General features: G+C 45.7%; 2 protein-coding genes across 2 annotated transcripts; one reads left to right on the top strand and one right to left on the bottom strand.

The window, feature by feature from the left end:
• Positions 1–44,613: 44,613 nt before the first annotated feature.
• On the bottom strand, positions 44,614–69,351 carry THAP12 (THAP domain containing 12). The gene is made up of 5 exons (XM_065882657.1): positions 69,189–69,351; positions 55,941–56,061; positions 52,437–52,544; positions 48,056–48,092; positions 44,614–46,547 (listed from the first exon to the last, which is right to left on the bottom strand). The coding sequence occupies exons 1-5, from the start codon at positions 69,275–69,277 to the stop codon at positions 44,614–44,616; spliced, it is 2,289 nt and encodes a 762-aa protein (XP_065738729.1). The 5' UTR covers positions 69,278–69,351.
• A 922-nt stretch (positions 69,352–70,273) lies between these two features.
• On the top strand, positions 70,274–70,901 carry GVQW3 (GVQW motif containing 3). The gene is given in 2 exon segments (XM_065883205.1): positions 70,274–70,725; positions 70,727–70,901. Coding segments are annotated over 2 exon segments (627 nt in total).
• Positions 70,902–72,089: the final 1,188 nt, after the last annotated feature.

Genomic DNA, 72,089 nt, shown 5'->3' with positions numbered 1-72,089 from the left:
GGTGGCAACAAAGATCCCACGTGCCGCAACTAAGACCCGGTGCAGCCAAATAAATAAATATTTTTAAAAAAGAAACTATGGGCAAATCACTTTCCCTCTCTGAGCTTCATCTCTAAAACAGGAATAATAGGTGCTCAGGAAAGGGCTGGAGAATGAACTGAACTGGCTTGGAAAGGGAGGGGGCCTCTGCATGCAGAGCCTATCCCAAGCTGGGGCCTCCCCTCTCCCACGAGTTCCTCAGCCCCGCAGGCTCCAAGTCCAGTGGGGCAGAACCTTTTAATTGGGCCAGGCCCGGAGGGTGAGTGGAGGCAATCAAGCCTGCCCAGGCTTGGCAGGTGGCCTGGTCCCCCGAAGCCTGCCCGTGTGGCTGCCAGCATCCAACAACAGGGCATTCCGAGGCCTGTCTGCCACTGGCCACGCAGCCTGCATGGAGTCCTTGAGGCTTGGTGTACATGGTTAGGAGCCCAATGTGACAGGATGGACACAGAGTGGGTACCAAGCCAATGCCAGGTGAGTTGAATAGTTACATTCTATGGGCACATAGATACATCTGGCCCTAAACGGGAAAAGTGAAATAATACAATACCAGCCATTTATTGAGTGGCTACAATAATGAGACATATTTATATTATTTAACACTCTCTCTGAGTACTATTCCCATTTTACAGGTGGAGAAACTGAGGCTCGGGGAGGTTAAAATTTGCTCAAGGTCACAGAGAAGGCATGTACTGTGGTCAGGGTTCGAGCCCCACCATGTACTCCTCAAGTGTGCGCTGTTGCCCTGCCAGGGCCACCCAGCTCTCAGTGCACATCCATGTTAATCAAACCCTCCTCTGCCCAACCTGGTGCTGGGGCTGGAGGTACAAGATAAACCTGCAGGGCTCTGCCAGGGAAGGTTAGCCTCACACACAGACAATGCTAAGAGAAGGTAGCCACTCCCAGAGAAGGAGCTGGAAGAATCTGAACTGGGGGCATTAGAGGGCTAGAGGTGGCCTTTGTGCCGAGCTGCGAGGGCTGGGGAGAGAGGATGACCCCTCAAGACCATCTGCTTTGGATCACCCGTTATACAGAAGAGAGACATACATGCCCCACGGAGGGATGCAGGGAGCTGGAGGCAGAGCAGCACCTGTAACCCAGGCCCTCACATCCCGCCTAGGGTCCTGGCCTGTGCTTTGCCTGCAGCTTCCCCTGGGCCTTTGATAACTGTTCAGAGGTGCAGCCAGGGGGAAAGAAGCTGGGGCAGAGAAAGAACTGACCATTGACACTGGGGGCAGCCTCAAGAGGGCCCAGTCGGGGTGCTCATATCCCAGAGGGGCCGACTGGGCAGAGGGGATGGCAGACACAGGCGCTACCCACACTAGGCTCATAAGTATTTGCTGAAGGACTTACCTGGTGGTCCAGTGGCTAAGATTCCATGTTCCCAAAGCAGGGGGCCCAGGTTCGATCCCTGGCCAGGGAACTAGATCCCATGTGCCACAACTAAAGATCCCACGTGCCACACCTAAAGATCCCACATGCCACAACTAAAGATGCCGCATGCCGCAACGAAAGTCGAAGATCCCGTGTGTGGCAACTAAGACAGGGCACAGCCAAATAAATACATAAATATTGGGGGAAAAAAAGTATTTGCTGAATAAATGAACGAATGAATGAGTGAGTGGGGTCCCCGTGGGCAAAGTGAGGACCAAAAGATAGGCGGCACAGAGAAGTAAATGTCTGAACCAGTGTCTGCAAGGACCTTCTCCCAGGAGAGCGGTCCCACATGAGGGTGCTGCCCTGGGAGGAGTGAGCTCCCCATCAGGGGACAGCGGGAAAGTCACTCTGTGAAGGGCCCGTGGTCAGGACTGCTAGAGCCAGGGTTCTGGCTCCTGAGGAAATGGTGTCTCTGGTTCTGAGATTCTTTCCACCTTGCTGCTGGGGACAAGAGCCAGTTCCCATGAGGAGGACGAAAGTGCTGGCAGGCTGGAGATCCAGCCGGCTGAAAGGTGACCCTCTGAAGGTCCGGGAGAGGCGGGGGCCTGCTGAGAGCTTGAGGCCTCCACGCCAGACAGCCTCCAGCTCACTGTGTGGCTTCCTGTAAGTCTCGACCCTTCAGGGCCCTCATCTGCCCTGTAGGCTCTCAGGGCTGTTCTGAGGCCAAAACAATTCCTATTTCCCTCCACACTTTACAACATAAAAACATGTTTACATTATTCCATTTATATAGAGTGGGGGAAAAAAACCCACAACTCAGCTTTGGGTACAATTTCTTAGGTACAAGAATCTCCCACTATAGCTGGGGGTGGGGTGGGAGGTGGCCCCCAGAATAGGCCCGTTCTCATCCTCATCGTCCCCAGAGCCATCTCACTATTCAAGTCCCTTCACCTCTCTGAACATCAGCTTCATCTTCTGTGAAATGAGACTATAAACTATTTTACAAAATCAAAACAAACTACAAAATGTTCTTGAGAAAGGGATGGGGACTTCCATGGTGGCGCAGTGGTTAAGAATCCGTCTGCCAGTGCAGGGGACACGGGTTTGATCCCTGTTCCAGGAAGATTCCCACATGCCACGGAGCAACTAAGCCCAGGTGCCACAACTACTGAGCCTGGGTGCCACAACTACTGAAGCCTGCACGCCTACAGTCCGTGCTGTACAAGAGAAGCCGCCACAATGAGAAGCCCGCGCACTGCAACGAAGAGTAGTCCCCGCTCGCCGCAACTAGAGAAAGTCCATGCACAGCAACAGCAACAAAGACCCAACACAGCCAAAAATAAAATAAATAAATTTATTTTAAAAAAAGAGAGGAAAGGGATGCTCTGGGGACTTTGAGGACTGACAAGTTGCCTGGAAGACGCCCACCCTGGGCCTGGCTGCCGTGGACACCCCCTGTGCCCCCGGGTTAGGCACCAGCATGGGGAGCAGCCCCACCAAGTGCCGCTTCTGAAGCTGTTCGCTTCTCTCATTTTGGCCCTGGGCTGGGAAGACATGGAAATTCTGAGAGCCTCAGACTCCATGTGTTTTATGGGCCCTGAGAACACAGCAGCCCCATAAAGTCACTTCAGATGGCTTACAAGCCCCAAGACCATCCAGGATCGCCTGACCCAGGGAATCCTGAGCTCACCGGGGAGCGACTGGGCCCCAAAACCAAAGGACGAGACTCCGGGGCCGATGGGACTGGACCACCAAGATAAATCTTCCGCCTGCCTCGCTGCCCCTGTGGCCTGATGGACTTGGGGAGTGACTCTCAAACCAGCCAGACCCGACTGAGAAGGTGCTGCAAGACTGCTCACCTGTGTGCTGGGTGAGCTGAAGGATGGCCTTTGTCCCCAAACCCGGGCTGAGCCTGTGTGGCTCTCGGAGGTCTATTATAGAGGGGGAGCCAGAGAGGCTCAGGCTTTATGGTGAGCCCCGGGTTTGATCCTGCTTCTGCCATTAGCCCTGTGACCTTAAGGCACCAGCAAGCCAGCTCCCAATTTTCTCATCCCTTCAGTGAGAATAATAAGAGCAAGGCTTCCCTGGTGGCGCAGTGGTTGAGAGTCTGCCTGCCGATGCAGGGGACATGGGTTCGTGCCCCGGTCCGGGAAGCTCCCACATGCCGCGGAGCGGCTGGGCCCGTGAGCCATGGCCGCTGAGCCTGCGCGTCCAGAGCCTGTGCTCCGCAACAGGAGAGGCCACAACAGTGAGAGGCCCGTGTACCGCAAAAAAAAAAAAATCAAAAAATCAAGAGCAGCTATTTCTACCTCATGTGGTGCTGTGGGAGTCAAACAAGGTACCCAACTGGGGCTATTATTTGGTCTCAGCTTTGCCCTCCAGGTAAGATGGCGCCAACCACTGACTCAACGGATGGGCACGTCCTGTCCTCACCATGGTTGCTTCTCTCTGCGACTTACCCCCCTCTCACTGATGGTCTTCTTTTTCCTGGATTGCCAAGATCTTCCAACAGAAACCTTGGCTCCAGTGTCCTCTACTCATACCCAGTAGCGCCCCCCTCAAACTCTCTAACCTGACTTTCAGGGTTGCCCTCCACCCAGCCCACGTAGACCTACCATTGCCCTCCAGTTCCCCCAACCAGAAGGACCCAACGTGCTTCACTCACACAGGTCATGTTACTACTACTACTAATATTAGTAATAATAATAACTAGCATTTATGGAGTCCTCACTCCCTGTATATTACATGTGACCTATCACTGAGTTACAAAAACCAATGCAATTAATCCTCACAACCACCTTATGTGGTAAGTACCCAAATTATCCCATATTACAGATGAGGTCACTGAGGCAGAGAGAAGTAACTTGCCCAAAGGTCACACAACTAAGAGGGAGCAGAGCTGGGTTTTGAACTTGTGAAGTCTGGCTCCAGAGCCCCAGGATGACCATTCTTAGCTCATGCTACTGTGTTCCTTCATGAGACTGGAGGGCACAGAGAACATGGGGATGAGGGATGATGTCCGGCCTGGGCATTCTGGAGCTGCCCCGTCGTCTGCAAACTTATTCTCACCACAAAGGCATCAAGGTGAGGGTGGCGTTTCCCAGGACGTGCTCTCTGGACCACCTACCTGCACCAGAGCCTCCCAGGTGCTTATGAAAATGCAGAATCCTTTGCCCCACTCCTGATCTGAATGAGAGTTTTGGGGGGCTGAGCTTGAAGGCCAAAAAAAAAAAGAAACCACTAGACTAGAAAGTTCTGCCCAGGGAATTCCCTGGTGGTCCAGTGGTTAGGACTCGGCGCTTTCACTGCCGTGGTCCCGGTTCAATCCCTGGTGAGGGAACTAAGATCCCACAAGCCGTGTGGCACTGGCCAAAAAAAAAAAATGTTCTGCCCAGACACTGGAATCCATTCAAATCCTGAATCAAGGGCCCCTGGGCAAGTCATTGATTTTCTCTGAACCTCCATTTTCTCATCTGTATTAGGGAATGAGAAAATTGACCCCAGGGATGGCTGTGAGAGTCAATGAAATAATGGATGTATAACTGGCATGTGGAACAGGCTAAATTCTGTGGTGTGCAAGTGAAAAAAACTTAATTTTTCACCACTGTCTCTCAAACCTGCCCTGTGGGCTCTCCCTCTCCAGCCCTAACTGGGATCTAGGGTGGACCCCAGCCTTCCTGCTCTAGGTTAGGGATAAAGTGACAGTCTCATTCCCAGGTGGTAACAGATGCACCCAGTCTTACCTCACTAGGTCACTCTCATATCTGATTCAAAATTCCTCCTCCCCCTACTCAGGCCCATTTCCAGATTTAGCTGCTGGGAGAGGGAAGGGGCTTGGGGGCTTCTTCTATTTCCTCACCTCCCTCCACTCTCTGTCGTCCACTGCCTTCAGAACTAGGTCTGGATGCGGGGGACAGTGTGGAGGGGGGAGTGGGAGGAGTGGACACAAAATGATGACAGTAGGACTGGCCTAAGGCTGCCGGGACCTGGCTTGGGGACCCACTCCTTTTGCAGCGGCAATGACCCAAACCCAGCTTTCTCTCTTTGGGGTATATTGTGGATTTTTCAATGACCACCCCCCCTTGCTAAGAAAAATTTACTGACATGGGTAATGCCCCCTCTTCCAGTTGATGTCTCCCACTCTCCCCTCAATCCCAGGCAGACACCTTTGGTTTGGGTCACATGACCCTGGCAGGCAGCAGCCCCTCAACTGGACCTTGCTACATGATTCGTGTCCCGATTCATTCCAGAGCGCCCACTTGGGCCCACAGGAATCTTGTTTCTTTGTCTGCAAACCCTAGCAGGGCGTGCTTGACCCTGCAGTCCCCTGTCCTCCCTCTCCAGCCTCAAGGCTTCAGACAGTGTTTCAGGCGAAAATCAGACACACAGCCCTCTACCCGCAAACTCCAGGACCTACACGAGGAGGGGACAGTCCTTGCACACCAAGTTTGTCCTTCCAGCCCCTACTTGGGCTGGAAGTGGGTGCCAGACACAGAATTGGTTTGGGGCCATTCCTTTTTCTTGTCCTGCACAGATGCTTTGAAATGAGGGGTGCTGGGGATCTGTGGTATGCAATTTGGGGCCTCAGCCCCTAACTCAGAGAAGGTGTCCATAAAGAATTCCAGGCCCTTCTCTTCCTGAAACAAGGGGAGCTGGGGATTCAAGGAAGGAAGCAGAATAGCAAAAAGCAGGGCTACACAAAGCATCAGGCAGAGTGGAGCCTCCACAGGCTCCCAGAGACGCATGTAAAACCAAGGATTGGGAGGGATTCGTTTTTAATTAAAAAGCAATCGAGGCCCAGATATAAAGTATCATGACACTAATGGTCCAGGGAATCTGGAACCTTAAATCACAGCAATTTCTCCCCAGAGGGCAGGCCTGGGACCCCAGGATTAGATAGGGGGCTTGGCGTGTGCCAAGGCAGGTAATGCTGAAGGTGAGTGTAGATTCCTCCCTGCTAAAGCATTCAGATAGACAGCAGGTGAGAGCTCAGAGGCCTCTGGGTCCAGTTTGGCGCCATCACTTCAAAGATGGGGAAACTGAGGCCCAGAGAGTGGTAGGTTCTGCTGAGGGTCACACAGAGAATGGGAGCAAAGCCAGAACCAGAACCTGAGCTGGAGGCCCTGTCCCTGTACCAGCATTGTGATCACATCCCAGGATGGATGCTTTCCCTGCCAGGGCCTTCCAGTGAGGCCTGGGGTCTGGGAATCTGCCGGGGTCACTGAGGCCAGAGATTTTTAGAATTTCTGCACGGCTCTTGGGTGGTGGTGGTGAATGGGGTTAACCTGGAAGCCTCGCAAATAGGGTGAGCCAGCTGTCAGCCCCAGGTCAGGGGCCACCTGCACTTACATCATCCAATGTGGTCCTCACCACCTGCCTGAATCGCCTTGCATCAGGGACTCACTGAGTGACTCTAGGAAACCTTGCCAGCCTCCCTCTATCCGGCCTTGGTTTCACCATCTGTATGATGAGGAGGTTGAACTGGACCCTCTGTAGAGGCCCCTCAGTGCTGACAACCTGTGAGTCCATAAGTCTTTTAAGCCTGCTGTTCCATCCCCCAAAGAGGGGTATTGTGAAGACAGCAACCAGCAGGGTGGGGTGATCATGAATGGGGAGACAGGAAGCATTTTGAGCTCCCAAGGAAAGCCTGCAACACAGCCCCCAGCTGCAGGGATCCTTCTGCACCCCCTAATTCTCTGGATTTCCCTCCTGAGGGCTGGCCTGAGCCAAAAGTCAGACACTTCATTCATTCATCCCACAAGGATTTATCACTTCCCTGGAATGCTCTGCGCTTCTACAAATCTTGAGATGTCTGAGAGCATCTAGCCAAAGTGGGTGGGTCTCCCTGCTGCACCTGAGTGAAAGGCAGGTTGCCAAATAACCACTGACTTCTTTGGCCATATCAGTAGAGATGGTGCCAAATCCAAGGAGGTGATTTTCTCAATCTACTCCGTACTGACAACATTCCTAGAGAGTGATGACCAGTGTGGGAGTAGAACTTTGTGACCAGAGGAGGTGATCAGGGAGGTGAGAGCTCTAGAACCTGGAGAAAAGAAAACTCAGGGGACAAAGGTACTAGTCCCACACCTCTACGAGGATGTGGGGGATAGATGGCCGTATGTGTTTGGTGGTATTACAGACCTGAGAACTAGACGACTTCAGAGATTTCTGGTTCAAGCTCTCTTCCCGTAGCCTCCCTGACTGATGATAAACTGATAAACCCTAATGCAGGGCACACACCTCCTGTGACACGGAGTTTAATCCCCACCTGGCAGCTGTTTCCATGGTAAGAAGACTCTGGAGGATAGAAAGCTCTGCTTACTGGTGGTGCCCCCTCTGGTTACCTCTGCGCTGACCTCTGCCAGACCCCGGGTGGCATGCTTCACCTACCTTCTTTTATTTAATTCCCACAGCCCCGAGAAGTTAGAATTATATCCCTTTCTCTACAAACTCCTAGGCTCAGACAAATCAAACAACCCTGTAAGTCTCACAGCTAGTAAGAGCAGAGCTGGGATCTGATCTTGGGTCCCTCTGGATCCAGAGCTATTTACACCAGAAAGCAGTCACCTCTTTCCTGATTCAGCCGCACAGAACTTTGTGTCCCTGTCCAAACCCATGATGTTCTTTCATGAGTCACTGTCTTTGCCTTGTGCTCCTTCTGCCAGGAATGCCCTCCCTCCACATGCATTTGAAAACTTCTGTTCTCAGGGTTATGTCTCTCTTCATCTCTGTTTAACACACACACACACACACACACATCATCGTCATCATCATCTAGTGTGTTTTAAGACATATAGTAGGCACTCCATGTTTATCTAATCAATACACAAATGCACAAATAAGTCCAGTCCTCGGGACTTCCCTGGTGGCGCAGTGGTTAAGAATCCACCCGCCAATGTAGGGCACACCCGTTCGAGCCCTGGTCCGGGAAGATCCCACATGCCACGGAGCAACTAAGCCGGTGAGCCACAACTATTGAACTTGCGCTCTAGAGCCCGCGAGCCACAACTACTGAAGCCCGTGCACCTAGAGCCCGTGCTCCGCAACAAGAGAAGCCACTGCAATGAGAAGCCTACACACCACAACGAAGAGTAGCCCCTGCTCACCACAACTAGAGAAAGCCCACGCGCAGCAACGAAGACCCAACGCAGCCAAAAAAAATAAATACATAAATTTATTTTTAAAAATAACAATAATATTGAAAAAATAATAGTAATTCCAGTCCTCAACAAAACTCTTCATTCACTGTAAAAAGTCTTCCTTGCCTCCTGCCTCCAGCTGAGCCAGCTAGTTCTGGGCTCCCTCAGCCCCATTCCCTGGCCCCCCGCCTCCCCTCGATACACTAACAGGCCCCTGGCATCTCTCTAGACCCCAGCATTGGCAGAGGAGGGAGTCAGAAAGGAATGTGCAATGCAATGGAACGCGAGATCCCTAATAATAATACAGATGACCTTCCTGATCTAACCTCCTATTGGTACAGAAAAGGAACCTGAGGCCCGGAGAAGGCAGAGTGGGGAAGGTGGGATTCCAGGCTCTGAGTCCCCATCCATTGGCTGTCCTGACCAGAGAAACGTGGAGAGGAGGCCTGTAGAGGCAGAGGGCCGGAGCTGGCCCCAGGCATCCCCACACATCAGCCCAGCCCGCAGCTCAGCTAGCCAGGCCTGGGTGAGCCGAGGGTCACGGGAGTTACTCAGGCTCTGGCCTCCCCACAGATGCCTTTCATTTTCCAGGCCAAGGGCCTGCTCCCGCTGGCTGGAGGAAAGACCCCCGCCATGGGTGCTGAGTGTGGGGCCGAGGTTCAGAGGCTGCCTGCGGCAGGCGCCGACCCTCAGCCTCCCCCGCAAATTCACAACCCCTAAAAGGCCCAGCGTTTTCGGACGGGAGTGGGGTGGGGAGGGTGAGTTTTTCCGTGGTTGGTCCCATGGCCCTACAGAGTCAATGACTTGTTGGAAAGCCTGAGGGAGATAAAGAGCTTTGTCCATGCTGGGCCTGGGGGGTGGGGTTGGCCCCAGGGACCCCATGTGGAGGAGTTGCAAAGCAGGCTTATCGCCTGAGCCCCCATCTGACCAAGCCATTTCCTGCCTGGCATGGACTCCCACATTTCTTAGGTGACATTCAAGCTCTTTTATCTGGATTCAAAAAACAGAGGGTTGGGCTGGAGGAGAGGGGAAGTTGACTCCTTACCCCCGAGCTCTTTGGTGGGCTCTCTGGGGCTCAGGGCCCTGCAGGCCTGGCCAAAGCTCCCAGTCCTGCAGATGGCAGCCAGGACCCTAAAGTGGAGTGTCCCTGGCAGAAGCGGTGCCAGGGACCAAGCACACTGAGCAATTTGAGAAACATCTGTGGAGAGAGCCCTGCCTCCGCAGGAGAAGACAGGAAGTAGGCCCAGGTCCTGGGAAGTCCCTCATGCTGCCTGTGGGCTGGGGCTCAGCCCCAAGGACCCACCTCTGCCACGCTCAGCTGCAAAGCATCCGCACTGACCTCTACTCGGTGCAGTACGACCTCCACCAGAAACTGCTGCAATCCCCGATCACCGGATACAGGACACTGAGTCCCACTTTTTGCAGAATGGGAAACCAAAAGGGGCAGGAAGTAACTTGTCTCAGGCCAGTGGCTAAGCTGAGTCATGAATGAGGCTCTTGGTTCTTCACCGCGTGTGGCCATGCAGCTCAGTGATCTGGTGCCTGGACTAGAACCGCGACAAGAGTCATGGCATTAGCGCCGCAGGAGAGTCAAGACTATCTAACCTTCCTTGATGCTACCTCTGTGCCAGGCCTTTCCTGGCCCTGGGGCCACGCGGGTGATCAGATCTGCCCCTGCCTTCCATTTCCCGGAGAGACAGATCACCACATCCAGGGTGTTGGGAAAGGATCAGGTGCTGTCTAGGGAAAGTGGGGGGAAAAGACATCCTGGACCAGGAAACCACAAGTACAAAGGCCCAGGGGGTGTTGGGAAAGCTCACCAGCCAGAGAACCACAGGTGGATTCAGGGCATCTACAGTGTCTGGTGGGGTGGAAGGAAGAGGGCCAGGGGCTGGATCCGGAGGGCTCTGTGAGCCTGTTAAGGAGGTGGGCTTCATCCTGAGCCCAAAGGGGTTCAAATATGCTTGACCTTCACACAGCAAGTCGCCTACAGAGCCCAGACTGAGGCCCAGGTGCCCAGCCCTCTCTTGCACCCACCCACTTACCACAGAAAGCCACATGTCCCCTTGCCTGGTGTAGTGAGGACAGAGGCCTGGCCATGGGTGAGGATCTCTCCAAGTGACTCCTTCAAGGTTTCCCCCTTAGACCTTGGGAATGGGGCCTTAGCCAGACCTGCCAGTCCTTACCTTCTCTAACCAGGAATTCGCTTCCTGAAGTCTTTGTTTAATGAGGGTCATTTTCTCCCGACCTGCACGTAAGACTGAAAACAAAAACAAAACCACAATCCTGGCCTCTCCCTCTGCAGCTCCAGCACTGCTTTCCCACCAAGGAAGGAGCAGCCCTCACACCCATCTGTCCACTGCCTTCCAGATCTCCCAGCGTGGGCTGGGCCCAGGGGAGGAGGTGCGGTGCCTCAGGCCTGCCCCTCCACCGAGGGAGGGGCCCAGAGCATAGAGTCCATATAAATTAATTTAATTGGGCCCTATTATCACTTTGTTCCAAGTCTGCAAGTATAATCTAGCATCGAAGTAATTCATTGAGTGTGAATGTTCTGGAGCCAAGACTTCCCTCTGTTCTCGGAACAAAACTCTCCATGCTTGGCCCAGGCTCCGGGCCACTGCAGCCTGGCTCAGCAGAGGGGCTGTGTGGGGAGCAGGGCGAGCAGGGGAGGCCTTAAAATAGCTCTTTGCTTTGGCTGCGTCCCCTGACTTTCCCAGAACGAGGCCCCGGTCCACACCTCCGACACACACACAGTCGGCCACACAGGCACACATTGGGGTGACACTCGGGCCTTGCAGATCCCAAAGATGGCTGAAGAGGTCCCAGGAGACCCGGGTGAACCCCCCCAATGACTACAAGAGCTTGGACAAGTCTTTCTCTCCCTTCTGTGCCTTAGTTTCCCATCCTACCAAATTTCCTGACTTCTCACTTTAGCAGCTGTGTGACCTCAGGCAAGTTATTAAACCCCTCTGAGACTCAGCTTCCTCATCTGTGAAATCCAATAATGCTTATCTCATTGGGTTATTAGGGGGATTAAATGAGTTAACATACGTAAAATGATCAGAACTCTGCCTGACAAAACTGTGCGCGCTCCATCAATGTTCTCCCATTAGAGTTGTGAGATTCCAATGGGATAGGGGCAGGGAGCCCTTTGTGCTACTGTAATTGCTGAGGCCAAGGTACGCATCATAGTTATAATTTCAGAAAAGTAGGAGGGAGCTGGGTGGTGCAGTTCCCACGAAAGTTTTATCCCAGGAGCAGGGCATCCCGAGAGCTGAGAGAATGCGAGTTGCCCAGCTCAGGGTTGTTATGATTAGATTTACATAATTTATGGTGCAATTATTCATACCGTGATGCCAAGCTCATTAAGCAATCAGGCACCATGAACAGAGTGAGCCCCAATCTAAAGGAGAGACATGGCCTTGGGGGCCCCTGGGGGCCCTGGTCTGAGGGCAGAAGCAGCATACCCATGCATGAATGCAAGTGCCACACCACACACTCACAGGGGGCCCAAGCCCTGCAAAGGAACCTCTCAGGAAGAGGCAAGGGACACAGGCCCTAAAGGGGGTGGGGTAGCTGAGGATTTACGGATCTGCCTGCTCCTTCCCTTAACCACCCTGAAATACCAACCGACCTCTGTAGGGCCCCCCTGTGCTCCGGGCCCTGGGCCTGCGCTAACCCCTGAGCCATACAGCATCCAGAAAGCAGAGTTTATTAGCGCTACTCCTAGTATTAATACTGATTTAACAGATGGGGAAAATAATGGCTGGCAGGCCCAACCAAAATCTCTCCCCAGCAAAAACAAAGTCAAACCAAAGGTTCCTGCCCACTGATATTTGCTCCCTAATTCAGGGATTATACGAGATGGGAGTTGTGTTTTGGGGCAGTAACTAGTAAAAGAGAGAATCTTGGGCTGGGAGTTAGGTCATCTGAGTAAATCCCTTCACGTCTCTGTACCTCAATCTCTCCATCAGAGCAATGGGAGTGATAATCTCTCTCCCACTGGGCCCTTGTGTGGATTGGATGAGACCACTGATTACAAACCTCCACGTAGGGCTCAGCACACGTTAAGTACATGCAAGATAAAGCAGCATGTGAGCACAGCCCCAGAGCTGCCAAGTCAGGACAACACTCAGGTCATCCTGACAAGTTCCAGCCTCTGGTAAGAAGAGGTTTCTTGATAATAAATCTCTGCCTCCTACATCTAGCCCTAGAAGGAGAATCTCCACCCAGGGCTGGGACGTGGGAAATCAGGCCCCCAGCCTCCTTACCCAGGATGGAACTTTCCTTGTTCTGTAGCTAATGGCCCTGCTGGTGGGGGGAGGGGGTCTACTCCCCCTTAGTCTCTTCCCCCAACACCCAGGGCTCAGCAGAAGCAGAAGAAAGTTCAGACAAGATTCATCTAGGGCTCTGTGGCTGAGGCAGCTTTAACCTGTCCCACCTCAACACACCTCCAGGCATGGACTCAAGATGGCCTGGCCAGGCCTGGCCTTGTGGGGCTTCCTCTCCACCCTCCCAGAGGGCTGCCAGAGCTCCAGGAAAGTGGCGGTGGCTCAAGTCAGGGACTCCCTCCTGGCTCCCACTCCTACTTTCCATTCTGAATTCTCTTCCTCCCGTCCGGGTTCCTACTGCCCACCATTTATTCACTGGATACCGCTGTGCAAGTCACTGCAGCTCTCCAAGCCTCAGTTTCTTCATCTTTAAAATGGGCTAATAAATCGTACCTCCTCACAGAGTTGTGAGAACTACCTGCAGTGTATACAGAGCTCAGGTAAAGCACTTGACAAATACTTCTAGATGGCTGGTGAGTTGGGTGTTTTGTTTGTTTTGCTTTGTTGTTTATCCTGTCTAACCCACGATCCTGGGAATGGCAGGGCCCAGCTCTGGCTCACCTGTCTTTCCGCTAAAACATATACTTACCTCACCTGCTGGCTCTCAGCCGGTACCCAGGTACAGACAAGTTGCTGAGGCCCAGAGAGAGGAAGAGCCAGGCCTGGCTCCCGGTCTAGAGTTTTTTTTCCACAAGCAGCTTCTCCATTTCTACAGGCAACTTCAGGAATACTGGGCAACAGTTATCTTCCTGAAACAGATAAAGAAATGAGCCCCGGAAGAAATCACTCACTTGCCCAAATTCACACCTTCAGGCGGATCCGGGTATTGAAGTAAACCAGTTTGGAGTTTAAGACTTGATTTCAGATTCCCAGCTGGGCCACTGGTCACTCAGTGCTAAGGGCCAGTCTGGTCCCTCCCTCTGCAGGTCCCACCTTCCTCACAGAGAGGCTGGCCCCCAGGTTGCAGGGAGGGGCACAGGCCTGGTGACCTGCAGAGCATTGCAGACACCATCCGATCCTGGGAGTGGATTTCAGGACCTGTCCCCAGCAAGCCCTGGCTGCTGTCAGTGGGTCCGCTGACCAAGCAGGCTTGCTCAGGGTGGAGCATTTCTGAGATGAGGCGAGGTGAAGCAGCATGGGGCTAAAGCAACTTGATGGGTCCTTCCCGCGCCCTGCCTGGTGGAGCTCAGGGCTGAGGGGACAAGGAGGGCGCAGGGAGTAGGGGGCAGCTTCATGCTGAGCATGCACCTATGCACGCAGCCCTGCCCTCACTCCCAGTTCCTGAGGAGTGGCTGGAGGGTCCCATCACCCCAGTGGACAGATGGGAGATTTGAAACCGGAGTGGAACAGGGCTCTGCCCCACGTCACCCGGCAGCTGGTGGTAGAACTGAGGCCCAAGGCTTGCCAACTGGGGAGACTTTCGCTGCCTGTTTCTTTTATCCATTCATTCTTTCGTTCATTCATTCATTTATTCACTCATTCAACAACCTTCCTTCCTGGCTGTGTCACGGGAGCTGCAGACTCAGAGAGGAATCAGTCAAGGCCTGCCCTCAGGGAACTCCCAGTCTGATGGGCAAACAGCCACATAACTAGTCAATGACAACATGGAACTTTTGTGACAACAATTCACAAGGCTGGGGAGCAGCGAGCAAAGCCCAGTCCAGGCTTGGGAACAAAGAGGCTTCCTGGAATAGGTCGAGACTATGGGAGAGGAGGGGCCCCCAGGGGTATATTCCCAGCTGAGTGAGGGCACCGAGGTAGGAGAGCCACACGAGAGGGCAAGATACGGGAGCCCACAGAGGGGAAACCCCACTGTTAATTCAGTCCCCACTCAAATCCTGGTTCTCAGACTTGCTTTGCTTACCCCTCAATGGTGGAGGGCGAGAGAGAGGAAATGACACCCCAGCCAGATGTGAGGGACAAAGGTGGTTCTGCTCTCAGGGTCCCAAGGGGCAGCCCCCTCCCTGAGTGGGGACTGAACACCATTAAGGGCAGGTCCTCTCATCCAGCCCCTCATCCCTGAGAGCTAGTTCATTCACTCACTCCTTCCCTCAACAAATACTTCTTGAGCCCCTACTAGGTGCTAGCTGAAATATATATTTATTCTCACTAGTTCCAATCATTTTAAGAAACAGCAATAATGGTCTTTCCCTATACACGAATGGAGACAGCTTCTGATTCTGTAAGGATTTGGAGAGACTTAATTCAAGTCCTGGTTCCCCCGCTTAGTGGCTTGGAAATTTGGGGTCTCAGCTGGTCATTGGGAGTGGTGACACCCATACCACATAGAGTGGCTGCAAGGACTACCAGAGAAGGCCTTCACACCAAGCACGAGCAGGAGCTCGGTAACTGCTTGTCCCCTCTCCCCTGACCATCAGGGCAAGCACCTTCAGTGTGCCCTTCCCCAGGAAGGGAGAGGATGTTTCAGGGATGAGGCAGGGCCTGAGGAAGAGCCAGGAGGCCAGAAGCAGAGGCTCTGGGGCGTGTTGAGACTCGCCTGATTTCCTCACTTGAGGGGGGATGATGCTTTTCCCCTCAAGTCCCCCAAGGGGAGCTGGTGGCATCATCCCAGTGGCTGATCAGACATTCCCCCCCCAGGAAACCAGCAAGGATTCTCTCTGCAGCCCACAGCTGGGGAGCAGTGACCAGAAACCCTGTCATCCAGAACTGGATGGCTGGAAGAGGTGCCCCACCCTGAGATTGATGACCCAGGGGAAGAGTTGCCTTCTAGAAGTGGCAGGGCCCCTTGCTGAGCCTGGGAGAAGACTTGAGTGGGACCCCATGGGAGGCCCCGGGAGCAAATTTCCCAGAGAGCGGATGACCTCACCAAGCTGAGCGATGCCATCGGGTGGGCATGTGTCAGCCTGAGCTAGGCAGACACCCCTCTCCTCACCATCAACTGCTCAAACACATCCCCAAGCAGCCTGACTGCAGCTAGAGAGGGCAGGGGTAGCCTCAAGGAAGTTCTCCAGCACTGTCTGGAGTGGATTTAGGCCAGGAAGGCATTCTGAACACTATCTCCTAGAGAGTAAGGATTAAGTCCAGCCACAGGGGCTGTACCAAATGATCCCCAGAAGGTTCCCCCAAAGAATCTGAGCACAAGTCTTAGAAGAACAGGAGGGAATGTGCTTAGAGTCATCACCAAACCAGACTGGGAATCGGGAGACCTGGGTTCTGGGCCTGCCTTGTGGGACTGGGCAGGCACAGTCCCTCTCTACACCTCAGTTTCTCCTTCAGACAACACAGGGCCCAGGATTAGACACCGAGGGCCCTTCTATCTCCGACTTCTGCATGGCTTCAAGACTGGGCACCGGACACAGGGGTCCCCGGGCGGACTCCAGGCTAGAATTTTCCTCACTTGGTGACTAGACCAAGCCAAGGTCGCACAGCAAGCTGAGGACACTCCCATCATTGATACTGTGACCCAGAAGCCTGAGACACTCTGTGAGCCCCTCCTTTTGCCCATCCCCAGCCCTGGGATTCTCTGCAGCAAATATTTGCAGCCCGTTACCACGTCCTGCCCGTCCTGCCCGCCTGTCTTGTGGGCAGCCTTACCTCCGGCTTCCTGGCATCTGGCCTTCTCACCACAGGGCTCCTTGGAAAATCTTGGTGTTTTGGCCTGGCCTGATCTCAGACCATGAGCTGCCTGCCCCTCCCTGGATCACCAACCAGGTCAGCCTCTTCCCCGGCCTTGGCCACTGATCTCTGCCTCATAGCCGCCACGTGAACACGTCTGGTACTCAGGCCTTAGGTCCTTGCCTGACTCAGAACGGCAGGGGGCTCCCCAAGCGCCAAGACAGGAAGGGAGCTCACTTTTGAGTACCGTCCACCCCAGGCACCCTGAGTGGCCGCCTGATAGCCCCACTAGCCTTACTCAGACCACTGGGTACTTGCGGCTCCCGCTACCCTTCAGCTGTGGACCGAGGCCTTGCCCTGCCCGCAGCCTGCTGAGCCCTGTTCCACTTACTCACTGCCTGACCTTCTGCACTTCTGTTTCCTGTCCTGTAAAACCGGGATAATAACTGTAGCCTCTGACCCATCCGGCTTGTGGTGTGGACAGAGAGGCTGTGAGCGTGCAAAAGCGCCTAGCATGGCGCCTGGCTCGCAGCGCGCGCTGACCTGGTAACGCTCCTCCCAGAGCGTTCCTATTGGTCGTTCAGTCACCCGGAGACGCTGCACTGAACTCCAGCTGGGGGTCCCCGCCCGGAGGCCCTCTGGGTCACCCGGCAGAGGAGCCGGGCACAGGGGCGCCCAGTCACACGGTGCAGTCACAGCCACGGGAGCCCAGGAGGGGTACCTAAACCTCCACGTCTCAGAAGCCCCACGAGACAGGGTGGGTGAATGTTGGATCTGTGTGTGAGAAGAATCCTTGGATGGGTGCGGGCTGCGTGGGGTGGGGAGGGGCACAGGCAGGCACGGAAGAGACCACTGTGCAGGGACCTGTGAGGAGACTGGGACAGTGATCCAGGCCAGGCAGATGGTCGAGGACTGAGTGGAAAAGAGGCAGTGGGGATGGCAAGGCGGAGGCGAACTGGTGAGAGATGCAGGAAGAGGAAGGGACAGGAATACTTCCCGCGGCTGGCACACAGGAACAACCCCGGAGCTACTAACCCACTCAGGGGCTCCAGCAAGCCCCTCCCTCTTTGGACCTTAGTTACCCTACCTGTGAAATGGACCAGAGGGCCCTGGAGGCCCTCCCTGCTCACAGGTCCTGTGGTTCTGTAAAGCAAAGCAAGTGGTCCTCTTTACTCTTGGAGGAGGGGGAGTAAAGCCCAGCCCCACCCCACCCTTTCACGGGGCCCCATCAGAAGAAATAGGGCCCAAGCAGGGCTAGGGGTCTCACCGCCTAGGTGAGGAGCAGGTAGCACCACCCATGAGGCTGGATGCACAGGGATGCAGCGCCACCTACTGTCCATGTGGGAAGAGGCCACCAGTCCCAGGAGCCTGGCTCTGACCTAAACAAGTCCCAGGGGACTGAAGCATAGGCAGGGATTCCTAATGGGCCCTCTGCCCCAGTTCCCCTTCCCCCAGGCCTCTCCAGGTGTCTTACCAAGCACAGAATGTTCCCTTCTCTAATGGATTCTGACCACATCGTTCTCTTGCTCAGAAACATTTCATGGCTCCCCATTGCCCTGGGGTTCCGTGCACACTCAGCCTAACATTCAAGGCCCTTCCCATTCCTGCCCCTCCTGACTACTACAGCCTCATTTCCTAAACAGCAAAACACTCACCAGCTCCCTAAACACTTCATATTTTCCCCTCCCCCATGGCTTTGCATATGTTCTTGCCTTTGCTTAAAATATACTTCTCTGACTTCTTGGCTTAGAAAACTCGTGCATAGCCATCAAAGACCACTGCAGATGTCACCGCCTCGGTGAAGGCTTCCTTAACATGCTTTTTATCCCAAGTTCACCACTGAGCCCCAAGCCTGCCCCACAGCAGAGATTCAAGCCTGTCTTCTTCTGGGTACCCCCTGCCAGTCCCTGGGCTGCCCTTTATCTCTGCATAAGCCAGGAATGTTTCTGTGTACATCTTTTGGTCTTCCCAGGCTCTGAGCTCCTTGATGAAACAGAGAGTGGGTGTGACCCATTGCTTCCCAGCATAGGGTCTGGTGTTCAATTAAGTAGCATTTATTAAGCATCTACTCAGTGCCATTGGACTAGATGCTTTCCCATGCCTTATCCCATTACAGTGACTCAGTTCACCTGTGTTGAACACAGAAGGCTTTACCACTTTGTTCCTGCCAGTAGCCCGCTGCATGACCACGGTGGCTCACTTAATTTTCATTTGGGCAAAGAGAAGGGTGTGATAACACCACTGCTGTGGCTCCTTCAGCTGGGACCTACCCAAATCCCATGGCTTTGCTCACATATGTCTCATCCTGCTGTTCCCAAGATGCCTACCTCCCATGCCCTGATACCTGCTGCAGCTGCTCCAAGCCAGGCCCTTGCTAGTTTGTCCTCTTGGAACTGCAGCTCTGGGCTTGTGTTCCAGGTGCCTTGGTCTCCCAAGGAAACCCAGGCCCAATCCCACTAGACCCCAAACCCTGCTGGAGGACCAGCCCCAGCTCTGGCCTCTAGAGGTCTGTAGGAGGGGGATGCTTTTGCTTCCCCATTAGGATGGCTGTAGGGGGAAGCCAGACCCACAGGCTGGGGGGAGATCACGGCAGCCTGGGAATGAGCACCGCTAAGCCCTCAATGCTCAGGGCTTTCTGGGAGCTATGGAACTCCACTGGAAACTGGATGACCGAGGGGCAGCAGCGGGGACTCTAGGTGCCATCTTATCCACTCCCTGTTGTCCAAGGTGGGTAAGGGGGTCCTGACTTGCCTGAAGTCACATGGGAAGTCCAAGCAGGGCCTCGTGCCTTCCAATCCCAGCCTTAAAATCTTTCTATTACCCCACTCTGTCACTTCTATCCAAAAGCTCCAGAAAAGAAGTTTCAGGAGATACTCTAGAGACCTTTGTTTGGTTTTCCAGGCTGACCAACTTTAGTGGAAAGAAAAGCTCGCTCACTGAGTACACACCATATGCCTGGCACATAGAATCCTTCAAGGGAGGGATTATTAGCCCCACTGTATGGATGAAGAAAGCAAGGCTCAGAGAGAATAAATGACTTTCCCAGGTTACAGAGCAGGGCTGCTAGGATTCTAATGTGATCTTAACCACTATGCTGAGCTCCCTTGAAGGCTGATGCACACAAATTAATTCTAGAACAATGCAAGACAGCATTTAACCAAACACAAGTTCTGACGTTCTGAAATCCATAAAGGAGCAGGGAACGCTTCCTGGAGGTGGAGGGGTCAGGCACTGAATGAGGCCTTGGATCCAAGCTGGATGGATAGAGAAGGAGGGACACACTGTGGGAGGAGGAACCCTGCTCCCCCTTGCTTCCTACTTGGGAAAGGCTGGGCCATCCACCCATCATCTCATCCAGTCTATCACTGAGTCCTACCCATAACACTCAGAATTCCCCATCCCCTTTTTTCCATTCCCACTGTAGCTACTTTGGCCAGGCACCATGACCTCTGTCTACAGATTCCTCACTCACGTCCTGCAACCCCTCTATTCCACCTCCCACACCAAGCCAGAGTGGTCTTTCTTTCCTTTTTTTTTTTTTTTCTTCCTCAGTACGCAGGCCTCTCACTGCTGTGGCCTCTCCCGTTGCGGAGCACAGGCTCCGGACGCACAGGCTCAGCAGCCATGGCTCACGGGCCTAACCGCTCCGTGGCATGTGGGATCTTCCCGGACCGGGGCACGAACCCGTGTCCCCTGCAACAGTAGGTGGACTCTCAACCACTGCACCACCAGGGAAGCCCCAGAGTGGTCTTTCTTAAAAGCAAAAAAGCTGGCCGAAGCCCAGGTCCTGCTTAGAATCCTACAGTGCTTGCCCCACACTGCTTACAAGGCCCTGCTTGGATTGGTCCCTGCCACTCTCTCCAGCCCTGCCTTGTGACATTTCACCTTAACTCAATACTTCATGAACACAATATACCTGTAATTTCCCCAACTGCCGCCCTCTTGGCCTTTGCATATTCTATTCCCTCTGTCCATCGCATGCGTTCATCTTTCAGAGCTTATCTTAAATATCCCCAGGAAGCCTGTCGAGTGCAGAGCCCTCCTGCAGATTTCCATGGTGCGTCTGTTTGCCTCCGCTGCCCAGGTCCCGCACTTGGGCAGCACCGGCGAGCTGGGGCGCGGGAGCTAATCCGCTGCCCAGTCCCAGGTCGCACATGCGCCCCTCAGGCTTCGCGGGCCGGAGAGGCGAAGACTCGAGTCCAGGCTTCTCCTCCCATGGTTCACGCGGGGGAAGGTGGGCCAGGGCCAAAAGGGGAGCTGGAAAGTCCGTTTCCGCCCCCTCCGGACCCACGGAATATTTATGGGCTGCTGCAGGGGTGGGCGGAGGGAGGCGGCCTCGGCTGCCCGGGCCGGCGGGGAGCGCCGTGCCCTCGGGTCCCGGCGGGGGGCCGGCGCATGCGGAATGGGGACCCCGAGACCCCAAACTCAGTAGTCGATTAGAGGCGACCGCAGCCTGGAAGCAAAGAGCCCCCAGCTGTTTCCTTCCACTTGGGGCAGGACGAAGTGGATGAAGGTGGGAAGGAGCCTGGGGAGGGAGGGAGGTGTGGAGTGTGCCTGTGCTACTGGGGCGGGCAGCCCGCGGCACGTCGGACCTCGGAGTCTCGCGTGACTCGCCCACTTAGAAGGCGGGAAACAGAGGTGGTCCCTAGACAGAGACAAGAAGGGCAGTGCTGATTCCAGGGTCCCCGCTCTGCCCACTGCGCTGTTCAGCATCACTGTGGGCCCAGGGCGGTTCACTCTTAGGTGAGCACAAGAATCACAGGGACAGTTGTTAAAATGCGGGTTCCAGGGCCCCATCTTCTACTGATTAGGTATGTCTAGGGTGGGACCCAATAACCGGCTTTTAAAAACAGTCAGGCGGGTCATACACACACATTGTGAAACAATGGTGAAGAGATATTTCGGAATAGGAAGGCTCCCCTCAACTGATGGCCAGGATGAAGCAAGAGTGAACAGGGTGGGAGAAGCAGGGAACCTAGAATTGGAAGGGATGGATTTGAATCCTGAAACCAACATTTTCTGCTGGGTTACCAGGAGCTGGTGATTAACCTCTCTGTGCCTTCATTTTCCTCTTGCCGAAAATGGAAATAACATTCAGCCCACAGAGTTCTGTAATATCAAAGAGATCTGTGTAAAAATGCTTTGCACGCTAAACCACCACCATCATTATTATTCACTGTCGCTGCCAATCCTCTAGGCAAGGAGAGAAGCCAGCCTGAGGTGGTGGTGGTGATGAGCTCAGATGCCACCTCCTATGTAAAGCCCACCCTGATTCAGTCACTTGGGATGAAGCCCTCCTTCCTCTGGACTGCAAACCACTCAACTTCTTTATCCCTATTCAGTACTCCTTTTCTGTGCCTGGGGCTAACTTTGCAGTACATGTGCCTATTTTTTTTTTTTTTTTTTTTGCTGTATGCGGGCCTCTCACTGTTGTGGCCTCTCCCGTTGCGGAGCACAGGCTCCGGACGCGCAGGCTTAGCGGCCATGGTTCACGGGCCCAGCCGCTCCGTGGCATGTGGGATCCTCCCAGACCGGGGCACGAACCGGTGTCCCCTGCATCGGCAGGCGGACTCTCAACCACTGCGCCACCAGGGAAGCCCTGTGCCTTTTTTTTTTTCACCAGAATGTGAGCCCCTCCTTTGAGGAGCCCCTGAGTTAGGGATAATGTCAGAGGGCCTGGGTAGTGGAGACAGGAGTTCAGTCCTGTCACTCATTAGTCATGGGATCTTGATCTATGGATCCACCTCTCTGAGCCTCTATAGCTATAAAGTATAAAGGTTTAAGTGGAAAAATGGCTCTAAGGTTCTGTAATGTCTATCACTCAGTAAGTCCAACTTGGGTAAAACAAGATACAAGCTTGGGAGACTGAGAAAGGCATCACAAAGAGTGGCTTTTGACCTGGGCTTTTAAAGCCAGGAAAGATTTTTTTTTTTTTTTTTTTTTTAAGCCGGGAAAGATCTTAACAGGTAAAGAACTGGTGGGGAAGGCCCCTGCAGGCCCTCTTCCATATTCTGGTTACACTCTATTTACTTCTGTAAATTGGAAGCAGAGAATTCCTGCTTTGAAATATGTTGCTGTTCATTTAAAAATTGAAATGGGATAAAGATAACAAGTTGAACACACACTGTGGTCTTTCCTGAAACCAACTAAAACAACAGTAAAGGGATTTATCAAAATATTGGAAACCAGACACAGCCAACAAAGAATGGTAACTGACTGAATCCTAAACAGGCAATAAAGAAAGTTGAGGAGCAGCCCAGTTTACACTGTGAAACGCCCATATAGTTTAGGAATTGGCTGTCCCAGGTATTTCTGGAAATTGGGTGGGTAGGGAGGCTTAAAAACAGGAAAACTGTTTGAAAATATATTTAAGAAGCAATCAGACCCCAGATACCCTCCCCACCTGGTCGAATACTGAAGGTCTATTCTCAGAAGAGGTTAACAGAGGATCTCTATTCTGGGGGCACTCTGACAACAGGAATAAAGTGAACACTTTGTACTCAATATTGAGGCCTCTAGCCTTCTTTCTCCATTAGGCTATCCAAACTCTGGCTGCCAGGAGAGTACCCTCCAGGCAGGAGATTGGAAGAGATTTTCTCTTGACCAGCTCAACAAAAAAAGACATGGAATGGCCCAACAGATCCCTGTACACAGCCCCAGTCATGACCATCATGTATCAAGTCTTTTAGTGTCCCATTCTTAAATATAAGAAGACAGCAAAGGATGAATAAACATTTGAGGGAAGCCTCTAATAAGAAAGAGGTTAAGGGACTTCCCACGTGGTGCAGCGGTTAAGAATCCGCCTGCCAATGTAGGGGACACAGGTTCGAGCCCTTGTCCGGGAGGATCCCACATGCCACGGAGCAACTAAACCCATGTGCCACAACTACTGAGCCTGTGCTCTAGAGCCCGCGAGCCACAACTGCTGAAGCCCTCATGCCTAGAGCCTGTGCTCTGCAACAGGAGAAGCCACCGCAGTGAGAGGCCCATGCACCGCAGCAAAGAGTGGCCCCCGCTGACCGCAACTAGAGAAAGCCCGCGCAAGCAACAATGACCCAACGCAGCCAAAAATAAATAAATAAATTTATAAGAAAACAAATGAGGTTAAAACAAACATCAGGGGGAAAAAAAAAGGAACGTGAAAGATAGGGACTATGCAAAAAGCAGAAGACTTAAAAGAGAAAACTGTCATTAACGTCCTAAGAGATAAGATACTGCATCCATGAACAAGAATGGGATGCGACAGGGAAAAAAAAAAAGAAGAACTCTTGGAAAACTTCAACAGCAGAAAATGAAAAACTAAAAAAATACAAAGTGGTTGGAATATAAATTTGAGAAAATAGAGCAAAAAGGCTAAGAGATGGAAAACAGAAAAGACATGATAGTTTGAGGGCTAGTCAAGGGAACTCAACATCTGAATAACAGGAATTTTAGAAAGATGGATTAGAGAAAATGCCCTAGAATTGAAATACATCAGTTTCAGATTGAAATGCCCCGTTGAGGATTTAGCACAATTGATGAAAGTAGACTGACACCAAGACATCAAAATTACAGAACCCTGAGAACAAAAACATCACAAAAGCTTCCAGATAGAAGAAAAAATAAGCAGGCTTCAAACAAAGCTTTAAGAATCACACTGACATTGGATTTCTCAATAGTAAGGTGGGAACTAGGAGACAATATGCCTTCAAAATTCTGAGGGAAATTATTTCCATCCCAGCCAAATAATCATCAAGGGTGCAGATAAAGACATATTTAGTCACGTAAGGTCTCTTTGCACATTTTGTCAGGAAGCTACTGGAGAATGTGCTTCAACAGAAATGAGTGAGTAAACCAAGAAACAGGAGGACATGGCATCGAAGGAAGAGAAGATGCCACAAAGCAGGAGGCAGAGGAATCCCCAGGCCAATGGTAGTGAGGTAGAAAGTAACTAATCCTGACTGGAGCAGGTTGAAAGACTCCAGAAGATGAAATTGGTAGACTATCCAAAGAATTTAAGCATATCGAGAGGGGATTACATAACTGTAATTGTTATGCAGGAAAGGAAAAGTAATCAGCGTGTATTACATGGCTCACTTGTCAACAGCATTTATATTGCCTAATAATGCGAAGAGTGAATACCGTTCCAACCACACTTGTGATGTAATTATACTGGGAGGATGACAGGGAACACAAAATGGACATGTGGGTGTGGAGAGAGCAAGGAGAAAGGTGGTGGGTGGGTGGGAGAAAGGTACTTAAAACTAAAAAGAAATCAAGAAGTAGCATTATGAGGAAATAATTCAGAACTGAAAGCAATTGCCTCTGCAGAGTGAAAAGTGGTCTGTCTGTGTGTGTGTATGTGTTGAATGGGGGACTACTATTTTCCATTACAAGCCTTATAGACTTTCTAAACTCTGTGCATGTACAACTAAAGTTTTTAAACATTGAGTGAGTTACAAAAAGCCCCTAAGCCAAGGTCACTAGTGGCAGGAGGGCAGTCACATTTTCAGCAGAAGGCTTAGCCTAACACTGACCAACTCTGAAATGCGAGCAGGAGAGGAACATTCTGGGGGACTCAGGGGAGCTAAGCTGAGTAGGTGGAATACAATTCATCTGTCGAGGGCAAATTCAAATACCACGCCTTCCTGAAGCCTCCTGTGGCCCCTGCAACCTCATGGATTCTTCCTTCTCCCTCAATCCCTTAACCCATTGTCATTACTGTGATCACTGCCTGTCTTCAGCTGTAGATATTTTGTCTGTCCCACCAGGCTGTGAACTCCCTAAGGACAGTGACTTCAGCCAAGTGACACAGAGAAGCTGCTCAATACATACTTGCTGTGTGCATGAATGGTCAGCACCTAGTGAGGCCTGGGGACATACTTACTGAACAGAATAATAATTAATTGAACAGAAAGGATCTTCTTCCTTAGAATCACTTTCACCTGTGTTTTTAGTACAACGCAAGTCCTTGATAAATGTGCTCAGTGGAGCGAATATGGCCTCCTGGACTCCCAGCCTGCTGTATGATTTTAACAAATTTCTTAACCTTTCAGAAAGATGCCAGGATTTCCCCATAGATCAATAAAGAGAAAAAAAGAGGTAGAGAATGATTTTCTGGGTCTGGGGACAGAGGAGGTGGCAATGACGGTGCACAAAAGAGCCCCTGGGGATTCTTAGGTGTCCAGGAGGGCGGGTGGGTGGAAGGGAAGAGTTATAGCTAATGAAAAGCAGCTAGAGAGAGGCCTGGATGGGAGGAATGATTCATCCCTGGCATCTCCTGCCCAAAGCCACTCCTCCTCACCGTCCCCTGGCCCTGGCTTCCAGCAGCCAGCGGTGCTGAGTCCCACATCTGGAGGGACATTTGTCCAGATCCTCCCTGTCCCCTAGGACTGGGCGGTGGAACCCCAGGCCAGGCCTGCTTCCCTCTGGTTGGAGCATCTCCAAAGACGCCAGTTCTAGGGACTCAGGTAGAACCACAGAGTGCTCACACTGCACGGGACATGAGATCATCTAGCCAAATTTTAAGTCTTACAGGTGATTAAATTTTAAATAAAGAGGGGGGAGACCAGGGCAAAGTTGCCAACGTTTTATTTTGCTCGGTAAAGAAAATTAAAAAAAAGAATTACCACAACCTTCTGTTTCTTAATCTGGGTGGTGGTTACAGAGTTTGTTCACTTAGTGGAAATGCATCAGTCTGGACACTTGTGAGTGTGACTACTCTATATGTTAGAATTTGTAAAAAGTTTACTCAAAGAACTATCATGGGGATTTCCCTGGTGGTCCAGTGTTTAACAATCCACCTTCCAATGCAGGGGATGCGGGTTCGATCCATGGTTGGGGAAGTAAGATCCCACATGCTGTGGGGCAACTAAGCCCATGTGCCAAACCTACAGAGCCTGCGTGCCATGACTAGAGAGAAGCCTGTGCACCGCAATGAAGACCTGATGCAGCCATAAATAAATATTAACCAAAACAATAAATAAAAAGAATATCATGTACTATCACACCATTATTCATCTTAAAAGACATTTTAATGCTATAAAATGGGAAAGGCATAATCTCAATAAAGGTCAGTCCTTCTAAAAAGGGGCGGTGGTAAATTTACAATAGCATAGTTTGCATGTATGACAGTAAAACAAATTCCAGGGGAGAAACAAAACTTTATATTACTGTATTACTCATTCATCGGTTTTGTCAATTTAGGAGTCTATATCTAGCTTGTTCTTAAGCTTTATCACGGTTCTTGAGAAAAACCCTGTTTCATTCTGGTTATCTTGCGGGAAAGGGAAGCCACACCCAACGTAGTTCCACTGAATTTGGAATGTTCCACCAGAGCTGAGAGAGGCTGAGTACCAAGACAGCAACCACCAGCCCCTCCTCCCCCTACTGCTTGAGGGGGCAGGTGGCCAGGTGGTGGGACTCAGAGCCAGCAGGCACCCTGATCAGCCAGCACAGCGTAGCAAGACGTTTACCTGAAAGGGATGCTGCAGACCAAGGAGACTTTTGTTAGAGACCCTGGCCCATCAGTGCATCTGCAGGCTTTTGGAAACCACCCTTCTATCAGACTCCTTTATGTGAACACTGAGGCCCAGAGAGAGGAGGTGGTTTACCCAAAGTCACACAGAAAATCAGTGAAGAGCTGGGGCTAGAACCTGGGTCTCTGGCCTGTCAGCTCCATATTCTCGCCACCCCTCTGGGCTCTGGGGCTCCTGGTAGTCTCCTTTCCTGACCCTGAAAGAGGCTCACAGGTCCTGCCATGTTGCCATAAACTCTTCAGGGTTCCAGCTCTGGAGGCCAGAGATAGGCTGCTGCTGGGCTGCAGAGGATCAAGTTACCTGCTTGGAGTGGGTCCCTCCCAGGAGCCAGCCGCTCTCCAGCTTGGCAGGAGGACAGTTAGGCGAGGCTGGGCTCATGGAAGATGCCAGAGCTTCTACAATGGAGGGCTTCAGCGATCCAACACCTCCTTTGGGGCTACTGTCACCAAATCCAAGCTGACACCCTGGCTCTGGGCAGAGGATGGCGGGGGTGGGTAGGGGGGTGGGGGCCTGGTTGTTCAGAAGGCTCTGCCAGGTATGGGAGGGAAGGGGGTGGGAGGGCTTGGCCTCTGCAAGACGGCTTCTTTCCCTCCTCCTCCAGGGCTTTGCTTAGGCTATGCCTTTTTCCTGCTTCTGTTTCCTCTTAGATACGCCTGCCTCCACAAAGCCTCTTTGACTGGGGACCTGAGGTCTGGTCTACATTTTGGGCCTCCGTCACCTAATCTGTGAAATGGACAGTTGTGAGCATGGGAATATCTCTAAGGGTCCTGTCAGCACAGACATTGAGCCTCTCAGGTCAGTTCTGTGGTGGGTGCGCTCCCAGATGAGGACGTGGACCCTTGGCAGCCCAGATGGCTGATTCCTACCCTGAGCGGAGGAGTAGCTACCCTTAATTTTTCTACCTTAGGTCAGTGCCTCAAATCAGGAAGAAAATCCTGTTAACCATATGTTCCAGGCACCTGGAAGGTCTCAATAAATATTTCTCGAATGGATGAAAGAATATTAAGGTTTAGCATAAGGTTATTTTTAAGAAAGGTGCCACTTTAAAAAAGAGAATCAGGGCTTCCCTGGTGGCGCAGTGGTTGAGAGTCCACCTGCCGATGCAGGGAGCACGGGTTTGTGCCCCGGTCTGGGAGGATCCCACATGCCGCGGAGCGGCTGGGCCCGTGAGCCATGGCCGCTGAGCCTGCGCACCCGGAGCCTGGGCTCCACAACGGGAGAGGCCACAACAGTGAGAGGCCCGCGTACTGCAAAAAAAAAAAAAAAAAGAGAGAGAATCAAAGACCTAGTCCAGCTGTGCTCATCTGACAAAAAGGAAATAGTCCTGATGAAGGTCCTTTCTTGTTAAAGGTCACACAGGGAATACATGGGGCCAGGCAGGTGCCCTGAGCCCAGCTCTTTGAGTGCTGCTCTTCTGATGGGTGAGAGCCCATCGAGGGTCAGGGCTGAATGAACAACCCCACTACTCCACCCTCAAATCTGTAGCTTCCAGGGACACTCTCAGTCTTCAGTGGGCACCCTGAGCTTCTTGAAAATTCCCTGTCATTCCTTGGGCTAGCTTGCTCCACTCTACACCCCCTTCTTTTGAATTTCCCCCAAGTTCCCCATCTTCCGCTGTAAGCTGTGTGACCTTGAGGAAGTTGCTCAGCTTCTCTGAGCTTGCATCATTAAATTGAGAGAAACATTACTGATCCTGAAGGGCTGCTGTGAGGTTCACAAGCTCTAGCAGAGAGAGTGCATGATAAAGTCAACATTTATGGGACACCCCCCCTTACTCTTTGCCAGACACATGTGAGACACAGGATCATTTCTTGCACAAAGCAGGGTAGGGGTTAAGCGGAAATTAGATTCACAGGCAGGCAGGGCCGACCTGAGTTAGAATTCTGGCCCTACCACTGACTCACTATGTGACCCTGGCAAGTCACGTAGCCTTTCTAGGACTCTCTTTTCTCATCTGTAAAATGGAGATATTAATAACTACCTTGCTGGGTAGTTGAGAGGATTAAATATGAACACTATAAACACCCAGTGTTTGGCATATGGTGCTCAGTGAAGGGCAGCCTTCATGCATTTCTTTCTCCATGAAGTGCCCACTGGGCCAGTGCTGTACTCCTACCCTTCCCCCACACCCTGCACACCCCCGCCTCCCAGGTCCTCAGGTAAGCACTTGCTCCTTGTGTTTAGTAAGTCCTCAGTTCAAGGCTGTGGAATCCTACTTGGGTCTAATAAGGAGCACCAAAGTAAAGGGAAATGAGGAGGCCCCAAGATGCGGAGCTTGGAGTAAGGGTGCTGTGCTTGGCTGGCAGCCAGCAGGCCTGGCCCTGAGCCCCCGGCAATCACCTTTCTAAATCATATCCTTCCCTCCAAGCAAGCAAGCAAGCAAGCCGGCCCTGGTGGAGGCCCTGGACAAGCACAGCAGAACCTTTGTGAGCTCTTGGCTCTCCCCACAGCTCCCCACCTCATCCTGTCATCACCTGCAAGGAGCCCTGGGGCAGGGCTCCAGGCAGGGGAGCAGAGCAGTTCCCAGGCTCCCTGGGCCCCATCACCTCCAACAATCGCCAACTGCCTGAGCCTGGCATTCAAGGCTCGAGGGTCTGGTCTCGGCCCGCCCTCCAGTCACATCTCCCTTCAGGGCCCCTCCTCCCCTCCCAGGCTGCCACCTGGTCTTTGATTCTCTGGAGAGGTGTTCACAGGGCCAGGGCTGTGGAGAGGCAGGAAGAGGCCGTCACTCCAGGAGAGGTCAGCACTGTGTCCCCATCCTCTGCTTCTCTTAGAACAACACACTTCACCGCCACCCTGGCCAGTCCTAACCACTCAGACCTCAGTTGAAGTCTCCACTGGCTGGATGGCTTCAGGCCCGAGAGTCTCTTTCTTCCCTTGTACAGAGAGAGAAAATCCCTGCCTAGAGCAGGACCTAGTGGATCAGCTTTCTGTCCACTCAGGGACTCGAGGAGACCCCTTAGACTCTATCCTTGCCCCCTCCACCCCAACCCAGGAATGGCTGTGCCAGGTGCCTCATCACCACCCAAGGACAGCTTGGGCTCCAGAAACCTGACTCTGAAACCTCCATCTCTCTGAGGTTTAGGCTTGTATGAGTCACTGCTCAGAACTCTCCCCCTGCAGCTTGGACCCTGGGTAGTCCCTCCTCATTCATCAGGTCCAGCTGTGGAGGTGCCCCTGTGACATTCTCGCTGAACACTGCCCTACTGCCCATCACTGCCGCCATGGCAGAGCCTCTGCCTATCTCCTTCACCACTGGATTCCCAGGGCCTAGAAGAAGGTAGGGGCTCAAAAACAAGAACAGCCTGCCTGGCCCAGGACCTGCACCCCCTTTGTTGTCAGCATCCAAACCCACCTTCACGTCACTGTTGAGTAAGCATTTCAACATGAAAAAAAATCATAGAGTCAGACAAATGACAAATGGAGAAAACATACACAAGCCAGAATGCTAATTCCCTTAACATTTTATAAAGTGATAGGAAAAATACCTTTGTTCATATTTTTTTATCCAATTGGAAAGAAGTAAAACCTACAAAAAAGAGAAAAGTAAACATTTATACCTGTGAAAAGATGCTTAACCTCACTCAAAACAAAAGAAAAATCAACTAAAAATAACAGTGAAATGTGCTTTTTGAGCTATGGCCCTCAGATTGGCTTAGATGAAATAGGATGCTATTTATGAGATCTACTTGCACGTGTTTGCAATAATGGATAAGGATATTTGTTGCAGTATTTTTTAGAACAATAATGGACTAGATAGTAACCATTTTAGGTTTGAGGACCATACGGGCTCATTGCTACAAGAATAGGCAGTGGGCCAGATTTAGTCAGCAGGCCACAGTTTGCCAACCCCTGGTTCAGATTAATAAAAGATTAGAAATGATCTCCATGTCCATCAGTAGAAGAATGGCTAAACACACATGACATATCCCTAGGATGGAACATGCCTGCAGAAGAAATGTGCTCATCAGTTGTCTCCAACTACATTTTGAAAGGAACACATCCTGTGTAACCTAGAATTCCCTAGGAAAATACAGAAGAGCCACAGATAACTTCCTCTGGAAGGAGGAAACTGGGAGTCCAAGGGAGCAAGTGTGGGAGGAAAGCTTTGCAAAGCATACCCCATTGCTCAGTTTGAAATGTATGCATACTGTAAACACACATTAACTTAAAAACAGAATTAGTCCCCTAGTCCCCCAAACAAAAATGTTCCCTGAAATAAACGGACCTGTGGTGAAATAAGTTCGGTCCATACAGGGCTAAGCAAAGTTAAAGTGTCTTTGCGCAGGACTTGGGGCAGGGGTGTGGGGGTGTATGTGGCCTTTAATATGCTGCTGTGCCTTGTGACTCCCAAGGAAGACACTATATGTGGCACTTCCTACGCTTATTGTGGTGCCACGTTTCCACAGAGCATCTCTGGGGTCTACTATTCTGTGACTAGACCTCTAAGAGCAAGCACAAATGCCTTCACCCTCACTATATTCCCTCTCCCTCCCTCCTCCCTCCCCCTCTCTCCCTCTCTCCCTCTCTCTCTCTCTCTCTCTCTCTCTCACACACACACACACACACACACTCACACACACATAAGGTACCAAAGAACTTCCTTAAGGGCATTCCTCAGGTGACTGATCTCATGAGATGCTCTGTGGTCGCATATTCTTGGGAAACGCTGCTCTGCCAAATGCGGATGATAAATTATGCTTAGACTTCTCCAGATTTTACAGCGTCTCTGCCTTTGCTCACACCATCCCTTCCATCTGGACTGCTCTTTGTTTTAACCCACTTCTTCCTGCCAAAGTTCCAGCTCATCTGTCGAGGCTTGGGTCTCATGCTTTCTGCACCATGACGAAGACTTCTTGGATCCTGGCAAAATCCTAGAGATGCCTGACAAGTGTCCCAGACCCTTGCTGAAAGAAAGAAAGAAATTACTGAGTGCAATAGAGGAATGCCTGAGGGAGGGAGGAGAAAGGGACAGAGGGCTGGATGGGTGGAGGGTTAGACTGCTGTGGGTGACTGTGATTGGGTTAATGAGTGGGTTAATGTTATACCTGTGTCCACAAATCTGTTCATCATGGATGGCGCCGGCAGAACTTCAGCTCTGTAGATCTGACTGATTGCCCCAAAGCAGCTTGTTGGCCTGTTCTTGGGCAGTCCCAGGAAGAAGGGAGAGGTCCCTCTCTCCCAAGCCTCTCCCCTGGGCCCTCATCCCTATCCAAAGCCCCACCAAGAAAAATGCCCACCTTTGGATGTGGATCTGGGGATGTCTTGCCACATTATGTGTTCCTGCCCTTGTCTGCATGGGCACTCCCTAGGAGGTGGGCATCCCCTGAGTTGTTTTGAACAGAGAACCTGTGGGGGTCTGTAGAAACTGAGCTTTCCTCACTCCCCACCCGACTCTGCAGCCCGCGAGACACCCCAACACTGTGCCTCTAGGGGGCCCTATGAGAGTAGACCGGCACAGGGATCCAAAATGGAGAGGCCAATTCACCTGCTTATCTTTAAGCAAGCTTCCTCATGAGCAATTTCCTCTGGAACCTTCAGCAAACTGCCTAACCTCTTTGAACCCTATTTTCCCCTCACTCCACAATGAGCATGTCTACCTCGTTGACTACTTATGAATATTAAGTTAAACAAAGTAGATGAAAGTATCTGGCACATAGTAGGGTTTTTGCAGCAGTTTCTCTCTCCCTTTTTCCCCAGTGTGGATTCTGAGCTGCTAGAGACTGCTTCTTCATTTTCCATTGTGTGGTGTCAGGACACTGAATGAAGGATAAATCGGGACGGATGGGAGAAGGCAGCTGTGGCCCAGTCTGTGCCAAGTACAGGTAGGCAAATTTCAAGAGCAGCCTCAGCCCCAGGGAAGGCTTCCCTGAGCCTTTCCCTTCAAGGGCTGCTTTGATCATTCGGCTTGTGACCAGCTGGTTTTCTCGTCAGTCTCCCCTCTCACCCCCACCCAGCTTCCGCAGATGTAGATTCCCCTCAGATCAGGTGCTGGGGATGACTCACCTCTAGGTCCCCAAGCCCCACTCAGTGCTTGGCACAGAGCAGGCTCACCAGACGGAGTAGTGGAAAAGGCTAATCTCTTCAGTTGTCACTGAAGGTCCCTTAAAGAACAGTTTTACTTGCTGCCGAGAGGGTGCCAAGCTCTCGGCAAGAGAGAGCAGGCACTGGTAGCCCAGGCAAGGAGAAGGGATGAGGTTGTGAGAGGCAGGGATGGACAGAGCTGGATGAGGGACAAGCTACTTTGTGATTTACCCTTGGGCATTCATTCATTCAACACAATGAACAAATATTAAGTGCCTAGTGTTCGCCAGGCTCTCTGCACATTCTGCCTTGTGATACTGGGTATTGGTCAAGAGTGATGTGGATCTGGCTCTATGCGTTCTCAGGCAAGTTGCTTAACGTCTCTGAGCCTCAGTGACAGCATCAGCAATAAGGTCAATGCTTCCCAAGGCTGTTCTGAGAATTATATCAGTTTATTTATGTAAATTGCTTGACACAGTTCCTGCTAGATTACTGTTTACAGATATAATTGTTAAAGATAATAATAATCCTGACTCAATCCTGTGTGGGTAGAGCCAGGGCTCCAACAAGCCTTGGAGTCCAGGCCAGCAATCCAGTTCCTTCATCTGAGAGCTGAAAAAACTGGGACCAGAGAAGACAGAGGAGGAACAGGAACAGATCCCTGCCCAGGGGCTTTCAGGGCACTCTTTCCATCTGAGCTGTTGTTTTTCCCTAAGTTTAGAGCCTGCAGAGCAGGCATGTATGCCGATTCGCCAAGTACTCCTCTGGGGAAAGTGGTATGTAAAGCTGGGGCGCAGCTTGCACATAACAGTGCAATAAAGGCAACTTCCGGGATTCACAGCTGAGGATGTACTTAAGATGCAATCCACTGCTGGGCCTGCAATATTCTGCTCTGAGCACCTCCTCTCTCTGGCTGTCCCTTCTGCTGAGTTACAGCCTGGCCCAGGAGAGTTTATTACTTCAGCCCCAGAACATTCTCTTACTGGAGTCTGAGGCAATAATAATGATACAAGTGTATTTGTAAGATTTTCCAGATTCCATCGTGCTGTCATACCCTTAATTTCATCTGACCTCCACAACATTTTTTAACAGATGGAGAAGCTGAGGCACAAGGAGTTAAGTAACTTATCTGAGGTCCTGGTACCAGGCAAGGTATTTTCACAAACTCTAGCGTTTATTCAATTACTTAAAATAAAAGCGGATACTCACTAGGTGCCTCATGGAAGCCAGTCTCCATTCGAAATGCTCTACCAACATTAAGTCCCGGTAACCCTCACAAGCACCCTCTGTGGCAGAAACTTACTATTCTTTCCCAGATGACAGAGGACAAGTAACTGACCCAAGGATACACAGCTCTAGCAGGTGGCAGAGCTAGGGTTCAAATCCAGATAGGCGGGCTCCATAATCCCCATTCTTAATCTCTATGTCAGGGTTTCTCAGCCTTGTGCTATGGACATTTGGGGCCAGAAAATCCTTTGTTCTGGGGGCCTATTCTGTGCGATGTAGGATGTTTAGCAGCATCTCTAGGCTCTACACACTACACGCCAGTAGCTTCCCCACCACCACTACCACCATAGTGGTGACAACCAAAAATGCCTCCCAACACTGCCAAATGTCACTTGGGGGGTAAAATCGTCTCTGGTTGAAAACTACTGCTCTGTTGTGCTATTCTAAAATGATAATATGTATAGTTTTTTTTTTTTAATATAGCAACCTCTGATTTCAGACAAAATATGTTCTGTAGACCTCTTTCCAAAATGAATCAACATTCAGATTCAAACAACCTTAACTGCTCACCTCCTATGCCCAGGCAATTTATAGACCATTTAAAACATGAACTGATGCTTAGGAAAATCAGGCAACTTGCCCAGAATAACAAAGCTGGTATGTCGCAGAACAAGAACACGAACATCAGTCTCAAGGTCCACATGACAAACTTTTCTGGTAGTATTCATTCTAAAGTGACATCTTCTGTATCTTCTCAATTCTAAGATACATTTTCTCCCCACAATTTAATAGTTTGGAAATTGAGATGCAACTAAAACCAATATTTGTTTACATAGAAAATTTTTTATTCTCCCCAAAGCTGCTATTTAATTAAAATTGTGTCTCATAACTAATAGCCTCTTAGAATTGAGAATTGAGGGCAGGAGCTGTGAATGTGGGAGATGCTGATGGAGTCGGACGGGAAGGAAAGACAGAGCAGTAGCCCTTCCTGTACTGGGATGTTGCCTGGTCCTCTACGCCAGCCGTTCCACCAAAACCCTGCCTCCTTCCCTGCTGACCCCTATCCAGCCTTTGTAACCTAGCTCATACCACACTCCTCTGAGAAGTCTTTCCAGGTCCTTTGGCATGAAGCTCACCCTTTCTAATTTCATCTACAGACTTTTTTTCTTTCAGAGCATTTCAGGGACGTGATAGAACATATAGCTGACTAAACATTTTCTCCTTAATCATGGGTGATACTAGTATCCTTGCTTTACAGATGACAAGACTGAGGCCCAGAGAGGGGCAGCAACTTGCCTAGCCTCTCTCTCAAGGGCAGGGAAGAGAAGTGAGTCTCCAGGTCCTTCATATCAGTACTCAAACTTGTTCTGGGATAGTTAACCATAACCAGCTGGTTAGCAGTCAGGTTAGCAGAGACTTTCCCTTGGAGAAAGTATTATTCCATGCTGTGGTGAGGTTTGACCATGACTGTACAATAAACACCGTGGTATCTGTGCTCAGAGTGGTGAAGTGGTTTGCCTAAGGTCCCACAACTCCCAAGTAGCAGCCTTCAGACTGGGTCTCCTCACACCAAACCTCTGCTCTTTCCCCTGTTCCTTACTGCTGGCTTGTCCAACCTTCTCTCACTCCGATGCTTCCAGCTCCCGGGCAGGCCTGCATCCACTCTCACAAGCAGGAAAAGGACAGCAGCTCCTCCAGGCCTCCCTCAGAGAACGAGCACCCGCATCCCTGCTCTCATGATGTCACAGGGGTTGTGGTCTGGCCCCTCCAGCATTGCCCACCAATGATCTAACTCTTCTAGAGCTGGATTCGAATCCTGCATCCAGCACAGTGACGAGCACAGGACCCTGCCCAAGCCCCAGACTCCAAACCAGAGAGCAATAGGGCTGCAGGAGGTCCCCGTGATGGTGCATTTTCACAAGTCAGTTGGGGACGACCCTGCCAACCCTACAGGTTGTTATGAAGACTGAAATGACAATGCCTGTGAAGACCCTTTCTGCACTTTCAAGTGCTGTGGCAGGGTTGGGGCTGGCTGTGCAGTGTATGCAAGGACACAGGCTCTGGCTTTAGACAGACATGGACTGTGTGACTGCGGGCAAATAATTTCTTTGAAATTCAGTTCTCTCATGGGGATAATATATCAACTTCATCAAAATATGAGTCTTAAATGAGAATATACGCATAAAGCATCTCACACAGTGCCTGGCATACAGGAGGCACTCAATAAATATTAAATTCCTCCCTAAGTATAAGCAGCTTTACATGAAGCACAGCAGAAATCAATACTTTAATTCTATTATTTAAGCACACTGACAAATCTCATGCTATGGGTAGCGATGCTAACCTCAAATGAGCACTGAGATTACCAATGACTTTAAAGCACCAGCAACCACCTTTGTGTTTAGTCATCTATCTTCCAGGGGGACTGCAAAGCTGGAAAAGGAACTGCAGTCCAGAGGAAAACGCCACGATGTAATGGAGGTAAATTAACAATGTACATCTCCCTCTCCACACTGTTTCAGGTCTGCTCCGCTTCCCTATAAAAAGGCTGGAGCTGAGACACAAGAAGGTTCTAAAGAGGGCAATGAAAATTATATGGGCTGTGGTTTGAGAAGGGAAGGAAGAGAAGAAAAAAACAAGGCAGAAATTACTTGACATGGAAAGGAAGGGGTAAGACAGGTGATAAATAGAAGGGTATTATATGGCAGGGGAGGGTGGTGAGTCACATTCCAAGGTTGTTATTGTGGCAGGGCCTGGGGGTACCAAAGGGAACACGTCTCAAGACCTGGAACACTTTGGAAGATTATACAAATCACAGACATTACTAATTATGATTAACAGTGACCAATGTGGGGTTTGCTTTTTTAGTTCAACCATGTTCTCTCATTTTCTAAACATGCCCAGAAACTGCAGGCCAGACTTCACCACACACCTCACCTTTGAAAGGCTCTATTCCTATGGCCAGTTCACACAGACAAGGGGTTGAGGTTCAGCATTTCTTGCAAGATTCCCCTGACCAGAGGGTGATGGCCAACTCCTGAGTGGGAATTTCAAGGGTTTTCATGGATTGGCCCCTAACTGCCTTTACATCTTTATCTTCAGTTGCTTTCCCCTTCCCTCAATCTTCCAGCCACTCTGAATTTCCCATTCGTCCTGGAACACATCATTTGTCCATTCATTCAACAAATATGGAGCACCAGCTACCTGCCAGGCACTATTAAAGGCAATGGGATACAACCACAGCAAACATTACAAGGTCCCGGCCCTTGTAGAACTTATATACTAGTGCAGGAAGTCAACTTATTTTTAGAAAAGATAAGCTAGTTTCAAAAGCATCATCAGAGAAAGCTGCTCTTTGGAGATAATGTTTAAGCAAAGATCTGAATGATGTGAAAAATGAGCTAGGAACTAATTGGGCTAACAGCTGTCATGGCACAGCAAGTGTGAAGGTCATGAACAAGCTTCTCTCAATGTGCCTGGTGAGTGGGAGAAACAAAAAAGACCGTAGTAGCTGGGCAGAGTGAACAAGAATCAGACTAGATGTGGCCAGGGGTAGGCATGGACTAGATTGCGTAGGGCCTTAGGGTCATGGTCGGAGTTTGGATTCTGGCCTAAGACCACTGGAAGGGTCTGAGAAAAGGAGGTTCATGATAACTCTGCCTGTTACATGGAAAACAGACTTGGAGAAAAAGACAAAGTGAGAAGTGATAGTGGTTTGAACTGAGGTGGTAACAGCAAAGGTGGTGAGAAGCAACTGGGCACAGGTGATGGGGATGCACTGGCGACAGACACTTGAGCTGGGCCTTGAAGAATCAGCAGCCTAACAACTTGCCATCAGGGCCAATGACTTATCTTTGTAGCCCAAACACTTGGAATAATGCTTGACATGATGTGTGTTAAATGGAACTGGAAAAGTAGCAACAAATCTTTTGGAAGAAAAATATTTTCATGTAACTAATCTTGAGTTTTCCATTTCGGAATGCTATACAATCCTCCTGAAAATGAGAAAAATCAATACATTGTAGAAAATAAGGAAAAATTTTAATCCCCCATACTCCCACCACCTACCTAGAGACAAACATTAGTATTTTGGTGTACCTCCTCCCACCCCAGTCTTTTCAAACAGATTTTTCTTTAAAGGTGAGGATTTCCACTCTGAGGAGCAGCCTGCTCTACCAGCAATAGTCGGCCGGGTTGACTGCCACTCCACAGCTGCAGGGCCTTTTACAAGTCACTTTCAGATCCATAAAATGAGGATAGTAACACCTACTGCCTCAGGTTACTGTGAGCCTAAATAAAATGATTCACACAAAGTACCTAATATGACGCTTGGAGCATAGTAAGTGCTCAGTACATAGTAGCTGCTATTAATAAAAGGAAGTCCAAATCCCACAAGGCACAATTATAAGGAAAGCTTTCAACATCTCATTTTTTAGGAAAAAGGCTTTGAAAACCCACACTCTAACCACATGTATCCTTCCAAAGAAAAATAATCATACCAAGAATAGGAATTTGCCAAATAAGATGTAGCAGTATCAAATATTTTTAAAACCAAAATTTTACGGTATGCAAGACAGCAGTGTGCCAAGAACTAACCCCAGACCCTGGCCTGTTTAATAAACCTCTCTCCTATAAAGCTGACATACTTATGGGATTACTGTTTACATTAATAAGTTTGAAGGGTGGACACTGCTCACCTGCCAAGAAATGATTCTTTCAGGCTTTCCATCTTCAGTTTCGTCTGTGTGGTAGGACAGAGCACAGCACTGCTGGGACACTTTGATTCTCCCCTGGCCTCTGCCACCACCGAGTGGTGTGATCCTGAGCAAGCTGTCCTGTCTAGTTCTCTGTAAAATGAAGCGTCATCTGTGTAACTCTACTGCTCTAAACTCTACCATGCAGATTTTAATTTAATATGTATAATACTGGTTTAAGGAAGAAGTATCACAACTTAATCAGGTATCTTGAAAGCCTTAACTAGCAGGTGATGACTGGAGACAAGAGCATGTCTCACACTTTTCTAGGTCTAGCTAGGGCATCACCTCCTCTAGTCACTCAGGGCCCTCCCTTCACACTGTGGGTTTTCCGCCAGCTAGGGTGACCACACGTCCTGGTTTGTTCCAGACAGTCCTGCTTCATCTGTTATTCTGGCGTAACTAATAATCGTACCCTTACACTATCAAAAGTGTCCCGGTTGGGATGATCAGTGATAGGATTACCCTACCCTTAGCCCTGATCCTGGCAGCTCCTGGCTTGCATGTCTGGCTCCCCCATGTGACTGAGCTCACTGAGGGTACGGGCTCAGTCTTACCTTTGCATCCATGGCATGGGATTCATCTCATTCATCTTTGTATCCATGACCCTAGCCTCATGCCTGAGGCAAAATTTAGATTAAGCACCACAGGCATTCAATACAATATTTGAAATAAGAATGAAAAGCAAATGAGACAAGGAATTAGATTTGCAAATCTCTACATCATGTTAGAATCACGGTTCCACCTTTCACTAGCTGTGTGGCCTTCTAATTGTTAGGTTTTCACCTGAAAAAAATATGGATAATATTACCTTTTTCATAGGGTGGAAAAGTTTAAATGAGATAATTCAGGTAAAGTGCTTGAGCACAGCACTGGAATACAGCGAGCACTCTTCCCTAGCAGCAGCTGCTACCAGACAATGATGAACACTCCTCCTGCTGCCGCAACTCTGCTCTAAGAAACGCAAACCAACACCTAACAAGCATCCAGTAGGCACTCAATAAGTGTGCACTAAACGAATACTTGGTCTTATGCTAGACCAAGCTGGCAGCAGACCAGATTCTTGGATTACAAAATGCATTAATCAAAATTATAATTTAGTGGGACTTCCCTGGCGGTCCAGTGGTTAAGACTCCGTGCTTTCACTGCAGGGGGCACGGGTTTATTCCCTGGCAGGGGAACTAAGATCCCACATGCTGCGGCCAAAAAAAAAAAAGAAAGAAAAAAATTACAATTTATAAGTCAAAAGGTTTGACTCTTCTAAGTCCAGTTTAAATAATAACAAAAGAAAACCACACCTCATATCCACAAGAACAGAACATACAACACAGCAGCACTATCTGGCCATATCCTAGACATGTTAATTAACAGCATTTAAACTTCATCGTTGTTATAACTATGACCTCTTTTAAAAGTTATTTTTCTACAAGCATGCCAACTTGGATATTTTGGTCCATCTCTTCTCTTTTTGAACTGTCAGCCTCTCAAGTTTTATGTGATTAATGTATATAGAGAAAATTAGAAAAGGCTTCAGATTGAGTCAACAGTAGTTTTCTTTATCCCTCAATTACAATATCCTCTTTGCAGTATATCCTTGTTGAACATTTGGAATGAATTAAGACTTTAAACTTCCAGATGTTTAAACTACTACTGTAAATTCAAACTCATTAAAAAGGGCAGATTTACTACCTCTACTTAATTTTGAAGTCTGTTGTTCACCCTGTCCGAATAATTTATGAAACCAAATACAGTGGCAGGTAGTGTATTCTATTTATATAGTATTCACGGGTGAGAAATAAGGGGCATTTTAAAAGGTCTGGAAATTAACTGCCATTTTAGCCAACCTATAGATCACACTTGTTTCTAAGCTAGTAATTGTTTCCTGAAACTGATCTAGTAGAGATTTTTATGCTAATCTGTACTAAAAATTACTTTGCTTTTTCTGGCCACAAAAAGCTGGCTACAGAGGAGCATTTGATTACAGCAAGAAGACAGCTGCAGCCACTCTAGTGAAGTAAATGGACCTGGATCTACAGCCCTTTGTGGTAGTGTCTTGGCAGCCAAACAAAGGTGGCAGCATTTCTACACCTAGTTTGCGAAGTCTCAGAAGTTTCAGGCTTGTTTTTTTGTTTTGCAAGGAACCCACGCTGACTATAATGAGCACATTTTAGAGATGCTGTGCTGAAAGTTGGCAATGCATAAAGCAAGAACATAAAAGCAGCCTATTCCTAAAGCAAATATTTCTCTTACAGACCTTAAGAATGAAGTGGCTTTCATAATCAGTTTTAAGATTGAAGGATTGGATTGAAGTACCTGGCTCTGGCACTCAATAGCTCTAATTCGGGGCAATTCATTTACCACTGTGAGCTTGAACTTCTCAACTGAAAAATGGGGATAATTCTTGCCTGAATTTTTCTTAGAACTTGAATGATACAATCAAGGTGCTTTGTAAGCTCTAGAGTATCGTATAAATATTAATAAACCCTGCAAGTACAATTTTCCTGTTTTATGAATTACTCACTTTAAATAGCACTTAAAAAGTGGCTGTCCCTAATATGAAACAAAAACCAGATCCAACAAAGTTACTGCAGAGGAAATGGCCACAAGAGGAGTGGGCAGTGGGGGGTCTCTTTCAACTCAATCAACTACTATTTACTTCAAGGGGCCATTGTTAAGAATTAAATAAAAATTACATAAAATTACTAATAACGCATTTGTTCTCATCAATTTACAGGTGACAAATCCTATGTCAGGCTTCAGCTTTTTTTCCCCAAAAATGAGAGTGGATATGTCAAAAGCAAAAATTCCTCCAATTATATATATTAAATCTTGAATGTATTTCCTAGTATCTTTTGAAAACTGTTTAGATATGATACAGAAATTTTTAAATATTTATTTATTTGGCTGTGCCGGGTCTTAGTTGCTGCACGCCGGGTCTTCATTGCCATGTGTGAGATCTTTAGTTGTGGCACGTGGAATCTAATTCCCCGACCAGGGATCAAACCCGGGCCCCCTACATTGGGAGGGCAGACTCTTAACCACTGGACCACCAGGGAAGTCCCCAGAATTTTTTTTTAAATCGCACAAGGCTTTTATAGATACCCTAATGTGTTATTTTCTTTTCATTTCAATAATCTGATCCACTTAACTGTAAGGTATGTGTGTTTGTGTGTGTGTGGTTATAAATAAGTACAACTGTAGTCCTATGGGCCAACCCTAGGCTGTAAGCTCTGTAAGAAAGTGCATGTTATTGCCAGCACTTAACCCAGAAAGAAGCCTGGCACACAGTAAGCATTCAACTAATATTTGAGGAATAAACAGTCACTACATCAACCTCTTTCTAACTATCTAATCTTGCAAAAACGATCATCTCTGTTTCATCTATGGGGAGACTACCATTGACTCAATCTATCTTCAAAGACCAGGGTTTGTGAAGATGCTTCTTAACCAATTAGGGTTTTCAAGCTTTCAATAAATTCTCAAATTAACTTTGAGAACATACAGAGATTATAAAAACAAGTGGTGGGCACCTTTAAAGCTTAACCAATGCTTGCAGCATGAATGTTTTGGATAAATTAGTACAGTAGACTGAAAACAGGGCCCTATTTTATAGCTCCGCCCATCAAGACAAGGAGTCTATTATCCTTACCCCTTCTGGGCCAGCCTCCTGACTTGCTTTGACCAAAAGATGTAGTGAAAGTGACGTTCTGTGAGTTCTTGAGCCCAGGCTTTGAAGCTATTGCCTTTGCCTTCTTGGTACTCTGAGACCACCGTGCCATAAGCCCAAGATGAAAGACCACATGACAGGCCCAGCTGTCCCATCTAGGCCCCCAGCCAATCTACCAGCTGAATGCAGAGTCAAGATGAGACCAGCAAAAGAACCACTCAACTAAACCACAAAACTGTAAACTTTTTTTCTAAGCCACTAGGTTTTGAGGCACCAATTAAGTAGTAATAGATAATTGATAATAAATTACCTAACCCTCATAGCACAAGCTTAAGTGTGGTTTTATAGTTGAGGAAATATACCCAGATTATATAACCTGCCAAGGTCACACCACTATTAAGTGTCCTAAGAACTGTATGTAGCTATTAAAAGGCCAGCTCTGTGTCTCTTTTTCTGTCATCCTGCCATCATGAACCCCTCAGTTCTTTCTGTCAAGGACAGAGGCACCTCTCAGAGCTCTGGATATAAGATAAACTCTGTTATCTTTTTTACAGCCTGCATGGGAAATGTGTCCTGATTTGACACATCTGCCAGGTTTGTCCACAACAGGGAAATGCACTGCTATCAGTAAGACCCAGCACTCTGCAAATATACCCCCATCCTGTTTTCTGAAACTCAGATAACACTAACTTATCCCAACATAAAATAATGCAATGACATCTTTGCAATATTCATTCATTTACATTTTAGCCAGCAACAATTATGCAAACACTAACAATTTATATCAGGGGTCATACAGCATATAATACTTAAAACGTTAGATAAATCTTACATTTAATAATTTCACAATTAAAATGGCTTTTTTTATTCCCCCAAGTAGTAAACCATACACCAAAAAGAAAAAAAAAAAAAGACCTGATCTTCAATTGTGAAGGTGAGAAATATTTTTGAAAAGAGAATTTACCACAAGAATCTGTTTTGTCCCCATCAAAAACAATGTACCTGAACTTTAAACAAAATTCACATTTTATTTAGGTTGAAATAAACTATACAAAATTGATTTTCTTCACCAAAAATAACAGCAATATTTTCTATATTATTCCTAGATAAACCACAAAACACTTATTTTTGTAGGTTTTCTAGGTTTTGTTTGTAAATCAAGATGAGGCAGTAGATATAGTCATGGAAAAAGACAGAAGAAAACAGACAAATCAGTTGTCAGTATCCATGGTCTCTGATCCTGTCTTGACCATGAAACAGAAGTGTTCAACATATACCTGTCAAAAAGCTTATGAAGATGTAGGCTCAATAAAGGAATGTAAACAGCAACAATCAGATGTGGAACAACAATGGCAGGCTCTTCCATTCAAACTTTAACTATAACTTGTTCCTTCAACTTCATTTGATAAAGGCAAAATCTACACTGAAATCCCTGTTTGGTGAGCTCACACGTTTCTCTTACAGTCTGATCATTTGAACGGTCCCTTACAGATTTTTAACAGCATACTTAAAGTTCCTACTATTCAAAGGTCAGTCATGAGCTTCACTGTAATGTTTTATAAAATGTATTCCTTCCTCCCATACCTCCTCAAAATTTATTTCTTCAAAGAAATGATAACTAAGTACCTGACAACTGGATCCACAGTGACAAATGTTATATCTAAAATGACTTAACTAATACAATTTCAAAGTGCCATTAGCAGAGATCACACAGAGTGTAACATGGTACTTTCAATGCTATCTTCTGGAAGAACAGTTAGGTCTCCAAAGCGTGGGCCTTCAAATGGGCCATTTAAACAGGCAGATTATCAATGACTAATGTACTCAATGGGAGGCCTACAGGTCAAGATATTCAGTGATTAAGTGGCCTACGTACACCTTACAACTTTTCTGTAAGATATTTTCAAATTTCTTACAGATTTTTTCAAATATCAAATATAAGAGAAAGCCTATGTTAAAAGTCTCTTAGGTATTTTCAATGGTTTCTGAATTATCTGTAGGAAGCTCTGACTTACTTGTATAGAGTTTGATATATGTATCCACCATTAAATCCAAATCGTGTTTTATATCAAAATTTATGTTAAGCAAAGCCAAGTTACTTGACCTTTGGTCTGTCAAAGTGTTCCTCAGGTATGCTTTGAGACGCTTTCGCCCATTTTCATAGCGTTCATTCTCAACCTTCATCACAGGAAGAATACACAGGACCTTCAGCAATGCATAAACATTAGGAAAAAACTTGATGTCTGGCAGATGAAGGGCTTCATAAATAGTGGATGGGAGCTCTATATCTTTCCCTCTGTGTTTCCACTTGATTCTCCAACAATGCAGCTCAGCAGAGAGTGTGTCAGGATTAGGTAAATCACTTCTGTACATGTCAGCGTGATGCTCCTCTGATGTATTGAATTTGAGCTGTCCCATGACAGAGGGTACCAGAGATAAGCATTTAAGAGCTTTGAGGTGTTGTTCTGAGAAGATATCTTTCAGTTCCTGAATAATGTGTTCCACTGTTGGAACACTCAGAGTTTCTTTATAGTAACTCTCAGAGGTTAGCTGAGATTCCAGGTTACTGTGCTGAGCTCTGCGAAATTTCCCTGGGAGTTTCATCTGAATATCAAGTTTGGCTGCCAAATTTGTGGCTTCCTCAAACCAAAATTCATGATAAACTTCGATATTTTCCATCACTTCATTTAGTGAATGCAGCACTGCAGTCAAACTACTGGCTGCAAAGAAGACATCAGAAGTTTGCCCCTGAAGATTTTTCCCAAAGGCTCTTGTAAAAGATAGAACATTTTTAAGAACAACAATGGTAACGATGAAATCAAAATCTGTTACTGCACTACAGAGTACAAATGCTCGGCCAGCTATACAGTTATTCCATCTAACATTTGTGTCACTATTTATACCATCTAAACATAAAACAAGTGCTTGTAGGAGGTCCACTAAGATTTCAAAAGCATCATGCCTGCCTGTCCACTGAGAATGGCAAATTTCCTTCAGTTCTTTGCCCCTTTCTTCATTGTTCTGAAATAGGACAGAAATTACATTGTCAAGTTCTAAAAGCAGTTGTGGTGATCGATGGAAAAAAGAACAAACTTCCTCAATTGTTCCTAACGCGACAGATACTCCCATAACAGGCACTGATTTTGCCAACCACATATTTAAGGCACAGGAAGAGCAGAGTGTGTAGATAGCTTGGGGGTATTTCTCTAAAAGTCTAGAAGCAACAACTTTCATTTTGGAAGAAAATCCACTGGACACAATGTAAGCCTGGCCACGACAGTACTCCATGTTTAATCCCCACTTCTCAGTTATCGTAGTGTGAAATTTCACAGCCAAAATTTCTGCATCAGCTTCATAAGGCAGGAAGCCCACAAATTCCTCTCTCAGGTTGTGAGCTTCGTCAACAAACCTCACCAACACAGGCAGGTGCTCTTCCCCTGCTATGTCCACCACATCGTCAGTGACGATGGAAAAGAAGTGAGAGTCTCTCACTTCCCTGAGGGTTTCTTCCCGAATGCAGCTCTCACAGATCTCTAGCATCTGTTTCTGCTGTGTTTTTGAACAGAACAATGTGTTAACTGCTGTTGTCTCAAAGCGCTTTCTCAGAACCTCTTCACCAGAATTGATTCGGCACTCCAGCAGTGCTTGAAAGTTATCAGGAGTAAAGAGACCTTCTGGGATTTCATCAGCTTCATGTCCATCCAGAGGTATGTTCTGTTTTCCCATAAGAATCAAAATTTCAAATAAAGATTTTAAGTATTCTTTGTTTTCCTTCTCTTCAAGGGTTAAAGGTAAAATGTCTTCATCCTGCTCTTCACCCCCTTCTTCTGCACTGGGGTTCTGAGCATTGCTGTTGTTTATTTCCTTATGTTTTGGTTCCTGTTCAGAAGTTTCATCAACTGGAAAACAAAGAATTAATTTTATAAACAGGCTCATAAGGAATCATACAAACAAAAAAATTACATTTTTGATTGGTTAAATATTTAAAACCCACAAATGCATTCATTCAACACTCATTGGGTATCTACTGGACCACAGACTAGGATACACAGGTTAAGATACACTCTAGTGGAGGAGACAAACACTGTGAACGGATATATTTTAACCCTGTATGTTAATGCTATCATGAGAGGAACAATTTCTTATAAACTTAATAAGGCACATCATATATACAGAGTAATAAAAGATAGCCCACGTCCTCCCAAAAAGGAAGGGGAAGAGAACTAATATGTACTGAGGCACTGCATTGGCATTTTATACGTGGCACACTGCTCCCTGTACAGGCACGTGGTATCAACCCCATTTGACAAATGAGGACAATAAATAATTGTCCAAGGTCACAGATGGAGGTGAAATTCAAATCCAAGCTTCTCTAGCTCCAAGGTACATGCTGACATTGTTTCTATCAAACCATTAATCTACGCTTTTATATGGGAGATGAGATAATACAATATAAAGCATATTTATGCAATTTTTAGGGCTATATTAGAATATTAGAAATCTTAGCCTAATCTCTTCATATTTGGAAGGGAAAACTGCGGCCCTGAGGTTAATAAGGGTCCTGACCATAGTCATACACACAACCCTGAAAGTCCTGGCCCCTGTAGTCCCTTTAGGTTTATTTTTTAACCATCATGGGTTATTAGACGCTCCAACAACAAAATGTGTGTAGTTTCCCAAATCTGGCATCCTGTTTCAAGGCACTGCACAGACTATCTTTCCCTCCTTTCTTTGCCTGAGTCCATGTCTCATCATCTATAAAGGGGGAAAATAATAGTACTTTCCTCAGGGCTACTATGAGAATTACATGAATTAATATAAGTAAAGCACTTATAATAATGACTTGGCACACAGTAAGCACTCAATAAAAAAAGTTATGTTAATAATAATAGTAGGAGGAGGAGGAGATAGGAAAGGAAGAGTAATAGTAATAACTGACAAGAACAGAAAAACCTTCCAGTCCTCATTCTTTAGTGACACAGCTCAGGTATCAGTACCTGGAGAACAGCTATTGTGACTCCTACTCTCTGTAAGCCCAAGTGTCTCAACAGCATTTATTCCTTAAATATTTACCAAGAACTTAGTATGTACCACACACTGGGTGGACAGAGATTCTGCTCCTTTCTTTCCCTACACTAGGACACTCTGCCTGTGTGCCTGCCATCCTTACCACACTGGGAGCACCTAGTGGAGAGAGAGAAGGCCAAGTGCATGCCATAGTGGCACTCAATAAAGACAAACTAAGACTTTATCTCACAGACAATTCAGACCACAGGACAATGCCTATCACACTCTTACATCATTCTCACAGTAGGTTTTTGGACATAAAACATATTTATTTGTCCTTACCAGGTCAAGGCCTTTTAAAAAGGCATTCAGAAGTTGAGTCATTAACACTATCACTTACTTTTTTTCTGTTTCAGTGTCCTGATTTCATCTTCACTCTAAATGACAAGAAAAAAATATCTTTGAGAAAACTGAACTCTAGTATTATCATCACAGACTCACAGGTAAAAAGCATATTATGAGTCAAATTTAATTCTTTTTTTTTTTTTTTTTTTGGCATGCAGGATCTTAGTTCCCTAACCAGGGATCAAATCAAACCCGTGCCCCCTGCAGTGGAAGCGTGGGGTCTTAACCACTGGACCAACAGGGAAGTCCCAAATTTAGCTCTTTTAAGAGCATGAATTCTTCATAAAGAATACATTCTTCAAACAGACAGATGACAGGAAAACTGAAACAATAATTTGTTAACGACTCCAAGTTTATAATAAAATACTAGAGGGTAAAGAATACATCATTTAACTTACTTTTATACCTATATCATCATAATTTGGGGTTACAAGTGTGTATTGGCTAATATTGATAAAAGGCATGAAAGTATATGATGGCATTTGAGGTCAAATCCAAGGGGCCATAAACCATGCCCCCCGCCCAATCTAATCCCAGGGATTGCCATGTAAAAGGGAGTTGCTGGATCCCAGAACCTAATACAAAAGCTATGAGAAACCTCTGGGAAGCAGAAAGTGACAGTGCCAATATGGAAGAAAAATGGATACATATAGCATAGAAAGCCAAGTGGCATATACAGGGTTAGACTGAGGAAGAACTTTTCAATTATGTCCTTTTCTCTCCCTCTAACCCACTAGAATTCTTAGATCATAACCCATCCCATTACTATTGTGGGGCATGAAAGCAGCAGTACCAGTGACAGCTGGAGACATCAAGGTACCTGCTGGGTAGCACAGGACATGATATTGATAACAAGAATGTCAGCAGGTTAGCCAATCTGGAACATTCCCTCCTTATCCTATGGGCTGTGGAGTTACAAGGATGGCATATCTGTTAGAGTGTGCCTGTTGTAAGATATCTGAGGTTCCTTGAGGGGCAGAGCAGGGAAATGGCAGCTACAGGATGGGAAGTGGTTGAGCTCTTCACCCCTGGTTCATATGACTAAGAAAAAAGCTGAGGTGGAAGACTGTTGTGTAGTGTCAGCATTCAACTATAAGAAATCCCAGAAAAAAACAAATAAATAGAGGAGAAGAAATGCATGAAGAAATAAAAACTGAAGATTTCTCAGAACTTTAAGATGTACATCTGGGTAAGAAAAAAACCTCCCATCTAGATACAGTTTAGTGAAAATTGAAATATCAAATATAAAGAAAAATGCTGAAGGCTGTGAAGAAGAAAAACACAATCACCTAAAAAGGAACAAGAGTCAGGCTGGCATCAGACTTCAATACCAATAATGGATGCAAAAAAACTAGAGAGAATATCACATAGACTATACATACCCTCTATGCATCAGTTAACAACATTTGGGGGAAAAAAGTTTTAAAAAATAAACCCATGTCTAGAAACTAAGAACAAAAATAATCTTATACTAAAGAAATAGGGGAAATTACAAAACACAGATGAACAATAAAAGCACTACATGTCTAAAATTGTAGGATATAGCTAAAATATATTTAGACATTTATAGCTTTGAATACACATAAATGAGTTAAACATTCAAGAATTTAAAAAAGAGCCAAAAAGTAAATCCTTCAAATCAAGAAGAAACCAATAAAACAGCTCATAAGTAAGGCAATCAGTGATAAAACTCACTACTGTTTCTTCGAAAAGACTACTAAAGTAATTTTAGGAGCAGAGAAAGGCAAGCGTCCTAAAATCCTAGATGACGTTCATAAACTTTTGGAAACATATAGAACACAAGAAGAAAGAGAAACTACTAATAAACAAACAGAAATGGTAATCAAAATATTCCCTCATCCACCCAAAGCTCTCTGATGGTTCTACCAAGTTCAACCTAACTTTCAAGAGCAGACAATAGCTACCTTATACAAGTTTTTCTGGAAAAATTAGGAGAGGAAAAAAAGAAAAGCTATCTAAATTATTTTATGAGGCTAACAGAACCTTGATATCATAACTGGATAAAAGGAATACATGAAAAGAAATTATAGGCCAACACTTATAAATGCAAAACCGAAGATAAAATACTGACCAACTGAATCAAACAGTGTATGAAAATGAAGGGAGATATACTGCAATCAATTAGCATTCATCATAGGAATGCAAAGATGGTTCAACAACAGAAAATCCATCAATGTTATTCACAGCATTAAAGAACAAAAAAAAATGAGAACTCAACAGATGCAATGAAAGTATTGATAAGTTCAACAAGTTATGATAAAAACTGTGAATGTGAGGACTAGAAGGAAATGAAGGGAATTTCTTTAACTTGATAAAAATTATCTAACAATACCAACAAAACTATCATACTTAATGGAATAAGGCAAGTGTACCAGCAGTGACATTACTGGGACTACTCAATACAGTACTAGAGATGATCTTGACTAAACAATAAGACAGGCTACAGAAAAAATTAAAGTTGGAAGAACTGAAAGAAGAGGCAAATTTGTCCTTATTTGTAGATGATACAATCAACTACATAGAAAACTCAGTAGACTATTAGAATTAATAAAAAGGGATCTTCAAAATTGGTGGAAACAATCTCTCAACCAGAAATACATTCTCTATATCAACAAAAACCATAAGGTATTTAGGAAGTAATTAATCTAAGGTAATTGGGAGATTAGGATTGACATATATACACTACTATGTATAAAACAGATAACTAATAAGAACCTGCTGTATAAAAATTAAATTAAAAAATTAATCTAAGGAAGGATGTACACGTTCTCTTCTAAAGAACTGCAACAGGGCTTCCCTGGTGGCACAGTGGTTGAGGGTCCACCTGCCGATGCAGGGGACACGGGTTCATGCCCCGGTCTGGGAGGATCCCACATGCCGCAGAGCGGCTAGGCCCGTGAGCCATGGCTGCTGAGCCTGCACACCCAGAGCCTGTGCTCCGCAACAGGAGAGGCCACAACAGTGAGGGGCCCAAGTGCCGCCAAAAAAAAAAAAAAAAAAAAAAGAACTGCAACAAAAACCCTGAATTTTTTTCAAATTTTTTACTTTTTGAACTCCTGAAAGTGTTTTAAGTCTTTTCAAAGAACCAGTAGTTTTGTCAATGATTGCTACTACTTGATAGCTATTCTATTGGGTTTTTTTTTTTTCAGTTTATGTATAAGACTAATTAACATTGGAAAAATATTAATTCAAAGTACTTATAATGAAAATCTCAACAGAATTTCTAGAACATGACAAAAGGATTCTCAAATTCACATGGACAAATAAAGGTCTACAAATAGCTAAGCCAATTTTGAAAAGAAGAATTAAGAAATCATCCTTTTTGAAAATAAGATATAATATAAAGCGATGGTAATTTTAAAAAGTGTGGTATAGCTGTAAACAAACAAATCTTCCAATGGAACATAACAGAGTTCCCAGAAACAGCCTTGCATGTATGTAAACTTGGTATACGACAGAGGTGGCACCTTACACCAGACGGATTAACAGACCATGTTGGGAAAACTTGATTTCTATTAAGAGAAAAATAAAATTAGGTCTCTACTGGACACCACACATACAAATTAAAATGGATCACAGATCTAAATATGAAAGGTAAACAGAGAAGAAAATGAGGAAAATTGGACAGTTATCTTAAAAAAGCACATAGTCGGTGAACTGAAATGACATATTAAGTGCACTAGCATGGATACAAAAGGGAGGGGAGGAAAGGAAATGGTAATAATGGAAGAAGGAAAGAAAATAAACAAACAAGGGGCTTCCTGGTGGCAATGATGACAAAAAGCAATGGTCTGAGGAGTCTGAGTAATTTAATTCTGTTCATTTGAGGTCAACAAAAAACAGACAGGTTTCAAGGATATCAAAGGTTTGTAAAAAGATGCCACAAAGATGCCACATACAGAGATTTAAAAGCTTTTTGTAAACCCTGTCAGTACTTAATAGTGATAGAATCCTTATTTCTAGTAAAACTGCCCATGTCTTAACTTTCACTTATCCCTTTGTGCTTAATTCTGGAAATATACCTCAGCCCTATTTTCTTTACTACAAAAGAAAAGGTGGGTTTTTTTTTCTTCTTCCCTGGAAGAGAATGAGTTAGGAGCCTGTAATTAACAGCATACTTTGGCTCAAGTCAACGAGTATCAATTGGCTACATTTGAAGAAGATTTTCCAACGTAAATACTAAAACAAACTAATCACCTTATGTCCACACTACTTCAACAATAACCATAGCATTAATTTCCCATAATGCTACCTCTGGAGTAGATAGTAACTTGGTTCCATTTTTACATGAATGCATCTATATTTGATTTCATAATATTATAGAGGATAGGAAATCTGGAAGCACACTGACATACCAATTCTTTTATTCGTTTTCTGTGTCTACTGTGTGGATTATTCAAATGGCTGGTAAGATCAAATATTGTTGGTATTGCATTATCTCGAAGAACTGTCCTATAAGGGCTCTGAAAAAGAAAAATGTGTTAATTCAGAGACGGTCCTTAAGAATGTATCACACATAAATAAAATTCTAGTGTTAATGATTTCCCCAGTACTCCTTCAACTCTAATTCTAAAGTGTAGAGACTTGTAGAATGGATGATGTCAGTCCAGATCCACTTATTATTTCTAACTCTTTTTGCATTTGCCCTTCTGGCAATCTTACCACTATAAATGAAGGAACTGAATTGATGGTAGGCATAAAAAATAAAATGTATTTGCACTTTACATATATTTTTCTGATTCAATCTCCCAGCTACTTTTCTGTTCTTCTATGAGCCCACAAAACACAGCAGGCACAAAAGTTTCTCAAATAATCTATCCGCCTGTATGTTTTATAATAATTCTTCCCTCCTTTACCTGCTGTTCACTACACCTTTGCTACTATTACTGAGAAGCATCAAGGTACCATGAAATAATATTGGACTAGGACACAGGAGACTTAGGGGCTAGTCCAAATTCTACCAGTGACTCACTCTCAGACCCTGACTAAATCCTTTCCCTTTCTGGACTCAGTTTCCTCTTCTGAATAAAACTCAGGTACTGAATTGGATCAGTATTTCCCAAAATGAAGTTATTCACATACTAATGATCATAATGTTTGCCATTTCAGTTACACAACCATCTATACTTTTTCATAATCCACTCACTTTTTTAGTTAACATTATCTTAAGCAATAAAAACTATACAATGATTTGATGAGCTAGTTATACTTTTAACACATATTACAAAACTTCTAAAACAAAAATTAGTTCATGTGCCACCTGAAATCACTCATATACCACAAGTGATATACATAATCACACTTCTGCAAACACTGAACTAGGTATTTCTAAATTCCCTTCTAATTCTAATGTTCTTATCATTGAAGGATGACCATTCTCTATCTTAATTCCTCTTAACCTAATCCAACCTGGCTAGAAGCTGGATGCATACTTAGATGGTGACAGTCTTCCACAGCCAGACCAGAGGAGGTCAGGTAGGGACAAGAAGTTTATTAAGAGGTAGAGTAACAGATAAATAACTGCTACTACATTTCCGTAGCTAGTCCAAAGAAACAGTGCCTTTAATTTCTTCCCAAATTTGCACTGAAATTTATTCCCAAATTTGCACTGATGAAAACAAAATACACTTCAGTTTAAAAAGCTTTTGTAGGAGCAGTGATTGTCTCAAAGATGACTAATAAAGTGTATTCAAAGTATATGCCAAACAAAAATAACAATTCCTATGTTTTTGCACCCAAGGAAAGGTTAGGAAAATATGATGGAAAAATATATAATTAAAGAGAACACACTATCTTAGGTTTCATCTGAAGAGTTGTTAAACACATTTGGGAAGAATTTCTATTTACAGTCAATATTTTCTAGTTCAATCCTAAGCCTCATAGAAAACACAAAGAAGAAAATCTATTCCTTAAGGATGTTCAGCTTCTAGTGTTGGGCCAAATATCCTGAGTCTACTATGGAGTTTGAATCAGGGATTGATTTTGGACACAATCAGTGAAGGGAACAAAAACTATACCATACCCCAAGTGTCTCATCTTTCCTACTTAGCAAACATCTCAAAAAGCAAAGATATCCACATACACAGTAAATTCTTGATATTTTACCAATTAAATAAAGAGAGGAGGGATAAAACATTGTAAAGACTTTAAAAATTCAAATAAAATTAATTTGCTACCAAGGAAAGATATTATAGACCAGAAAACAATATATGAATAAAAAACATGCAATTTTTTACATCTATTTATAAGTACACATGCCAATAAGGGTTATATTCAATTCGTGTGCATGATAATTTTTATTCAGTATCAAGATTTAATCTTTAACTGCTGATTTAAAGTTTGAGCACAAAGTAATGATCTTACTCTAGCATCAAAGATAATATCTGGCTCTCGTTGAACTAGCCACAAATGTTTACTGAGGAGATCTTAAATGCCAAACTAATGAAGTCAAAACTCTTAAAACATCTGGGTATAAGTATTAGATAATCCAGATTTAACAGCAATATCTTCTACATGTGTAGAAAGAAAATGTCTCACATTTGCACTAATTGATCCAAGATTAAAGAATTATGTGGAAATTTAAAAAGCAAAAGTAGTTCTGCTCTATCCTCTAACTATAAACAAGAATATGAGTGAACTATATTTTATATTTCTCACATTAGTCTTATTGGAATTAACTAATTTAAGAGACCATATTTATTAATAAAATAAAAATGTAAAAATGCATACGGCTTGTGTATTTAATTTGGGATATTTTTACTTAATGTCAAGAACATAAAGTTTGCCTTTTAAACATATGAAATCTCTTATTTTGATCATTATTACCCTCTTAACAAAGCAAGGCAAAAATATCCCTCAAATATTTGTGATTAAACTGTTGAACCGGAATTGGCTCACCTCCCAATGACTTCACAAGTATCTGCTTCAATTAATTTTGAGAAATAAAATAACCCAATCATTCTTTAGTTTTCTGATGCCTCTGCAAAATGTATCTGAAAAAAATATCAAAATAAATTGCTGCATAACAATATATAGTGTACCTTCAAATCAAGTTTATGTCTATCCCAATAACTGAGATGATACATGTTTTAATACCTAAACAAGAATATATTATTTGTTTAACAAAACTGTCTTCCTAACTAGTTAAGTGTTTCAAGTCTGCTTCATTTCAATCAAATCTGTCCTATTTGTGCCTTTTATGAATCATAGCAATAACAAAATCACAGAGGGTTAAAAGTCTTAGACCTCAAGAATTATCTGATCTAATTTCTTCATTAGAAATTGGGGCTCAGAGAGGGGAAGTGACTTGGCCAAAATCACAGTTAATGGTAGCAAGGCTGAGAGAGTCAGGTTTTGATATGAAATTGCAAATTACTGACGGAAACGTTTTTTCACATTAATTGCATGATTTGCTTCCTGTTGTGTCCAGCAAATAAAAATTAAGGGCTGGTTCTAACAGTACATACAAAACTTTGAAAACAAAGAGCTCTATTCCTTGATGAAGATTTCACTCATAAAAAAGCTCTAGAGAAGCTGATCCAAATAAAAATGCCAACTTTACTTTAAATATACACATTTATACTCATCTAAAATTTTCTGAAGGCTACAAAAGAAGTTTAAAAGTGGCTACCTCTGGTGAGTAGGAATGGGGCATCAGAAACAGAAGGGTTTAGAAAATAAAAACAGGTTTTTAAGAACAAAATAGATACTATTAAGCTCCAAATTTGTCTTCATCTTAAAAAAAAAAGTGGCAGGCTGTAAGGATACTCTCCAACATTAATATATAAAGATTTACATTCCAACCAAATAGTAAGTGAGAGAATACGAAACAAAAAAAAACAAGCCCTCTAGTTACTTACAGTTCTACAGATCATAGAAGTCTCAAAGTGTTTGGCACACAATCGATAATGTTTATTTAGTTGATCGGGTGTTTTATCTTCTAAGTCGGCTCTCCTACAGTTCTCCACCCACTTCTGGCATCTATAAAAGTAAAACCAAAATACAATAATGGAATATGAGCTCAACACGTAAATTTCAGCATTCAGTTTTAAGGTAAATATCTATTATGGACAATGGATTCCTGCTCCCCTATAACCAAAGAACATAACATAATTTGGAGAAGCTGATTAATAACAAAATGAGAGCTGGAAGAAATCTTAGAAATCATTTAGTACGTTCAATTAAAGACAAGGTTAAGAAGTAACTCACTCAGAGTCATGTACAAAATCAGCAGCAAAACTAGAACTTAAACCTGAATCTTTCAACTCCCAGGACATCCTAGCATCAGAGAGGACTCAATCATCAGCAATACCAGCAAAACACTGCACAACCATGAGGCCAATGGCTTAACATTCCCCTCAGGATTTCAACTTAAACAAGCACATGAAAAGACATGGTCATTGTAGAAAATTAGTAAGTAGATGTTCTATAAATAACTAGTTGATTATGGAAGCATGATGGCTGTATTCATCTGCTTTATTATAAACATGATTATCTACAATGATGTACAAACTAGATTGCAAGCTCCATGAATGCATGGATTGTGTCTACACAATCTAGTACACAGACAATGTTAAAGATAGTGAATGAGACAAAGTCCACGTCCTCTTGATGCTTAAATATCTGCAAAAAAACATCATCATCATCTTCTCCTTCTTCATCATCATGCTTCTTCTTCTCCTTCTTCATCATCATCATCATCACAATGCTTATTAAGCACTTATTAAGAGCCAGACACTATTCTAAATTATTTCCAAAGGGGATAGAAATGTTCTATGTACCTAAAAAGGCAAAAATAAGCCCTACTGGTAGAAATTTCAGGAAAACAAAATTGAATATAAGTTGATTTAAAAAAAGAAACAAAAACAAAGGGAGTACTATTATTATTATCCCCCTTGTGCAGATGAAGAAACGAAGGCACAGAAACGTTGTAATTTGTTAAAGGTTACAACTAGATCTTTCCTTCATTCTTCAAGCTTCTAAGAATAAAAGTCCACCATGAATATATAGTGTCACAAACTTGAAAACATATTTATTTTATAATTACATCATAGTATATTTTATTATGTCTTAACATTACGAATTTATCCCTAAACACACACAATACTCTGACACTTAATTTGCTCCACTCTCAATATGTAAAACCATGGTGAAATGTCGATTACCTAACCTAAAATAAAACCACACCTAAATTGTTTAGCATCTCATTTGACAAAGAAGTAATACTATACACAGTAATGATGACTAAGATGTCCATATTTTAATCATAGTTTTACACAGCTGTACAATATGATTATAAATATTTCATGTTTCAACATCTAAGTTATTTGGTATAAAAACTCTCACCATAAAATAATTTGCCATATTGCTAGAGTTAAGTTTGTTTTTTAATACTTAAATCTCTGAAGACCTTCCACACAGAACACTACTGTCTGTATTATTTCTGAACTAAGTTGAAGTAGCTTTCTGGTAAAAAGAACACTCAGATTCAATCAAGAAAGGTTGAGCATCACTTTGTTATAAAGCAGAAACTAACACACCATTGTAAAGCAATTATACTCCAATAAAGATATTTTAAAAAAAGAGAGAAAGGTTGAGCAGAGAGGCCAATTAACTATACCTACATGTTCCATATCGAATACCTAGAAATAAACCTAGTGAAAGATGTGTAAGACCTCTAACAGAAAAAAAATTTTTAAATAGCTTAAATAAATGGAGGGATATACAAGTTCATGGATTGGTACACTGAATCCTAAAGATACTGGACTTCCCTGGTGGCGCAGTGGTTAAGAATCCACCTGCCAATGCAGGGGACATGGGTTCGATCCCTGGTCCAGGAAGATCCCACATGCCGCGGAGCAACTAAGCCCGTGCACCACAACTACTGAGCCTGCGCTCTAGAGCCCACGTGCCGCAACTACTGAGCCCTCGTGCTGCAACTACTGAAGCCCGCAGGCCTAGAGCCCATGCTTCACAAGAGAAGCCACCAATGAGAAGCCCGCGCACCACAACGGAGAGTAGCCCCCGCTTGATGCAACTACAGAAAGCCCGCGTGCAGCAATGAAGACCCAAAGCAGCCAAGAAAAAAAAAAGATATCAATTCTCCTCCAAACGATTTACTGATTTAATACAATCACAACAAGTTCTTTTGCGCATGTCTCTGTGTGTGTGTGTGCGTGTGTGTGAGAGTCAGAGAGAGAGAGACAGAGAGAGATACAGAGAGAAATGACAAAGATCATTCTAAAACTTTACACAGAAATTCAAAGGACCAAGCATAGTCAAGACAACCTTGCAGAAAAAAAGTTGAAAGACACATACTACCAGACAGTAAGACTTATTATAAAGGTTATTAGGACAGTGTGGTTGGTACTGGCACAAGGATAAAACAATGGAACAAAATCGAGAGCTGTGGATGCTTAAGACAAAGGTAACACTGCACAGCAGTGAAGTCAAATTTTTTCAATAGTGCTGAATGGGATATCCATATGAAAAACAATGAATCTTGACCTGTATTGTTACACCATATACAAAAAAATAAATTCCAAGTGAACTGTAGATCTAAATATAAAAGGTAAAACAAAGTTTCTAAAAGATAACACAGTAGACCATCTTCATCACCTTGGCACAAAGATCTCTTAAAAAGGCAACAGAAAACATAAACTCTAGAGGAAAAGATGAATACATTAGGCTACTTTAGAGTTAATAACTTTTCTTCATTAAAAGAAGTCACTTAAGAGTGAAACGGCAACCCACAAAATGGAAGAAGGTATCTGCAATACACAGATCCAACAACGAATTCATATCCAAAATATATATGAAGAACTCCTACAAATAAATCAGACAACCCAATATAAAAATGGGCAAGAGACTTGAACAGGCAATTAACAATAAAAAGCTGGTCAATACACATAAAAAAAATGCTCAGTAAAAAAAAATAATAATAATAGGACTTCCCTGGTGGAGCGGTGGTTAAGAATCCGCCTGCCAATGCAGGAGACACGGGTTCAAGCCCTGGTCAGGGAAGATCCCACATGCTGCGAAGCAACTAAGCCCACGTGCCACAACTACTGAGCCTGCGCTCTAGATCGTGCGAGCCACAACTACTTGAATCCACGTGCCGCAACTACTGAAGCCCACGTGCCTAGAGCCCATGCTCCGCAACAAGAGAAGCCACCGCAATGAGAAGCCCCTGCTCACCGCAACTAAAGAAAGTCCTCATGCAGCAACGAAGACCCAACACAGCCAAAAATAAACTATAAATACATAAATTTTAAAAAAATAATAAACAATTTTTTCAAAAGCTCAATCTCATTAGTCATGAGGAAAATACTAATTAAAACTGTAAATATTACTACATACTCATATGAATGACTATGATATAAAAGAAATAATACCAAATGTTGATGAGAAGGTGAAACAACTTGGCCCATCAAGGGTGGAAAGGATAACTGTGGTATACTATTATATATAGACTACCATGGCAATGGGAATGCATGAACTAGCTAGATCTCACAAACATAATGTTGAGCACAATAAGCCAGGAGTACATACTATGTGATTCCTTTCATATTAAGTTCAAGAGTAGGCAAAACTCATCTATGGTGATTGTACAGAAAGAGTTAACACAGCAGGCCTGAGACTGCTATCCTCAGAAAGGCTTGTTTTTAAGGCTGGTCTTTTGGCTGATGTCTGGGAACTTGGCTAGTAAACAGTTTCCTACACTGACATAAAACTTCTTCTAACTGATAAGGTGACTTATGGCGCCTAGACTGTGCAAACAGTATGACCTTTAATGAGCACCTACCTTCCTTCTGGGAGTCTGGAATTTTAGCATATGCTAAGCAGAGTGTGTCTAAATGACCAGACCTCAATAAAAACTTTGGGCACTGGGTCTCTAACGGGCTTCTCTGGGCAGAAACATGGCACACATGTTGCATTTTCATTGGTGGGGAAAGTGGGATCTGAGTGACCTCTCATGGGAGGGAGAGAGCATAAGGAAGCCTACACATGGATCCTTCCATACTCTACCTGTGTCTTTTTCCTCTCATGATCCAGATGTGTGTTCTTATTACATTGCTGTAATAAATCTTAGCTGTGAGTACAATTAAACACTGAGTTCCATGAGTCCTTGTAAATCTCTGGATATGGGGGTGGCTTGGAGACCCCCAAAACGGTAATGATAGTGAGAACAGTGGATACATTTGGGGAGAGGTAATGACTAGGAGTGGGCACAAAGGAGGCTTCTGAGGTGCTTGTAATGTTCTATATCTCGAATGTGACCTGGGTATATTCATTTTGTAAAAATTCATCAAGTTCTAGACTACCATTTTTGCACTTTTTCCTATGTATGTCATATACCAATAAAACAGCTCCCCATCACTCTTCCCCTTCTCCTCAATAACCAACTAATCTAATGTGTGTGAAGTCAAACAGTGTCTACTAAGGGGGAGAGTAGGATAATGACTGAAAGGGCCACAGGGGAGAGGAAGTTTGGGATGTTAGTAACATTCCATTTTTTAAAAAAGTTTCATGGACGTGTTACTCTGAAAATCTAACAAGCCATACACTTATGATTTGTGATCTTCTGTATATATATGTTTTACATCAATAAGTTATAAAAATTACATATAACCACAAGCCTTTTTTACATGCATACATGTATCTGTTTTTTTTTTAGTAGTAGTTATGAGACTTGTGGCTAGATCTTGGGGGTTTTTTTCATACATGTATTTGTGTATGTGTTAAGATGTATATACGCACTTACAGTTATCTCTCAATTATTTTTTTTAACCAATGTCTTCCCTGTCCTAGCTCTCCCTGTCGCTGTTCTGTGCCCTGTACTCCAGATTCTGTAGACTTTTTTTTTTCCCTTGGCAGAGTGTAATGACTCCCCAAATCCATCTACTTCCAAACTAGTCTTCCCTTTCTCTCACCCCTTCTCCAAGTGTAAAATGCTTTTAAAAAGCCAATTTGAGAATATCTTTCCCTGCTTAAGATCCTTTAGTGACTTCCCATTACCCTTAGGATAAAGAACCTCACGTCTCATAAGATTCTGTACAATCTAGATCTTGTCGACCGTTCCCTCTTCATATCGCACCCACCCTTGCACTCTGCCCCCTCACATGCCTTACTTCAGTTTCATGAATGCACTGTGATCCCTTTTATCCTAGAGCTGTTCCCCATGCTGTTTATTCAACCTAGAATCCTCTTCATTGCTTTTCACTTCCTTTCCAAAGCCTTTGCAAACATCAGCTGTCAGATCTTAGCTCAAACGTCACTTATTGAGGAAAACTTTTCAGATTTGAAGAGTATGTATCCCCCCACACACACCCAGATAGGTAAAACTCCTCTACCTCTCTGTACAGTAGTCTCCCCCTTATCCGTGGGGATATATTCCAAGACCCTCAGGGGACGCCTGAAACCACGTATAGTACCGAACCCTATATATACTATGTTTTTCCAATACTAACGGGTGGGTAGTGTATACAGTGTGGATGTGCTGGACGAAGGGATGATTCACATTCTGGGCAGGACAGAGCGGGATGGTGCAAGATTTCGTCATGGCTACCCAGGACAGCTAAAAGTTATGAATTTCATCCTGCCAAATCCAATGGTCACTTTCTATCCTCAACTTTCACTCTTAGTACTATTCAACCATCATTGACCACTCCTTTTTAAGTTTTGTTTGTAATATTTTCCTTCAATGGTCTTCAACTTATGCAGAATTTCCAAATCATATTCCAAGGAACACTAGTCAAAGAACTGTTCCAATAAAAAAAAAAAAAAAGGTTTCACGGTCAAATAAGTTTGGATAATATTACATACTTTATCCTACATTTGGGGTTTTAGATATTCCTGTAGGACCTTGAATAAGTTAGCTAACCTCTCTGTGTCTGCTTTGCTCATCTGAAAGTGTTCCCATTGAAATTAAGGTTCTTGCCTCCTCGCAAAAGAATGTGAAGATGATGTGATAGGTAAGAAGTAGATTTACTGGACTTCCATGGTGGTGCAGTGGTTAAGAACCCACCTGCCAATGCAGGGGACACGGGTTCGAGCCCTGGTCCAGGAAGATCCCACAAGCTGCGGAGCAACTAAGCCCGTGCGCCACAATTACTGAGCCTGTGCTTTACAGCCCTGTAAGCCACAACTACTGAAGCCTGTGTGCCTAGAGCCTGTGCTCCACAACAAGAGAAGCCACTGCAATGAGAAGCCCACGCACCACAACAAAGAGTAGCCCCTGCTCGCTGCAACTAGAGAAAAACCCATGTGCAACAACAAAAGACCCAATGCAGCCAAAAATAAATATAACTAAATACATTTTTAAAAAGAAGCGGATTTATTTAGAGAGAAACACACTCTACAGTGTGGGCCATCTCAGAAGGCGAGAGGCCTTGGGAAACACACTCCACAGACAGAGTGTGGGCCATCTCAGAAGGCAACAGAACCTCAAAATATGGCATCGTTAGTTTTTATGGGCTGGGTAATTTCATAGGCTAATAAGTGGGAGGATTATTCCAACTATTTGGGGGGGGGCAGGAAGGGGGCTGGGATTTCCAGAAATTAGGCCACCTCCCACTTTTGGGCCTTTTATGGTTGGTCTCCGAACTGTCATGGCACTGGTGGGTGTGTCATTTATTACAATTACAATATATTGTAATATATTACAATGAGCATATAATGAGGCTCAAGGTCTACTGGAAGTTGAATCTTCCGCCATCTTGGATCTAGTTGGTTCTAACCAGTTTTTGTCATGTCCTATGGCTATGTCATTCTTTTAAAGGTTGTGCCCTGCCCCCTCACCTCCTGTTTCAAACTATCTCAAAATTTATTGCAAGGGTTAATTGAAATAGTGTACATAAAACACATAGAATAGTACCTGGCACACAGAATAAAGTATTCTCTAAGTATTATTGTTATTATTACAACTCACAGCATTGTCTGGAGGATTAAATGAGAGCATATGAAAGTACTTTAAGACTGTACTTTACAGAAGTGATTCTCAAACTTCGTAATCTCAGGACCCCTTTACCTCTTAAATTATTAACTATCTAAAGAACTTTTGTTTATGTGCATTTTACCTAACAATGTTCATAATTATAGAAACTAAAACTTAGAATTTTAAAAAATATTTATTAATTCATTAAAAATAGCAATCCCATTACATGTTAACATAGATAACATTTTAATAAAATAACTATTTTTCCAAAACAAAAAACGTTTAGTGAAAAGAATGGCACTGTTCACCATCTTTGCAAATCTCTTTAATGTCTAACTTAACAGAAGATACCTAGATTCTCACATCTGCTTTTGTATTTAATCTGTTGCCAAATGTTATTCTGGTTGACTTCAACCAAAGACAATGACTCCTCAATGACATGTAGTTTAAAAGGTTATTACAATATTCCTCTGTTTCCCATATAGTTGTGGATGTTCTTTGATAGGACACTGGAAGTCCACAAGTGGTGGTTTCTTAAAGATTAGCTGCAATGTGGAATCTGAAACCAGACCAATGAGCCTTTTCACACTGTTTCATTAAAATCCATTAGTCTAACTTGCACTTTGAATAGAACTTTTATCCATGCATGTCTTTGTAAAATCATGAATTTATCAGTTTGAGTTAGGTAGACCATCGGAATGGTAACACATTTCACTATACAATATATTAAAAGTCACATTTATCAATATCACCACTGATCGCATCAGAAAAGTCTAAATATTAGAGAGCTGTCAAGCTCAAAGTGATGAATATAAATTTTCCAAAATTCTAATTTTTCCTTGAATGCTTGGCTGTCAGTTGCTTTCCTTGAAGTGGCAGGCTTATTTTTGTTCATTTCCAAGAAAATATCTACCAAACACCTGCATCTGAATAATCACAGTTAGAAAATTTTATAGAACACAAAATATAATTTATCTGAGCAGTGACTTCACAATGTTACGTAGCCCCTAAAAAACTCCACTGTACACTCCTGAGAGGATGAGCTTGAAAAAAGCAAATAATATCAGTGCTATTATGAAGTAGTTTTTACCTTGTAGACTCCTTGAAAGGGTCTTGGAGACCCTCACAAGTGCCTGGGAAACCACCGTTTTACATTTTACATCTTAGAGCACATCAACTCTCAATTAACTTTGATTAAATTACCAAAGAAACCTGGAAGACCTCACTAGCTCAGGGATGAGTCAGTACTAACTGCCTGAGGAGGAAGGAAAGCCCTTCAACTGCCCAACTCTCTAATAATAAGAGCAATTCATTAGCTCTACCTTTACCTGGTCTGGGATGAGTTCCACTGTAACCTGCCCCCAGGTTCCTGCCAAGCTTGGGCATTAGTCAAGCCATCCTGGGGCAATCATGATTTAGGCTTTTTTTTTTTTTAAACTTTAACTTTAGGTAATCTATCTCCCTGCCACTGCCCTAAGGTGAGTTGATTCTGTTATTTTATATTTTTTAAAAAGTACATTAATGCCACTTTTTCTAAGCCAATATGAGATATTAGAGTATGAAATTCCACATAGTGCCGTTTATTGATTACACTCTTGAATTTTTTTTTTTTTTTTTTTTTGCGGTACACGGGCCTCTCACTGCTGTGACCTCTCCCGTTGTGGAGCACAGGCTCCGGGTGCGCAGGCTCAGCGGCCATGGCTCACGGGCCCAGCCCCTCCGCAGCATGTGGGAATCCTCTCGGACCGGGGCATGAACCCGTGTCCCCTGCATCGGCAGGCGGACTCCCAACCACTGCGCCACCACGGAAGCCCTACACTCTTGAATTTTAAGTTACCTCTAAATAGCTGTTTCTAAAAGTGTGCAAGGCATTTATAAATATGAATGGGAAATGTACTATTTAATAGCATTAAATATACTTATCTTTTTTGTTAGTTAACAATGTGAGTTAACTTTTGAATAATAGGTAGGGTGGCAATGTCACCTTTTATCAACCCTCCCTACAACGCATTTACAGAAAAAAAAACTAGTTATAATCACTAACCCTAAGAATACTGTTATTAATTCAATAAACAACTCTGGAAACTACTGTACTCCTTTATTATAATTAACTCTGGGCACAGTGGGAAAAAAATGTCAAATTCAGTAGAATTTGAAATCCTATAGTATTGACCTTTGGTTCAGAAAAAAGTTAAGACCTTTAATACATTGTTAAGTAAAATAAGCCAGACACAAAAGGACTATTATTGTATGATTCCACTCATAGTATGAGTAGAAAGTACCTAAAACAGACAAATTCATGGAGACTGAAAAGTTGACTGGGATATGAGGAGTTATTGCTTAATGGTTAGAGTTTTTGCTCAGGGTAATGAAAAAGCTGTGGAAATAGAGTGGTGATGATTGCAGAACACAGTGAATGTAACTAATGCCACTGAATTATACACTCAAAAATAGTTTTTAAAAAATGGTTAAAATGGCAAATTTTATGTTATACTACTGCCATTTTTTTTTTTTTTTTTTTTGCCGTACGCGGGCCTCTCACTGTTGTGGCCTCTCTCGCCGCAGGGCACAGGCTCCGGACGTGCAGGCTCAGCGGCCATGGCCCACGGGCCCAGCCGCTCCGCGGCATGTGGGATCTTCCCAGACTGGGGCACGAACCCGTGTCCCCTGTGTCGGCAAGCGGACTCTCAACCACTGCGCCACCAGGGAAGCCCACTACTGCCATTTTATATAAGGGACTTGAGCATCCATGGATTTTGGTATCCGCGGTGGTGGGGGGGGGGGGTCCTGAAATTAGTCCCCTGCAGATACCAAGGGACAACAGTATATTTTTATCAAAAAATTTAAAAATTAATAATGTAACATACCAAAAGCCACTGAATTGCACACTTTAAATGGGTGAATTGTACGGTATGTGAATATCTCAATAAAGATTTTTTTTTTTAATAAATTTACTTATTTTATTTATTTATTTTAGGCTGCATTGGGCCTTCATTGCTGGGCGCGGGCTTTCTCTAGTTGCAGAGAGTGGGGGCTACTCTTCATTGCGGTGCACGGGCTTCTCATTGTGGTGGCTTCTCTTGTTGCGGAGCACAGGCTCTAGGCGTGGGCTTCAGTAGTTGTGGCTCACGGGATCTACAGCACAGGCTCAGTAGTTGTGGCGCACCGGATTAGTTGCTCCGCAGCATGTGGGATCTTCCCTGACCAGGGCTCGAACCCGTGTCCCCTGCACTGGCAGGCGTATTCTTAACCACTGTGCCACCAGGGAAGCCCAATAAAGATGTTTTCTTAAAAAAATTAAGAAAAGTTCATAATTTGGTCTTGAAATACTCAAGGGGCTCTTACATAAAAAGGGCACCGGGGACCTCCTTGGCGGTCCAGTGGTTAAAACTCCACACTTCCACTCTAGGGGGCACGGGTTTGATCCCTAGTTGGGGAACTAAGATCCCGCATGCTGCACGGCAAGGCCAAAAATAAATAAAATTTAAAAATAAAACAGGGAACAGCTTTGTTCATTGTCACCCTAAGAACAAAACTAGGACCTCCCAAGCATAAATTATAGGGAGGCACATTTCCACTCAATAAATGGAAGAAAGAATAGCCAATGCTGTCCAGAATCCTCAAGTATCCCCTCACAAAGCAGAGAAACTGGCACTGGGGGTGTTTTAGCAAAGGCTCACCTGTCAGAAATGCGCAGGATCCCTAAAGGGTCCATAAAAAATTTGATATGAAATTGTGTCGATGTCTTTTCTCAACGGTCCTTACATTAGATTCCCAAAGGGGACAGAGACCCAAAAAAGGTTTAAAAGCCACTATTCTTGAGGGAATTCTGACACTTCAAAGGATACTGCACTAGATCTAAAAACTCCTTCCAAATCTGAGACTGTAAGCCCCTAAAGGACATACTCCCTGACTAAGAAGTATAATGAAAAGAGTATCCACTACCTATGAACATGAACAACCTGTGGTCCAGAATTGACTAGTGGTGGCCTCATTACACAAGTGAAATATACCCCCAATTTGTCTCAAAGGAAGATAATGCTGAATGGAGTGAAGCTCAGTCAGATTAAGATGCTCCTCTTCTCTGCTCCCACAGAACCCAACAGCTTTTCCTCACTCTCTTGAGCTAGTTCCTCCTCGTCTCCCGGAATTTTAAACACTAGGAACACCCCAGGGCTCAATCCTCATACCTGCTCTGCTTTATTTACCTGGTTCCACGGTTTTAAATAGCCTCTATAAATTGAGAACACCCATATTTACAATCTCCAGTCTGGAAGTCTCTAAATTCCTGACTTGTATATCTTTTTATGGTTTTAGCTCTTAAATATTTAGATCATTGATCTAAATATGGACCATTTTGAGTTCATTGATGTATATAGTATGAAGACATCTATTCTTGAATATCTATCAGGCCTCTCAAACTTCACATGTCCTAAACCAAACTTTTAATATTCCTCCACCAAACCCGCTCCTCCCTGTCTTCCATAGCTCAATAAAGGCTCAGATTAAAAATCTTAGAGTCATTCTTGACTTCAGTTTTTCTCTTACAACCTACATCTACACCATTAACAAATCGTGTTGGTTTCACCTTCCAAAATATATCTCAAATGCAACTACTTACCACCTCCTCCTCTATTAACCTGGATTATCGCAATTGCCTTTAACTGGCCTTTCTGTTCCCACCTCTGCCTCCCTACAATGTATTTAACAAGTACCCAGTGATCCTGTTTAAAGCATACGTCTCTCCCCTCTAAACCCTTCCACGACTTCCTATTTCACTCAGTATAAATGCCATAGTGCTTTCCACCGCATACAATGGCCTACACAATTTGCCCCTACCACATACACACACACATTTTTCTGGTCTCATCTTTTCCCCTCCCTCCTTCCTTAAACCAGCTTTAGCAGTCCAACCAGACTTCTGGTTGACCTCTAACAAGCATGCCCTGCCTATGCATTTACTGTTTCCAGAGACTGAAATGCTCTTCCCCTAGATACCTCCATGGCTGACCCCCTAACCTACTTCTGGTCTTTGCTCAAATACACCCTCTTAGTGAAGCCTTCTCTGATAATCCTATTTAAAATAGCAATCGTGCCTCCCCTGCTATTCCTATTCCCCTACCCTATCCCCCAACAAACACTTGCTTTTTCTCCATAGTATTTATCACCGTCTGACACAAGGTATATTTACTTATTTCACCCCACTAGAACGTAAACTCCATGACAGCAGGGACTTCGATTTATTTATCTGTACCCTCCCAGTGCTCAGAATAATGCCTAGTACCTAGTAGGCCTTCGATAGATATTTGTAGAACTAATAAACAGCATGCTATATTATAATCGCTTGCTTACATATCTGCCTCCTTAATGGACTGTAAGCTTTCTGCAGGCAGCACCGCTACCTCGTTCACTGTGAATTTCCAGTAACCCTAATGTTAGTGCCCTAGCACACAGTAGGTGTTGATCTGAAATGAATGAATCAACAAGGGATGCCAAGGAAAAAATCCTCAGCCTTTCAAACACAGTCCCTAGTCTACCACTCTCTAAATACAAGTCAGAGCGTGTGGGTTACCTCAGAGAAGAGGTTTCAATACCAACTCCCATGCCCTCTCGCGTACCCCGCCCCCGCCCCACCCCCCGTTATCCCCACATTAACCAAGTGAGATAATGAGTAACGGTCAGAGCCAGAATATGAACCATGAACAAGTCCGAAGGAGGCAGTAGTTGTGACCTGACTTGAGATCAAAGGTGGCCGGACTCCAAAAAGAAACACTGTCCCGGGGGTAGAAGGGTCCCGGTGACCACAACCATAGAATCCAAGTCCCTCTTTTGACAGCTGGGGAAACTAAAGCCCAGAGAGGACAGAGACTTGTCCGAGGTCACACGAGCTCATCAGGGCGAGAACCCACCTTACTCCGCCCTCGCCGCCCCAGTTGCCTCTAATTTCGGGTGGAGCCCTACGCGCCGAGCCCCCGCGGGCGCACGTGCTCCAAGGCCCTAGAGCGCCACCCCGCCCACGGCTAGAGGCCCGCTCCCCACCTCGGAGCCGGACTGGGGTCGACAACTGTGCCCCCCCAGCCCCTCTTAGCCCCGGAGCCTGCCCGGGGTCGGCGGTTGGCAGCGCGCATCGCGGAGGAGGGCCCGGGCTGCCAGCTCCGCGCCCACCGCTCACCTGGCTGGATCCCGCGGGAACCTGAAAAAGGCCAGGTCCGACTGCGTGCTCTTCCGCGTGCAGTTGGGGGCCGCGCAGAAGTTCGGCATCGTTGTCTGCCCGCCGGCCGGCCCAGCACTCCCCTCCCCGCCTCCTCAGGGCAGCCCGCCCGCCCGTCGGGGCCGGGGAGGGGAGCCAGGCCGGCCGGCCGGCTCGTTAGGGCCGGCGCGCCGGGGGGAGGGGCGGGCGGGAGAGAAGCCGCGAGGGGCAGGAGGGGCGCCGCGGTCCGAGGCCGGGCTGGGGATGTGGCTCGACAGTGCTGTGAGCGGCCGGGAGGATTTACCGCCGCCGCCGCCGCTGGTGCACCTCCCGCCCGCCCGGGACGCTGCCGCCTCCTTCCCACAATGCACCCCGGCGCCCGTGGGTGCCCTCTCTTCCCTCAGCCTTCCTCCCCCGCCCCCTCCTTTCCGCCGACTTCTCCGCAGGCGGGCACGCGCAAGGAAGCGCGCCTGCTCGGGTGTGGCGAGGCGGAGGCGGAGGCGGGGCCTGGCCCAGGCTGCCGCAGTGCGCCTGCGCACGGCCTACCTCGAGAGTGGAGGGAATGGCGCGTGCGGGCGTGTCTCCCGGCCTCTAGAGCCTCGGATTCCGGGGCAGCTCCGGTAGGTTTCGCGTGCGCGGGTTTCTGCAGGTCTGGGGCGAGCTTGCACGTTACATCACCGGTGCATCGCTTCTTGCTTGCTTAAATTAACACCACATAGGCTTTTATTGCGGAAATCGCCATAGACTCTTAAGGGCCGCGGAGCGGGACGGCCTCAGTAACTGGTTTTCACACCCCCAGCAGATCTCCGTGCCGCGGAGTTGGACGCAGACGTGGGTTCTAGGAGCTTTCATTTTCCCCAGCTTTGCAGCTACTCTTTGGCCCCGTTAGCTTCTAGATTGGAAGCCGAGGGGCTGAAACTCAGAAAAGCAATTACTCTTCCCTGATGAGGCTTCAGAGGAGCAAGAATAGCGACATGATTCCACCTGCAGCCCTATAGAGATTGGTCCCTCTGTCTTCCCCTCACACTCGTGGCATTTTAACGTTCCTGTGTTATTTGAGTGCCAAAATGAGTGACCGATATCTAGAACAAAGGATTAGTATCAAATTCTGCGTGAAATTGAACAAGTCTGCAAGTGAAACCCACCATCTTTTAAAAGAAGCTTATGGGGATGAAGTCATGTCAAGGGCCAGAGTTTTCGACTGGCATAAAAGGTTTAAAGAAGGGCGGGAAGACATTCGAGATGATGCCCGAAGTGGTCGTCCAGTCACCCACCGGACGGATGAAAATATCCAGAAGGTCAAGGACTTGCTTTGTTCGAATAGGCAGTTAACTGTGAGGATGATGGCTGAAGAGTTAAATTTAGATAAAGAAACCGTTAGGCTCATTCTGAAAGAAAACTTGAATATGAGGAAGGTATCTGCAAAAGTTATATCGGGTATTTTGAAGGATGAGCCTAAACCTCGAAAACTTGACTTTCGGTCTGATCATTTAAAGGAAACTAGGAAAAACAGCTCGTGTGAGGGAAAAAGTAACAAATTCTGAACCATGGAGTCATCTCCAGTGTGAAGCTGGTGGGGAAATGCCTCTGCCTGTATCCCATCCCCAAATCCCTCCTGCCAGCCAGCTGCTGCAGACTTCATCTTCAACAAGCCTTCCCAGCAGGGCGGCTCAGGATTGTTTCACACCGTGGTGAAAGGAATCTGGGGTAGCTGAACCCAAACTAGAAAGCTGCCTCAAGGTTAGGCACCTTCATTTGCCGCTCATCTATTTTCAGCTTCTTTACGACTCCTCTCTACATGTCATGGCCCTGCAACTTACTCTTTGCTGGACTCTTGGGCCATCTTCCTTGCTGTTCTCCACAACTTTGAAGAACTTCTGGCTGTTGGCTTCTGGTACTTGCTTGTGCTTGATTTTTCTTTTTTTTTTTTCCTTACCAAGTTTTTTCTTCACTGTCCAGACCTTAGCTTGTTGTGACTGTCCTCTTCCTTTGTTCTCAGTATTCTGCCTCAGGGGATCATATGAATGAAAAGTGGGAGCAGGACCTCTTGGAGTCTCTCTTTCTGTGCCCAGGGAGGCATACTCTGCTGGGAGGACCCCCAAAGAAGGCCTACAGTTCCAGCCTGCTTCACAGTCAGGGCCTGAGGTATGGTACAGGAGGCAGTGGCATACTGACATAGTGAGCAATGCTAAGGGCCGATCCCTCCCAAATGACTCAGTGGGAGCCCCTCAGAACTCAGGGGTTGGCCACCCATCCTGACCTTCTCACAGACCTACCCCTCACAGAAGTGCTGGGTTTGTTTCATTCTAGTCTTGTGCTTTGGAACCCCGCCCCCCCCCCCCATTTGGGTGTATCCCCTCTGATGGAGGAGGAGGAGAATCTGGTCCTGGAAAATAGAAACCAGAGCACTGTGGTCCAGGCTGTGATATGTGAGGAGGAAGACGAGGTGACACTCTAGACCTTGAATTAAGGGAGTCTGCTGCCTACGTGCTGATTCCCACAGAGCAGCCTGTTTCTAGTAACTAATATCAACCTTGTCAGGTGTTTTTTTTGAGCACCTGCAGTGTTAGAACGCTGCTGAGCATTGACAGTGTGATATTATGAAATAAGGTCACCAAGGGCTGGGTGGACTCCATGGATGAGGTAGTTCCTGGACTGGATCTGTAAGGAAGGATGGGACAAGGAGGCGAGGAAATGAGGGCATGCTTCCCAGGCGGGCAGAACAGCATGAGGCTCCGAACCTCCGTCAGTAGGACAATGAGGGCACTATTGGCTGAAATAGCAAAGGCCAAAGAGGAAGATAATGGTGTTATACAGAAGATAAATAATTTGGGATGACTTGCTTCCTCTCTCCGCCCCCAACTCTATGCTAGTAGTTTATAA

Source organism: Phocoena phocoena, chromosome 8 (genome assembly GCF_963924675.1).
Source record: "Phocoena phocoena chromosome 8, mPhoPho1.1, whole genome shotgun sequence".
Lineage (NCBI taxonomy): Eukaryota > Metazoa > Chordata > Mammalia > Artiodactyla > Phocoenidae > Phocoena > Phocoena phocoena.
This window is presented reverse-complemented; position numbering and strand designations above follow the sequence as displayed.

Bases quoted from the DNA above. Each gene is read 5' to 3' on its own strand.
- THAP12 (XM_065882657.1), bottom strand. From the start codon at position 69,277: ATGCCGAACTTCTGCGCGGCCCCCAACTGCACGCGGAAGAGCACGCAG. The intron at 52,545-55,940 runs GTAAGTAACTAG...TTTCTTTTTCAG, and splicing joins CTTCTATGATCTGTAGAACT to AGCCCTTATAGGACAGTTCT. The intron at 46,548-48,055 runs GTAAGTGATAGT...TTTGTTTTCCAG, and splicing joins GACACTGAAACAGAAAAAAA to TTGATGAAACTTCTGAACAG.